This window comes from Sciurus vulgaris (genome assembly GCF_902686455.1).
Source record: "Sciurus vulgaris genome assembly, chromosome: 2".
NCBI classification, from domain to species: Eukaryota; Metazoa; Chordata; class Mammalia; order Rodentia; family Sciuridae; genus Sciurus; species Sciurus vulgaris.
The window spans coordinates 45,010,848-45,082,936 of NC_136462.1; positions in this window are offsets into that span (position 1 = coordinate 45,010,848).

Below are 72,089 nucleotides of genomic sequence, written 5' to 3' on the forward strand. Positions count from 1 at the left end.
AAATAGTTATGATTTAACTATTTACAAGTTATAAAGGAATGTAGGTTGTATAACATTTTTGTAGGGTTAGTTGGATATGACATAAAGAATATCCAAAGAGCACACACAAAACTCCATGTGTTTTGGCTAAGCAATTCTATTTTTAGGAGTTTAACCTAATGTGACAAGGTCACATAGGTGGATTATATTAATAAAGATGTATTTGTAAGGCGGCTTATAATAGTACCGCTCGTAAGAGTAAAAAATACGGAAACAATTGAAATGTGAACTAATATGGAAATGCTTGAACAAATTGTGCCATAACTATAAAGGGGAAGGTTATGTAAGGATATTGATGGAGGCACGCAGAAACTGGTATGGGAAGTTCTGTTGGAAAAGCAGGCTATAAAGCAGTGCATATAGTATGATACCATTTTAAAGTATGTATAAGTGCTTTGTATATGTGCACGTGTCTACAAACACATGTAAAAATGCCTTGAAGATTTAACTGATCTCAATGAACAGGCTTTAGGATCGAATACTTTTCTTCTGGGGACCATTGCACATGCTTATAGTCCCAGTTCTCAAGAATCTGAAGCAGTAGGATTGCTGGAGTCCAGGACTTTGAAACCAGCCTTGGAGACATAGTTAGACATCCTTTTGGAAAAAAAAAATGATTCAAGATTTTTTCTTTTCTATTATTTTCCTGTATTTTTCCAATTTTCTGTGCTTACCATATATGAAGTATCATAGCAGAGCCCATTACTGCTTACTAAATATATATATGCTTCTTTATATTTTTATATTTTTCAGTCTCACTTGCATATTTGTGTTCATGTGATTGGGTTCTGGACAACGGAATATTTTTAAATTACCCCTTAAATATATCTATGCAGACTTTGCTTTTTTTTTTTTTTTTTTTTTTTCCTTTTCTTTTTCATGTGATGATCTCTAAGGCCACAAATGCTAGGTGGGTTAGCTATATGACAGAGGAGACATGCCTATCCTGTACTGGACTGCATCATATGTGAGCCACAAGCCTTTGTTTTTCAGGGTTGTTTTGGTAACTGGTATTAATTACCCAGATGGACACACAGTATAATGAAGAATTATTAAGTATAATAATGCAGTAAGAGATTACTAAGTACAGACCCTAGGAGCTTAGGAAAATGGTGAGACTTTAATCTCCTTTCTCCTGGATGCCAATAGGTCAGAAATACTTTGGAAATTTTTTTTAAAGATTAGGAAAAGTCAATATCTTTTAATTTAGAAGATGCCAATTTGAGAATTTATAGAAATAAGTACCGTGACCCAATGTATTCTTTATGTTTGGTCAGCAAATTCTAAACCTTTTGAGAAGCCCCAGAGGAAGTCAAATTATTAGTGAAAGCTTTGCTGATGAGCTGCACCAAAGCAATCTGTCTGGCTGTCACAGTAGGTTGGTGCTGTGGTCATACCTGCAGCGTCAGGTTGGAGGCCCAGCTGTGCCATGTATCATCATGAATGCCTGGACAGTACACTTCATGGTTGTGCACCTTGGCTTTCTCATCTGGTAAAGGGCAATGGTGATAGAAACTGCATCTTAATCATTCTTTTGTATTGCAGTGGGAATTCATTTCCACTTGAGCAGCAGATTCTTTTTCTGCTTAAGTCAGAAATAGTAGCTTTAAGAGTCTGGGTTGTGGCCTTCAGTAATTCGCAAACTCAAGGCCTGTTTGCAGATGAATAGCCACGTTAGCTGGGGGCACGTCATGAAGACCTTATAAGACACTGTTTTGAAAGGTTAATAATGAACATGGGATGAGAAGGTAGGCATCCTTGATCAAGGGGAGAGGGATGAGGGAAATGAAAGAAGTGGGGTATTGGAGAAGATGAAAGTTCTTTTTTAGGAAACAAAAAATGTACAGAGTGTATTTGTCAGGTTGGAGAGAGCTTGGCAAGGCTATTCAGAAGGAAAAGTTGTTTTCAACGTGGCAGAAAGTATTGGGTTAACTCCTATGTGAAAGATCTCATATAAGAGGTTTTTATACAAGTAGTTATGGATATCTGGGAATAACTGTGTTTATGTTTTTTAACTAAAAATAGAACAAATCAGATTTGTAAAAACAGCAGAAACTGTTTTGGTCAGCCTGGAGATTAGTGGTGTGGGGATGACTCAGGAATAAGGAGAAGAAAGAGACTGTACAGTGTTGACTTTCTTGCAACCACAAGAGTGAGGCAGAAACTGATGTGCAGCTTGAGCAGGGGATGATCTTGAGCCATCTGGGGAGAGGAATGGGTTGTGGATAAAATCTGCTGAGGCCATGCACTCCAGAGCACAGTGGACAAGAGTGTTGTCTGTCATTTCTGCAACTGGCATGGTACAGAAGAGCAGAAAATAAATCAAGTATTGATGAACCTGTTTATTCTTCTACCCTTCCCATTCCCTCCAACAGGGAAGGAAGAAAGTAGAGAGTTGATTCAGAAGGACTTCACAATAGAAGGGACCACTGGGGATATTTTCTTCACCAGATTTGGCACTTTGCTCAAGATCTAGAATTAGAATCAGCATTAGGAGTTGAAGTTAACTGAATTGAAGAGTGTTAGGAAAAAGTTCAGCTGGATCCACCTGTGTTCCACACTGGGTCTGGGGAGGTCCATTTCTGATGTGCTGAGGCAGTGGGGAGAGGAGAGGAGCTGGGCCAAGCTGCAGGATGGGGAAGGCAGTCTACGGAAACCCTGTGCATCAGGGCAGGCTGCGGTAACCCCGGGCAGGGTGGGCTGGATGGCATCCAAGGAAACTCGCTGGAACGTGGGTTGCACTTTGCCAGGTTGAAGGACCATATGGTGGAACTATTAATCATAGGAGAGAATGAAAGGAAATCCATGATCCAGCAAAATCACAGCTATCACAGCAAACACCACCAAGTCTCTCTCCTTTTGGAAAGGGTACAAGCTTGTGAAAGGGAAGAATGTACTTAATGAAATCAGAGAGTGGCAAGGAATTAAAAACTAGGATATGAATCCCTTTGCTCTTTGCTGAGCTTTCAGTAAACAGCAGTAAACAGATGATAGGTGGGTAACTTGAAGCGGGAGCTTAGTTCCAACTGGTGGTGTCTTTAATATTGTCAGTTCTGTGAAAAAAAAAAAAAAAAAAAAAAACCCGACAAAGAAATGCTGGCAGGTTCCCAGGGACTGAGGGCATGTTAACTCTCTGTGTAAGTCAAAAAGGAGCAATATAGGCCATGTTTCTTTAGCAGCACTCTCTAATCATTTTGGTGGTTCACTGATATTTGTAGGGCCAGGGGGGACTGGGGACACCTCAAACTACAGGGAACAAAGAAATGAGAAGCACTGGCATAAAAGTTAGAGGCTAGAACCCCAGCTTTTCAAACACTGAATTCAAGCCTGGCTGTGATCTTGTATTAACCCCTAAAGCTCTTGAATCTCAGCTTCTGAATTTTCGAAATAAAGATAATAGTAACTGTTCCCTGCATCTCACTGGTAGTTGGAAAGATCAAATTAGAAAAGGTATGTGAAATTGTTGGGTAAACTGTAAAAATCCTGCCTACATTTTTAACATTAGAACAACAACTAGAGTTGACCTGGATACCATCTTACCAACCAATGGCTTTGGGAGACTGAGTTGTATTAATTGTTGTTGATGAACTGATATTGAAATTCTGAAAATGCCACAGCACTGAAACAAAAGACATAAACTTCCCTAAATCCCAGCTTCTTCCATCCTTGGCTTGGGAAAGATGCCATAGTTGTTATAAAATATTAAAACTCAAAAAAGTCTCCTGAAGTTATCTCCCTCTAGTCAGGTTGGGCAATAAAAAAAGCAAGAGCGTTCAGAAGAAGACTTTAGGACTTGAGATAATGAATAGATTACAAAAGAATTTCAGCCCAGAATTAGGGCCTGGGAATAAGATTCAACTTCTTTCAGGAAATTCAACTTTATTTTACGATTTGATTTAGCCACCTTGTACTACAACTGAGTTATTTATCCCTTGCATTTAATTACCAACACGCATTTTAAGGAATTTAACTTTAGATTGGAATATTCTCTAGAGGGACATGGAGGTTTTGCAGGAGAAAAATTTTGATAATGAGATGCTGACATCATCCACTCTCGAGGCAGGATATTTCAGTCGGTGGCACCTCACTAACCAGGATAGCAAAATGTGCAATTTTAGGTTGAGAAAAAGAAGGGCATAGATTCCTTACTAAATCTCAAAGTATTGGGATATAGGGGATTTTCCAGTCCGCAGATGCTTTGTAACTTGGAGTCATCACCAGGTGAGATGAGGAGATGCCTTAGGGGTCAGGGAAGGGTTGCTGGGCTTGCCTCAAAACACTTTATACTAAAAACACATTAACCCATTTATTCTAGAGATATGCATTCAATACCTATGTACCAGGCACTTAGTTAGCTTCTATAGATGATAAAAAACCTCATAAGTTATAACCCTTGCTCTCAATACGTTTATAAGTGATGCCTTTTTACTCTGGGTTACTTTTTAATGGTTTTAAGCATTCTTTTAAAAGCCAAGATGAACTAAATCTAACATAAAATAAGTGTGTAACCTTTAGTACACACTACATATATGTGTGCAGTCCCTGTCTCTGTTGAGTTCTGAAACATTTCCATCACCCCAAAATAAAACTCCACGTTATTTGAACATCACCATCCCCTCCTTCCCCATCCACAGGTAACTGTTTCTATAGATTTATTTTTTTGGAATGTTTCATATAAATGGAATCATACAATATGAGGTCTTTTATGTCTGCTTGAATTAGCATACAATTTCCAAAACTCATCCACATTCTCATAATGTGTATTAGTGACAATTTATTACTTGTATGACTGAGTAATATTCCACTGTCAGTATAGACCACATTTGTTATCTATTCATTTGTTGATGAACATACAGGTGTTTCCATGTTTGGGCTGTTGTGAATAGTGCTAGTATAACCATTCATATATAAGTATTTGTTTGAGAACCTGTTTTCAATGCTTTTGGGGTATATACGTAGGAGCGAAATTGCTAGGTCATACAATAATTCCATGTTTAAAATTTTAAGGACTCACCAAGCAGTTTTCCATAGACACTGCATTGTTTTATATTCTCACCAGTAACATATAAGTGTTTCAAGTTCTTCACATCCTCAGCCATACTTATTATTCTTGCTATTTTCCACATTTTTTATTATAGCTATCCTATTGACTGAGAATGAAGAGATACCTCATTAAGGTTCTGACTTGCATTTTACTAATATCCAAGGACGTGGAGCATCTTTTCATGTAACTAAGTATTTTTACACAGTAACTAAGATGTCCATGAGTAAAGGTGTTAGGTCATCCAAAAGGCATTGCTATCTTTGTCCCTGGAAGGGAGTGGGACCTGAAATCATGGAACATAGAATAAGCAAATTTGGGGAGGAGGAGGGATGGGAGGAGAGAGAGAGAGGGAGGTATGGGCAGATCTAGGAGGAACTGCTTGAGCTTGGGGAAGAGGAGCAGGTGGATAAGAGCATTTGGGAGAGGAGACGTGAGAACAAGAACCGGAGAAGTGAAAGCACTTTGAGAAATCAAGAGTCCTATTTTAGTCAGCTTCTTCTACATTTTAGTCAGCTGTGACCAAAAGACCCAACAAGAACAATTAGAGGAAGAAAAGTTTCTTGGCTCACAGTTTCAGAGGTCTCCTCAGTCCATAGATGGCCCACTCCATAGCTCTGGGCCTGAGGTAAGCCAGAACATCATGGTAGAAGGGTATGGCGGAAGAAAACAGCTCAGGACCTGGCAATCAGGAAGCAGAGCGCTTGCTCCACACACCAAGGACAAATGATAAACCCCAAAGACATGCCCTCAGTGACCTACTTCCTCCAGGACACCTTGCCTGCCTGTAGGCTCTCCTAACCCTATCATTTCACCCCTGAAAATTCTTGTATTGTCTTACATATGAGCTTTTGGTGGATTCCTCATATCTAAACCATAACAAGCCCCCTCCAGTCTGCGAAGGTCTCCATTTTAAAACAACAACTTCAGGGTGTGTAGAATGAATCAATATCTCGCATGATAGTTTTTAAATGGAAAATTCATGGCTGAAGCTTTGGAATATGCAATTTTTTTTCCCTATCTTTATCTCACACTTAGCAAGAAACACCATTCTCATCAAGAGAATTGCTTTGGAGTCAGTTTCTAGAAATAGGATTTAAACTCCCTTAAGAGAAAACACCTCAATGGATGATAATACTGAGCCCTGACCCAGGAGTGTCATGGGACCTCATGTTCCCTTCTGTTCCAACCCCTCCCTGCCTCTACATAAAGTGAGTGCTGCATACTGTGGGGTGTTGGAGTATGGCAGCTTTCCCATTTGGGTGGGGCATACCCTGTGGTACTTTCTATCCTCATTATCCTACTAAAACTGCTCTCCGCATAAAGTATGTTTTCCTAATGGCCGAATCCAGTGACCTTTCCTTGCTCCTTACTTAACCTATTTAACCTAACTACCATTGATTGATCATCCTCTATGGAGCAGTTATGTTGCTCAGTACTCTCTATATTTGTAGTGAGTAACTTGAATATTTGGAGAAAAACTTGGTCTCTTTTTTTCACCTCTAAGAAATCTGGCCTTCCACCCAGCTCCCAACACACAGGGGGGAATTATTTAACTGTCCAGTCCAATTTCAAGTTAGTCTAACCCCATAAGTTAAATAGCTTCCTTAGATAATATTAAGTTTCTACTGAGTAAAAATGCCCAACTTCTCAGATAGCCCACATGGAGTAGCCAGATAATCATGGTCTACAATATCCCAAAACTGTGATTCAAAATAAGCATTTTCTCTTTATGAGTTAATTGTCTCATGCATTTTGTTGTAGTGACAGAAAGATGACTAAGCACATCTCTTTTGTTACATCCCTCACCTTTCTGTGTGCTATTTCTTTTCTAAAATGCTATTTAATGATATGCAGGGAGGGGGTCATACTTTACATGATCCTAGAAAAACATGGAAGAACCAGGGTCCTCAGGGTGATACCCTTTTCTGTTATGGTTCGGGCCACTGTCCCTCATCTACCTGTGTGCTGCTTGCTCTGTTGACATAAATGGCTAAAGTTGGTGGCTGTTTTCTCTTGTCTCAGGCAGGCTATGGTCATCCTTGCCTTCATTGTATCTCATCAGACCCTAGAAAAGGCTCTTCTTTTGGACGAGCTGGCTTGCTCACTGTTCTCTCAATGATCCATTCCTGTGCCTGTTCATGGACCATTGGAATCCCCTCCTGGAATGTCCTTCCACTTATCCAAACCATACCCATCTTGTTAAGGCTTGAGTTAAGACTTCCTTCTCCTGTGAATCCTCCCTTAGTTATCCACAGCACAGATTCAGAAGATTATTCAATACTAAGAGTCTTGCAGAGTTTCTACACCATTGACATTTTGGAATAGATGATTCTTTGTAGTAGAGGACTATCCTGTGTATTGTGAGATGTTTAGCAGCATACTTGGCCTCCACCCACTAGATGCAAATGGCACACTCTCCCATAGCTGTGGGAACAAAAATGCCTCAGACATTTCCAAGTGTCCCCTCTTAGGTAACAAAAGAAGAGTTGAGCCAATGGGGCTGTCAGTATTTGTAAAATAGAGAGGAAAGTTATTTTCTGGTACACAGATGTCATGTCAAAGGATGTCTTCCATCATACTTAGAAGACTGAGTTGGAGGACATCATTATATGCCTATATTCCTAAAGAGTTAGACAAAGGGGATACATCTACGGTGACAGAATTTTTTTGTTGTTGTTATAAAGAAAAATATATCTGATCCATGGCTACTTCTAGCTTGTGATTTCATTATCATGTTCTCTGGGCTTAGAAATGGCTCTTTGGTCATCTTTTTACATATGAAATTGGTAAAAAATAAAGCAACACAAATATGCTGAGTATTCCTGGGAGAATATCTATTTGAGCAGAATTTTAAAGAAACAGAAATGAGAAGGCTCAAATTGAGGTCTGCATTCAGAATGTTTGTAATTCAGAGATTGGATAAAGAGCAAAATTGAAACTCAGTAATATTTAGATCTTTGCAGAATGCTTTCAGAGTTCCCAGTGTTTATTCCAAGTCCACATGCTGGCAATTTAATCTAAGCTTATAGCTAAATTCACTTTTGATACTAAGAATTTACTTTAATACCATTACCTTCAAAACCAAAATCCTAATTTGAAATTGGAGTCCCCTGTTTTGTTTCAATCTAGTGCAAAGGATATGGAATCTAGGAATTAATTAAAAGGAATTTACAGAAACTTGTCTGGTTTACAGCTCTGGAAGAGACCAGACATAGGGGAATGGCAAAGTATTGGCAGTAAAGTAGACAGAACACCATCTGAACTTAGGGGAGCTGGGCCTTAGAGCTGAATGGACAGATATGCTCCTCTGCCTACACCCATCCTCAGACTTCGTTATCCAGACTCTAAAAAGGAAAAGACTAGTAGCCATTTTGTAAATGAGAAGACTAGAGTCCAGAGGACGTGTTAATTTGCCATCTTTTGCCTAATCCTGAACTAGACCTAATTTAATGACTTAGGGTCCCTGAGCCTCTACACTGTCCCCAAACCCCCCTAGAGTATGTTGGGTGCCTTGACTACCCCCTTATTTTGATCCAAGGTCTTCTTTAAAAAAATTTTTTTTGTTCTTTGTAGTTATACATGACAGTACAAAGAATTTAGACTTATCATACATATATGAACTATAACTTTCCATTTCTGTGGTTGTACATGATGTGGTGTTACACCTGTTGTGTATTCATATGTGAACATAGGAAAGTTATATCTGATTCATTCTACTGTCTTTCCTATTCCTATCCCCATTCCCTTCCCTTCATTGTCTAATAGAAGTTCATTGACTACCCTTTCACACCAAAATACCCTTCCATAAGGATCAGACAGTGCTGCTCTTTATATCTGGGACTTTGCATTAGATAAAGGGGTAGCTAGCTGAGCTATAGAAATAATTTCAAAGAACCTCTTACTGTTAGGGAATACCCCTATTCCCTAGTTCTCCTATTTCTATTCATTCATTCTTCAGTGAATATTTATTGAGACCTAGTGACACAGAATTCACTTGTGAACAAAACAGAGACATCCTATTCAAAAACAGAGTTTGCATCCTATATCAAGAAGGAACATCTGACTCCAAGAGAGACAAGTCCGAGGAAGACACATCTATTCTTCCCTCTACCAGTCTCCCTTGCTTCTCTCCAAGAGGGCCTGTATGGTTGGTGAGACCTGGGGATGTGTATGAACCCAGGGCCTCCACCTCCTTCTCTTTCTGAAGCAACCCTTGCTGGTCTGTCCTGCAGTGTGCTCACTGGGAGGCTATCGCTGTACAGTTTAGACAGAGCTGGTAATTCAGTCAAAGGGAAAAGTATTAAAAAATAATTCAAAGCCCCACTGTAGCTGTACATCCAAACCGTGTTCTCCATTACTTCATCAGTAGTAAGCTGGTGTGATGGTCTTCCCTTAGTCTTCTTTTTCTTGCTTGGTGTAGAAGTCAGAGGAAAAGAGGGAGTGATGGATGATCAGCCTCAAACTTTCTACACCCACCTTCTCAGTCAATGTCACAAATATCACCAACTAAGAGTGAAAGCTTTGCCACTGGTTACCATGAGGGAACTTTTCAGGATGACCTGGCTTCCTCAGGAAACAACCCTGTTACTGGTGTGTGTGAGTGACTGACAAGTGTTTTGAATATCTCGGTCTGCGCAGCCCTCTGGCCAAAGAATTCTTGTCATGTACTCACTGTAACAAAGTCACCCTGGATGTTTACATCTTTAAATCTAGGGAGCCAGTTATTTCTCCACATAGGAGAATGTTTTAGTCAGCTATTTCACTACTGTGACTAAATGACCCGACCAGCACAACTGTAAAGGAGGAAAGGTTTATTTGAGGGCTCACGGTTTCAGAGGTCTCAATCCATAGAGAGCAAGCTCCATTCCTTGGGGCTTGAGGTGAGGCAGAACATCATGGAGGAAGAGTTGGCAAAGGGAAGTAGCTCACATCATCAGGAAGCAGCAAGAGACTCCATTCTCCAGATACAAAATATATACCCCATAGCCATGCCCCAGTTCCAACCTCCTCCAGTCACACCCTACCACCTCAATTAATCCATCAGAGATTAATCCACTGATTGGGGTAAGACTTTTACAACCCAATCATTTCTCCTTTGAACCTTCCTGCATTGTCTCACATTTGAGCTTTTGGGGGGAACCTCACATTCAAACCATAACAGAGAAAAAACCATGGGTGTTTTAATGTGGACTTACTTCTTATGAGCAGGACTAGACATGGATGCTGTTTGCTTTTTTGCAAAATGTTTATCTCCATGCTCCAGAGTGGTTCTTGGAGACATCTAGTATGCTTGCTTATTTCACAGATGAGGAAACGGACCCCAGAGAGATTAGTGATTCAGAGTTTACTAACCACTGTTCTCCTTCCTCATCTCCCCTCCTCCACAAAGCCAGTTACTGGGAGCCAGAGGTTGGACCAGAGCCCCTCTATGCATGTTTCACCACATCACAAACCATCCTCATGAGAACAATGTTGGAATAGTCTGAGGAAAGTATTTGTAAAATTGTAATTTAAAAAAACAACTGATTCTCACCTTACATTTTGCTTTACCAAGTTTAGAAAACATGGACAGATAAAGGGAAGAAGTGAAAATAATCCATAATCTTTCCATTATAAATGAAATAACTACTCTAAATATTTTAGTGTGTTTCCTTCCAATTTTTTGTGCATGCAGATACAAATACATGCATATAAATACATTGAATTAGGATTGTACTGCATGTACTGCTTTGAAATTCACTTTTTTCATTTAAAAATATATTTTGGAGACAGGTTTCAAGATGGCGGCCTAGTGGGTGGCTGCATTTCATGTTGCTCCAGGACTCAGGATTCAAAAGAGGAGATATTGAGACGCTTGGGACCAACTCAAAGCAGCCGGGTGACTCTCACCCCCTGGGGGGGCATCCCGGATGGGACGGTGGTCCCGGAACGCAGGAAACTTTGTGAAGTAGAACTGCCAGCGAGACGCCCCTCCCCCCGCTGGAGCAGTGAACTCGGACAGAGGGGAGCGCCGTAAAGGAGGCCGCTCGGCACAGCGCTGGGACTCGGAGCAACCACTGGGGCTCCGGCGGCTGCCCAGGGGAAGAGTAGCGAGGAGAGCTGTGTGGACTCAGGACACTGGGGCCTGTCCTGAGGAGGAGGAGGAGGAGCGTGGCCACTTGGATTTGGAGTGACTGCACCAGAGCTGCAGGCGGTTGCCAGAGGAGGGGCTGCGTGGCGAGCTGTTTGGACTCAGACCACTTCTGAACCCCGGGGCCTGCCCGGAGGAGTAGGAGGAGGAGGAGCGTGGCGGGTCGTTTGGACTCGCAGTGACTGCATTAGCGCTCCAGGCGGCTGCTCACAGGAGAAGGCGAGTGGTGAGTTGTTTGGACTTAAAGTGACAGCTCCTGAACACAGGGGGGCTACCTGGAGGAGAAGCGTGGTGGGTCGCTTGGTCTTGAGTGGCCGCACCAGAGCTCCGGCGGTTGCCCAGAGGACCCGTGCAGCGGGTCACGTGGATTCAGAGCCACTCAGAGCGACCGCTCCTGAACACCCGGGGGGTTATCTGGTGAAGGAGGAGGAAAGGGGAGGGTCACTTCGACTCGGAGTGATTGATTGCCCAGGGCTACGGGTGGTTGGTGGGAGGTGGAGGCACGCAGTGAGTTTCTTGGTCTCCTAGTGACCGCACCGGAATACTAGGCGGCTGTCTGGAGGAAGAGGTGTGCGGCGGGTCGCTGGGACTCAGAGCGATTGTACGGGGCCCCAGGTGGCTGCTCAGAGGAGGGGCCGCATAGCCAGGCGATTAGGTGCAGAGCAGGGTCCCAGGATCTAGGAGGCTTCTTGGTGGAAGAGCCGCATAGAGACAGGCTTAGGGCGGAGCAAAGGTTCCAGGCCTGCGGGCAGATTCTCTGAGGAAGGGCAGCCTAAGGAGAGTCATCTGCAAAGGGTGAGGCTCCCAGGCCCAGGAGGTAGGGCCGGGCCCCTGGGAACTTTGCAGAGGAAGGCAGCCCAGCCCAGGTGGTAGCTGTAAATTGAGGGGAACCTCTAGGAGGGAACTGACCAGTGAGACCTCCCCACCGGGTGAGTCTTCCCTGCTGGGTGAGGTTTCCCCACAAGGACGGTAAAACCAGAGACTCAGGCCCAAACAGGCCTTGCCTCAGCCCACAGCCTAGGTCCCCTTTGGATGACCATTGGTCAACAAGTGGAGGCACCTCTGCCCACTAGCAGGGATTATACCCCATCTGAAGGCCACCACTCCTAGAGAGGCAGCTTCCTTGTGGAGCACCGCATTATCAACTTCCTCCAAGACTTCAGCCTACTGAAGGCTAAGGGGGGATATATATAGAAATCTTCAGGGACATTGTAAGTCAGTAGAGGAAATCAGCAATATCTCAGCGGTCCTCTGATACCTGAACAATATGAGAAAACAAGGAAAGAAAATGCTGCAAACAAATCTAGATGTTACATCAATAAAATCCAGTGACAGCATGGCAGAAGAAATGACAGAAAAGGAGTTCAGAATGTACATAATTAAAATGATCAGAGAAGCAAACGATGAGATGAAAGAGCAAATGCACGCACTGAATGATGAGATGAAAGAGCAAATGCGAGCATTGATTGATCGCACCAATCGACAGTTAAAAGAGCAAATACAGGAAGCAAAAGATCATTTCAATAAAGAGTTAGAGATATTGAAAAAAAACCCAACAGAAATCCTTGACATGAAGGAAACAATAAACCAAATTAAGAACTCCATAGAAAGCATATCCAATAGGATAGAACACCTGGAAGACAGAACCTCAGACATTGAAGACAAAATATTTAACCTTGAAAACAAAGTTGAACAAACAGAGAAGATGGTAAGAAATCATGAACAGAATCTACAAGAACTATGGGATATCATGAAAAGGCCAAATTTAAGAATTATTGGGATTGAGGAAGGCTTAGAGAAATAAAGCAAAGGAATGAACAATTTATTCAATGAAATAATATCAGAAAATTTCCCAAATCTGAAGAATGAGATGGAAAATCAAGTTCAAGAGGCTTATAGGACTCCAAATACACAAAATTACAACAGACCCACACCAAGGCACATTATAATGAAAATACCGAACATACAAAATAAAGACAGAATTTTAAAGGCTGTGAGAGAAAAGAACCAAATTACATTCAGGGGGAAACCAATACGGATATCAGCAGATTTTTCAATCCAGACCCTAAAAGCTAGAAGGGCCTGGAACAACATTTTTCAAGCCCTGAAAGAAAATGGATGCCAACCAAGAATCTTATACCCAGCAAAACTTACCTTCAAATTTGACGATGAAATAAAATCCTTCCATGATAAACAAAAGCTAAAAGAATTTACAAAAAGAAAGCCAGCATTACAGAACATTCTCAGCAAAATATTCCATGAGGAAGAGATGAAAAACAAAGAAGCAAATCAGCAAAGGGAGGAATTATCCTAAAGGAATTGTCAAATAAAGGAGGAAACAAGTTGTGTCAAACAAATAAATAAATAAAATTTAAAAAATGAACCAAATGACCGGGAAACCAAATCATATCTCTATAATAACCCTGAATGTTAATGGCCTGAATTCATCAATCAAAAGACATAGACTGGCAGACTGGATTAAAAAGAAAGATCCAACAATATGTTGCCTGCAAGAGACTCACCTCATAGAGTGAAAGACTAAAGGTGAAAGGATGGGGAAAAACATACCATGCACATGGACTCAGCAAAAAAGCTGGAGTATCCATCCTCATTTCAGATAATGTGGACTTCAAGCCAAAGTTAGTCAGAAGGGATAAAGAAGGTCATTTCATACTGCTTAAGGGAAGCATAAATCAGCAAGATATAACAATCATAAACATCTATGCCCCAAACAGTGGCTCATCCATGTATGTCAAACAAATCCTTCTCAATTTCAGAAACCAAATAGACCATAACACAATAATACTAGGTGATTTTAACACGCCTCTCTCACCACTGGACAGATCTTCCAGACAAAAATTGAACAAAGAAACCATAGATCTCAATAACACAATCAATAATTTAGACTTAACGGACATTTATAGAATATACCATCCAACCAAGAGCGAATACACTTTCTTCTCAGCAGCACATGGATCCTTCTCTAAAATAGACCATATATTATGCCACAAAGCTAATGTTAGCAAATACAAGAAGATAGAGACACTAGCATGTATTCTATCAGATCATAATGGATTGAAGTTAGAAATAAATGAAAGAGTAAAACACAGAAACTATTCCAACATCTGGAGATTAAACAATATGCTATTATATGATGAATGGATAACAGAAGATATTAGGAAGGAAATTAAACAATTCTTAGAGGTAAATGAGAACAAAGAAACATCATATCAAAATCTTTGGGACACTATGAAAGCAGTACTTAGAGGGAAATTTATTTCATGGAGCGCATTTAATAAAAGAAGTAAAACTCAACAAATAAACGACCTAACACTACAGCTCAAAGCCCTAGAAAAAGAAGAACAGAACAGCACCAAAAGTAGTAGAAGACAGGAAATAGTTAAACTCAGAGCTGAAATCAATGAAATTGAAACAAAAGAAACAATACAAAAAATTGACAAAATAAATAGTTGGTTCTTCGAAAAAATAAACAAAATTGATAAACCTTTAGCCACACTAACAAAGAGAAGACGAGAGAAAACCCAAATCACTAAAATTCGGAATGAACAAGGAAATATCACAACAGACAGGATTGAAATACAAAACATAATTAGAAGCTATTTTGAAAATCTATACTCCAACAAAATAGAAAACTTTGAAGGCATCAACAGGTTTCTAGAGAAATATGAATTGACTAAACTGAACGAGGAGGACATAAACAATTTAAATAGACCAATTTCAAGTACTGAAATAGAAGAAGTCATCAAAAGCCTACCAACAAAGAAAAGTCCGGGACCAGATGGGTTCTCAGCCGAGTTCTACAAAACCTTTAAAGAAGAGCTCATTCCAATACTTCTCAAAGTATTCCATAAAATAGAAGAGGAGGGAACCCTCCCAAACTCATTCTATGAAGCCAATATCACCCTGATACCTAAACCAGACAGAGACTCATCAAGGAAAGAAAATTTCAGACCAATATCCCTAATGAACATTGATGCAAAAATTCTCAACAAAATTTTAGCAAATTGCATACAAAAACATATTAAAAAGATAGTGCACCATGATCAAGTTGGTTTCATCCCAGGGATGCAAGGTTGGTTCAACATCAGGAAATCAATAAACGTAATTCACCACATTAATAGACTTAAAGTCAAGAATCACATGATTATTTCAATAGATGCAGAAAAAGCATTTGATAAAATACAGCACCCCTTCATGCTCAAAACACTAGAAAAAATAGGGATAGTGGGAACATTCCTTAACATTGTAAAGGCCATTTATGCTAAGCCCATGGCTAATATCATTCTAAATGGTGAAAAACTGAAAGCATTCCCCCTAAAAACTGGAACAAGGCAGGGATGCCCTCTTTCACCACTTCTATTCAACATCGTTCTTGAGACTCTGGCCAGAGCAATTAGACAAACCAAAGAGATTAAAGGGATACGAATTGGGAAAGAAGAACTCAAACTATCCCTGTTCGCTGATGACATGACTATATATTTAGAGGAACCTGGAAATTCCACCAGAAAACTCTTAGAACTCATAAGTGAATTCAGTAAAGTAGCAGGTTACAAGATCAATGCTCATAAATCCAATGCAGTTTTATACATAAGTGATGAATCTTCAGAAAGAGAAATTAGGAAAACTACCCCATTCACAATAGCCTCGAAAAAAATAAAATACTTGGGAATCAATCTCACAAAAGAGGTGAAAGACCTCTACAATGAGAACGATACAACACTAAAGAAAGAAATTAAAGAACACCTTAGAAGATGGAAAGATCTTCCATGTTCTTGGATAGGAAGAATTAATATTGTCAAAATGGCCATACTACCTAAAGTGCTATACAAATTCAATGCAATTCCAATTAAAATCCCAATGATGTACCTTACAGAAATAGAGCAAGCAATTATGAAATTCATCTGGAAGAATAAGAAACCCAGAATAGCTAAAGCAATCCTTAGCAGGAAGAGTGAAACAGGGGGTATTGCAATACCAGACCTTCAACTCTACTACAAAGCAATAGTAACAAAAACGGCATGGTATTGGTACCAAAATAGAAAGGTAGATCAATGGTATAGAATAGAGGACACGGACACAAACCCAAATAAATACAATTTTCTCATACTAGACAAAGGGGCCAAAAATATGCAATGGAGAAAAGATAGCCTCTTCAACAAATGGTGCTGGGAGAATTGGAAATCCACATGCAACAGAATGAAACTAAACCCATATCTCTCACCATGCACGAAACTAAACTCAAAATGGATTAAGGACCTCGGAATCAGACCAGAGACCCTGCAGATTATAGAAGAAAAAGTAGGTCCAAATCTTCACCTTGTTGGTCTAGGATCAGACTTCCTTAACAGGACTCCCATAGCACAAGAAATAAAAGCTAGAATCAACCACTGGAATAGATTCAAACTAAAAAGCTTTCTCTCAGCAAAGGAAACTATCAGCAATGCGAAGAAAGAGCCTACAGAATGGGAGAATATCTTTGCCAATCATACTTCAGATAGAGCACTAATCTCCAGAATCTATAAAGAACTCAAAAAACTTTACTCCAAGAATTCAAATAATCCAGTCGACAAATGGGCTAAGGAAATGAATAGACACTTCACAGAAGAAGATCTACAAGCAATCAACAAACATATGGAAAAATGTTCAACATCTCTAGTAATAAGAGAAATGCAAATCAAAACCACCCTAAGATTCCATCTCACCCCAATTAGAATGGCGATTATCAAGAATACGAGCAACAACAGGTGTTGGCGAGGATGTGGGGAGAAAGGTACACTCATACATTGCTGGTGGGGCTGCAAATTAGTGCAGCCACTCTGGAAAGCAGTGTGGAGATTCCTTAGAAAACTTGGAATGGACCCGCCATTTGACCCAGCTATCCCACTCCTTGGCCTATACCCAAAGGACTTAAAATCAGCATACTACAGAGAAACAGCCACATCAATGTTCATAGCTGCTCAATTCACAATAGCCAGACTGTGGAACCAACCTAGATGCCCTTCAATTGATGAGTGGATAAAGAAACTGTGGTATATATATACAATGGAATATTACTCAGCCATAAAGAATGATAAAATTATGGCATTTGCAGGCAAATGGATGAAATTGGAGAATATCATGCTAAGTGAGATAAGCCAATCTCAAAAAGCCAAAGGACGAATGATATCGCTAATAAGTGGAGGATGACACATAATGGGGGGGAGGGAAGGGTTAGTGTTAGGGTTAGAGTTAGGGTTAGGGAGGGGGGCAAGTATGGAGGAAGGAAGTACTGTATAGAGGGTAAAGTGGGGTGGGAGGCGTGGGGGGAAGGGAAAAAATAACAGAATGAATCAAACAACATTACTCTATGTAAATTTATGATTACACAAATGGTATGCCTTTACACCATGTACAAACAGAGAAACAACATGTATCCCATTCGTTTACAATAAAAAAAAAAAGTATAAGCTAAATAAACTTCTTTATGTTATAGAAAAAAAAAATATATTTTGGAAATCTTTCCATGTCATTTAGATAGTATTTTTGAAGCATTATTTCTACTGCTTCTATGATGTTTCAATATATAGATATAATTAATCTTTTAGAGTTGAATGCTGTGGTTCTTCCCAGTGATCAGTTATAATAAACAACAGTGTAAGGAAGAACCTCACAGTTAAGTCTCTACATATTTCTCTTTCTATACGAATGAGAAATCTGAGGTTAATTACTTGACTTCCCTAAGTTCACCCGAACCCTAAAGTCAAACTTTCTGACTTCAGATCCTGTGCTTATTCCACCAACACATTTACCTCTGCATTCTGGGACATGCTCCAAGGGTTAGCCCTCTTCTCTTGGTCCCAGGCTGTTGGGTAGCATGTCATTCCAGTTCATTCATTTTTTAGACAAATATTTGCTGAGAATCTTTTGAGTACCAGGCACTGGTTCTAACCCTGGGGATAAGCAGTGAGCCAAGAAAGATGAATCTTTGCTCTCATGGAGACTTTATTCCAGTTGGGAAGAGTGACAATAAATAACCAATTTTGTAAACAAAGTAATCTCAGAGAGTCATAAATGCACTCATGAAAAGCGAGCAAGTATGCCTGTTTAAGAAGCATGAGGTTGGAAGGTTAGTGGATACTGTTGGTATATATATTTACTGCGTCTATACACTCATCCCCTGCTTCTGAGTGCATTTGCCCTCAAACAACCTGCACCTGTAACTCTTGTCAGAGATTTCCTTTGAGCTGCAGAAGACACTTTATAGGCAAGTGCAGACAGTGGGAGAGCCTGAGGGTTTAGTTCCACATCTCCCTCCTCCCACTAGCCTTACCCCATGGCGGACTGGACCTGGAGTATGAAAGCCCAGCTTCCTTGCCTTCAGTGCAGACACATTCTCAGGACCCCTGTGGGATCAGACCAAGGCAGTATATCCTTCATAAGCTACTTTCACATGAGTCCTTGTCTCAGGGTGTGCTGCTGAGGACCTGACCCAAGATGTGGGATTGCCCATTTAGACAGGTGGGCAGAGAATCACTCCTTGAGGAGATGCCACTTGGGCTAAGACCCAAATGAGCAAAAGAACCAGTACTAAGAAGACCTGGGAGCAGAGCATTCCAAAGCCCACAAGGTGGGAACAAGGTTGGGATGTTCAAGTCAATGTGACTTCATAGTGTGTGAGGGAGAGGATGTGGGGAGAAGCATCCTCACGCACTCTCCCTCAGCTGGAGACCAGCCTGAATTGCTATCATCTCTCCCATTTCTACCTGAGAGAGGGAGGAGTTAGGGGAGGTTTAGCAACATTTCTTCCTCCAGTTACTCAACATGATCTATAGAGTGAAACCTAAAACTGGGGAGAGCCCATTTAAAAGACTATGGTTTCCACAGAAAATTGAGACTAGCTTGTGTCTTTCTGCCACAGTGCTTAAGCAAATATCCTGGTTGCCCGAGAGTTGTTTGTAATGACCAAATACACCTAATGATTGGAGAACAACAAATATCTGGGAACTGGCTCATTTCCTGTGCACAGTTGGCACTTTAACCAGAGAAAAGCCTCACGCAGCACCTGGTAAGAGACTGATGTAATAATAACTTCCATGCCTTAGGAATCCTCTTATTTTAATTCTCCTTGGAAGAGGGTAGGTAAGAACATTCCAAAGCCTCACAGTGTGGAGCCCAGCTACTTTGGGATTTGGACCTGAAGGGTCCTCACCCATTACATTCATCCTTTGGTAATTCATTGTTAGAATGAGTCAGCGACCTTTCCTCACACATGCAACTGAACTTTGATTTGAATTTTTAGAAATAAAAAATGATATAAATGATACAAATGGAAGACAAATCCCTGACGACTAGGACAAAATATCATATTCTTTAAAATGAAGCTGTTCTACTTAGATTGTTCAAGGGTTTTCATTATATTTTTACTCCAAGACTTTATTTCTTGCTCCAGGTGCACTCAATGACACATAATTGGTGCAATTTCTTCCTGATTCATTTTTATTCTTTGTACTTAATGCAATTTAAAAGAAAGATTTTAATAGAGTATTGATTGATTATTTATGGTTAAAATCCCCCTCCCCCCCCCCTTTTTTTTTTTGGCTCTTTGGTCTTGTTTAATTTTGTCAATATTTGAGTTAAGCCATTGATTTCAATGAGATATGACCTGGTGACCTTTCACAAAGGGCATTGCTCCAGAGCAGAAAGGACTTTTCTGCCAAGCTCTTCTTGTCAGACTCTGTCAATCAACTGACTGGCATCAACACTGCTCTCTTACTTTCACTATGAGACCACATCGTATCCAAGAGACTGAGCCCTTGCTGATTATATAAGGAGAGCGAATAACTTGCTTTAGTCACACACAATAGCACATATACTTAGAAGTCAGGGCTGTAAGGAATGTGCTGCCTCGTAATTTGTGGAGGCTTTGAACGAGATACCAAACTTGCTGAACTAAAACCTCAAAAATAAATGGGGGAAAACTTTGCCTCAACAACCTTTTGAAGCTGATTTCAGCATGAAAATGAGGGATTGTTATTTTTCCATGGTAGCTGTGTTTCAGATCAGAGAAAACAGAATGAACTATGTGTTACATCAGGGTACAAAGCTTCTCTCTGATCCACACACACACAGGTCAGCTTCAAATAGTGATCTGTTGATTCTGTGACCAAATGTTCTGATTCACCCAGAACATTTCCAGTCCATGCACGTTGTCCCACTGAATTAGGAAGAACTCCCCCAGCACTCAACAAGTGCCTTCATTTGGATAAAGTATATGGCCACCCTGCTTATATATTTGTATATGTAGATACGGAAAGATGTCAAAACTACAACTGAAGAAAATCAAGTGCCTGACAGTGTGGAATTAGAGCATATGATCCTATTATCTGTATTATTTTTTGAAGCTGGCCTTTCTGTTTCTTTGGAATTGAAATACTTTTAGGGAGGATAAAGAGGTGGAGGAATTTATCAGAGTATAATAACTAGATAGACTCATTATAAAAATAGAAGAAAACTTCGGTTAAAATGAACAACAATAACAAAAACCCCCAAACTAACATACCCCGCTGAATTCTATCAACTTGACATTATAGTTTTTGTTTTCAAGTTAATGGGAAATGGGGGTGGGAGAGGTGTTATAAGAAGAACTTATTCCCCATAAAAGACATGAAGTTTCTAAGAAAGTCAGCAGGACAGTGAGAAGGACCAACAGTGAATGTCCTCTTCAAAGACATGGGTGGTTGTCAACAGAACCTAAGTGGATGTAGGGATTTTGTTCTTCCTGTATCTTTTCAAGTCCACACTGCAGATAGTAGTTTAGCTTCCATACAGCTCAAAAAAGTTTTGCCCACACAGAGGGACTTGGAAGATTATGCTGACAGTGTTATTCTAAGCTTGAACTATTTCCCTGGGCCATTTGTGGTCTTCTGTTGGATTGTGCTTTGTGCATCATTTAATGTAAAGATGGAGTAGGTTTGGGGTGTTTTCTTTGATAGGGAAACAGCTGTGGGATAATTAGTGAGAAGTGATTAGAGGAGCCACGACCCTCCAGCATTTGAAACTCTTGGGGGCAGAGTGACATGATATGATGTTCAGAGATGGTTATCCATCTCTGTTTAATGCGGTGGATTGTCCTTCCCACCCCATCTACGAGGAAAGGGCTAATTTCATTTGTACATGACTTGCATGACAGTTTCTCGTTTCTGATGGGATATTTTCCAAATTGGCATTACCAAGCCATCTGGCCATCACATCTGCACATGCTTTTAGAGAATCTACCTAGCTCTGTGTCCTTCCCCTTAGTTTGATCTTTGTCAGACAAAAATTATGTTGACATTAATTAGAGTTCCTCTTTTGACTCTATAAATGAGTTGAAATGTGAAAAACTCAGAATTTCAATATGATGACATATGATATATGGATAAAAGCATTGGAAAATTTCTTTCTCATACCTGGAAATCTAGTCAGATACAGGTATCAAGTGACCATCCATGAAACTGTACACCACCAATGAGGTATAAAGTGTACTAGCAGAACTACAGACCAAGGAGTTAATGAGACTAGAATTCTGATTCTGGTTCTGACATGGATTCACTGTGTAATTTTTTTTTTTTTTTTTTTTTGGGTATGAAGATTGAACCCCAGGGGTGCTTTTACCTCTGAGCTGTATCTCCAACCCTTTTATTTTTTAATTTTGAGACAGAGGCTAGTCTTGAACTTGCAACCCTCCTGCTTCAGCCTCCTGAGATGCTGAGACTACTAGAGTGTATCACTGTGTCTAGTTCACTGTGCAGTCTTGAGCAAGTCTCTGGGCTTCATTTTCTTCCTTTGAGAGAAATGTGGTAGGTAAAAACGGTTGATTATTAGGGTTCCTTTCAACTGTAACATCATCTGTGATTTTGATATTTTATTTTCTTGCCAATTGAAAAATTACACATTTTTCTGAATTTTTTTCATCTATCTTAAAAATTATACCCCTCCCCCAACCCCCACTTTAGAGTTTTCCAGAGTAACCACATTGAGTTCATTTTTTGTTCTTTATAATCTGTTCATGGTGTTAGTCTTGAGGCATGAGCAGATCAGGTGGTTGCCTAAGTTATGTGAGTTGAGGGCTACATTTGAATATTGCCCACATTGCCCTGCTTCTAAATTTGAAATGCTATCTTCAGGAGCTTGGCTTTTGTTGATAAGGCACCTGCACTCTATTAATAAACACATACCCTGGGAGAGGCAACACCTTAAACTTGCTTCAGATTAATAGAACACATTTATCTGTTTTATTCCCAATGAACCAGCTTGACTGACCACAGTACCTTGGAGCAGGAAAGACAATGGGAAAGTTTTCATAGGGCAGAGCAGTGAGTGGTACATCAAAAATTTGGTGTTTCTCCCTACTGGGGGTCACAGTCAGAGACCATGAGAAGCTGGGCAGGGTGAATAAGTAGTTAATGGAACAGTGTGTCATAGGGAATATTACTGGTGGTGGCAGAGGGGAGTAAGGAAGTTGGAAGATGGGAAGAATTCTCCCCAAATATTTTTTTCTCACATTTTTCTTCTGCCTGGGACTGCTCGTGTTGATGTATGGAGCTTGGGCACTTCCTCCTTGCTCAACAATCACTTGAGAATGAGAGGCAAGGGCAGGAATCGGATCATGCTAATGTGTGACATGATCTCCTACTTCCTTCAGAATCCTTTTGTTTTCACTTTGCCTGAATTTCAGATCTATAATTAGAGTTGAGAAGAAGAAAATGTTCTGCATAGGGAATTTTGCTAATGCCACCATTTTGGAGAGGAAGTTTCTTGGAGCAGAAGAATCCTGTTAATCTTCCCCTATCCTTTTACAAACAGGTTCTCTCTCAAAAGTCAAATAAAGGTGGGTTGCTGAAGATTCTTTCAAATAGTACTCTTGTTTCTGTTAAGGGGGAAAAAATCACCTAGACTCTGCCAGTGTTGAGGACTCCCATCCTGAAATTTCCAGGAGTGCTCAGGGCTGGAAGAGCATGCCGGGAGACATACTTCAGGGCTATCTGGCTGAGGGGAGTTTCCATTGATCTGATGTGTGTTTTTGTTTCATGCTGTTCTGACATTTTATGTGTGGTTTTCTTCTGGAGGAAGTAGATCAGTGGCTTTGTCTTTCTTCAATAATTCATGCTTTTAACCTTACAAGCAACTCTGGATGCTACAACAATGGAAGTGGTTATGAAAAGTGGTGTATATCAAATCTGTTTCCTAAGGAAGTGATCGTGAGAGGATTTTTTTAAAAGGTTGGATGCAAAAGTGAGAAAGGCCCCTTAAGAGTTACAGATTTTAGAGTTAATACCTCCTGAATGCCAACGATTCTTTCCTTCCTGGTGAACCTGATCCTGCCAAACTCAGATGCCATATTTAACATGAAAAGTATTATGTTTTCATTCTCTTTTGCTTTGTTTACTCACCTTTCATTAATTCTTTCACCTGTTCACTGGATCCAAAGAGGCCAAGATGATAGGCCCACTTGTTTGGTAGTCAGTGAAGAGAACTTAACAAATGGGGAAAATAGTTCACCTTCTAATCCTCTAATCACTAAATCTCCATCAGTCCAGACCCACCACCATTATGGTGGTTCACAACCTATGATATCTCAAAATCACTTATGTTTCAGTATATTTTCTTCTGTAAGCATGAATATATTGCCTTTTCAATCTATTTTTCTCTAATATTTGTATTCAACAATTCTTATTGTTCTATCATCCAGTTCACAGATTCCTTCCTCTGCCTTCTCCATCCTGATATTGAATTCGTTCAGCAAGCTTTCTATTTCAGTTATTGTATTTTACAGGTCAGAATCCATTTGGTTTTTTAAATTTTTTTTCTTAATTTTTCTAGTTTTTCACTTGTTTCAAGCATGTTCATGAGTGCTTGTTGAAGCATTGTTATCATAGCTGTTTCAAAAATTTTTCAGATAATTCTAGCCTCTCTGCCATCTTGGTGTTGACCCATTTTGATTGCCTTTTTTTCATTCAATTTGAAATCTTCCTGGTTCTTGATGTAACAAGTGATTTTCTACTGAAAACTGGACTTTTTCAAATTATGTTATGGGACCCTAAATTTTACTTGAATCTACAATTTTAACTGACTTTCTCTTTCCTCTGTTGGCAGAGGAATAGAGAGAATTGCCTTATTACTGCCAGGTGGAGATGGAAGCCCATACTTCCCACTCAGCCTCATCTTACTCCTGATGAAGGGGGCTTCTTAACATTGGGTGGAATTGGAGTTCAAGCTGTGCACATGGTCTCCACTGACACTTCAGTGCAGGTGGTGACCTTGCCATCACTAGTGAGGGTAGAAGTCCTGATTGTCCAGTAGACCTCCTTGGATTCCACCCCAGTTGGGAGGAGGAAAAGGAGCGCCCCCCTTTTTGCCCAATGGAGCTAGAAGTACGGCTCCCCAGAGGGTCTCCACTGACACAGTAGGATCAGAAGGATGTTTTTACCACCGTGATGAATAGATCTGACAAGAACAATTTCAGAGGAAGAAAAGTTTATTTGGGGCTCACAGTTCCAGAGGTCTCAGTCCATTGCTTTGTGTCCAAGAGGAAGCAGAACATGAGTCAGAAGGACATGATAGAGGAAAGCAGCTCAGGACATGACAATTAGGAAGGAGAGAGAGAGAGAGAGAGAGAGAGAGAGAGAGAGAGAGAGCGAGCGAGAGAGCATGCTCTTGCTCACCAGGGACAAAATATATACTCCAAAGCCATACCTCCAGTGACCTAACTCCTCTGGCCACACTCTGCCTGCCTATTGTTACCACCCAGTTAATCCCTATTTGGGGACTAATGCGCTGACTAGGTTGAAACTCTCATAATCCAATCATTTCACCTTTGAACTTTCTTGCATTGTGTTCATTGTGTTATAATGCAAGAAAGTTTTGGAAGGACTCTCCCAAAAACCATTTAAGAGGAAGAACAGAGAGGAGGCTCCTTACTTGTAGGCAAGAAAATAAGTACTGGCTCTCAACTTGGCTGTCTCTGACATCTTTCTGGCATGGTGTTGGGATACCTCATTATATCCTGGCGAGGATCAAAGTCTAGTCTCCCCACTGGGATTTTGGTGATGTGGATGAGGGTTTTACACTGGAATAGAACAGTTATCTAAAAGTAATTCTGTGTTGGATCACAGATTCAAATGTAAGCCCCAAAATTTACAAAGCTTTTAGAAAAATAAAAGGGTTAGAAAAATATTAGAGCTCTAGGGCCAGTCAAAAAATTCTTAAGCTTGACAACAAAAGTATATAACCCATAATACAAAAAATTTGATAAATTGGACTTCATGACATTTAATCACCTTTTGTTCTGTGAAATTCTTGTTAAAAGGTTGAAAAGACAAGTTACAGATTGGAAGAAGATATTTGCAAGCTACAGACCAATGAAAGGAATATTAACTAGGGTGTGTAAAATGCTCAAAATTTAACAGAAAAAAAAAATCAGTTAGAAAATGGGCAAACAAAACAGAGACATTTCATCCAAGATATCCAGATGGCAAATAAGCACATGAAAAGAAAGGATGTTCAATATTATTAGCCATTAAGAAAATGCAAATTAAAACTTCAATGAAATATTATTACACACCTGCCAAATCATTACAAAAAAAATACTGACAATATCAAATATTGGTGAGGCTGCGGAGAAACTAGATCACTCATAAATGGCAAGTAGGAATGTAAAACATTACAACTACTCTGAAAAACAGGTAGTTTTTTAAAAAACTTATCATGCCATGACCACACAATGCAGAAATTGCACTCTAGGGTGTTTATTAAAGAAAAAGAAGATTTATTTTCACACAATAAACTGAACATAAAAGTTTATAGACAATTTATTTTAATAGTCAAAAACTAGAAACAACCCAGTTCTTCAGTAGGTGAATAATAAAACAAATTGTGGTACATCTGTACCTTGGAGTGTTATTTAGCAATAAAAAGAAACCAATTATTCATGCATACAATCTGGATGAATGTCTATAGAATTAGGCTGAGTGAAAAACCAATCCCAAAAGTTTGCAAACTGTATATTTCCACATATAGAACATTCTTGAAATGATAAAAGTATAGAGATGGGAAACAGATTAGTGGTTCTCAGGGGTGGGGAAGTAGGAAGAAAGTAGGTGTCGTTATAAAAGGGCAATTAGTGAGGGACCTGTAGTGATGGGAATGTTCTGTCTTGAGTGTATCAAAGTTGATCTCCTCATTGTAATCTTGTGCTACAGTTTTGCAAGATGGTTCCCCTTGGGGAGAAACTGAGTGAAGGAGACAGGGATCTGTTTTATTTTTCACATTTGCATGTGAATATACAATTGTTTCAAAAAATACAAACTTTAAATTTTCAGAAATTTTAGAGGTGAAACTGTGAGTTCAGCTGGTTCCCTCTGAATCCTCAGCCAGGAGTAGCCTGTGGTTGTGGGACAGATTCTTTGAGAAGCAAGGAACTGTGCAGGTGACAGTCCATAAAATTGCAGGCTTACTCCTAATGCAGGCATTATGATGACCAAGCATTGTAGCTATCATGCTCCTGGGGAGTTCATGCATTGCAATTGAAATGGCAAAGTTTGAGGAATAGCAAAGCCTTGATCCATACTGGCCAGATCTTCATAGGCAGAGTTGGTGAGTGCCACTTGCAGGGACTCTCTCTGGGGTAGGTTGCACTTGCTGCACCTAATTTAAGTAGAATTTTAGCCTATGGCTTTGGGATGCCTCCTTCATTCTCAAGTCTGGCCACTCAGCTGTGTTTTTTATTCTTTAAGCTTGTGGCTTATTTTAGCATTTCATTGCTTCTCTTCAGAAGGATAGGAGAGGAGGTCAGGCTGAACCAGTCTGATTCAGGCATGGGAAGGATACACACTGAGCACGTCTTTTGGGAACATTGGGAGTCAATCAGTCTCTCCAAATGTAGAAAATGCACTACTTACACTAAGTCTTCATTCAGGGAAACTCTTCGTTCTTTGGGGCTCCACACATGCTGTGACCTGTGCAGCATCAAAAAAGGATTCTCTAGCAGAGGTGACGGGAGATGAAGGAAAGCACAGAGACAAAGAAGGCACAGAAATATTTTTATGAAAAGCTGGGGCCAGGTGGGACATGCACTCCGATGGAGAAATAGTGCTCCAGAACTAGGACCACAAGTTTATTATAAAGGGTCTCATAATCAGGAAGTTGAACTATAGGGGCATTGTAAATCTTTGAAGCTTTGTAAGTTGTCAGAGGCTTCTTTGTGCACTAAAAAGTTGATGTGGGGAAAAAGGCACACTTTTTCATTGCTGGTGGAGTTGCACACTGATGCAGCCACACTGGAAAGCAGTGTGGAGATTCCTCAGAAAACCTGTAATGGCCCACCTTTTGACTCAGTTATCCCACTCCTTGATTTATATCCAAAGGACTTAAAATTAGCATACTACACTAATGAAGCCACATCAATGTTTATAGCAGCTCAAATCACAATAGCTAGTTTGTGGCATCAACCTAGATGCTCTTCAACAGATGAGTGGATAAAGGAACTGTGGTATATATACACAATGGAATATTATTCAGCCATAAAGAAGAATAATATTATGGCATTTGCAGATAAATTGGTGTAATTGGAGAATATCATGCTAAGTGAAATAATCAAATCCCCAAAAAACAAAGGCTGAATGTTTTCCCTGATAAGTGGATGATGATACATATTGGGGGTGGGGGGTGGGGGTGAGAGAAGAATGGAGGAACTTTAGATTAAGTAGAGGGAAATGAGAGGGGGAGGGAACAGGGATATGAAAGATGGTGGAATGAGACAGACATCATTACCCTATGTACATGTATGATTACATGAATGGTGTGAATCTGCATCATGTACAACCATAGAAATGAAAAGTTGTACCCCATTTGTGTTCAATGAATCAAAATGCAGTCTGTAAAAATAAAAAAAAAATTAAAAAGTTACAGAGCTAGAAACATTTTTTGTTCCTATCCTATTGTTGCAGTGCTAAGAACATTCTGCTATGATCCGGCTGTACTCAGGACTCCCATTGTCCTGGGCTTCTGATCACTGTTAGCACCAGAGCTGAGTCAAAGTTGATAACTTCTTTACCTTTGGCAAAGAATGTTTCCTGGGCTTGACTTTTTACCAACACCGCAGGATCAGTCGATGACCAGGGGCTCATCAGCTCTCCACACACAGAGGCTGAAAAAAAAAATGTGGAAAACAAATGAACAACAAACAAACCTGTGATCTGTTTTAAATGGAAGAAATTATTATTGTTGTTATTATTATAATACTAGAGATTGAACCCAGGGGTGCTTTACCACTGAGCTACATCCTCAGTCCTTTATTTTTTGAGAGAGGCTCTCAGTTGCTGGACTGGCTTCCAACTTGGAATCCTCCTGCCTCACCCTCTGGAGTAAATGGGATCATGAGTATGTGCCACCATGTCCAGCAGAAAGAAATTATTACCATGAGGATGTTCAAATCATCCACTTCCTTCCAGCTCTCTAATGAGAATCCTGCAATTACCACCCCAGTTCACTTCTTCCCTGAACCAAGAGAAAAGATCCTTGCTAAGGATCTAAGTCAATTCATAAAATAAAGGAATGGGGAGCAACGAAGAGGGGACAGGCAGAAAAAGGCTTGGGAGCTAATGTAAAATGGGAGCGCAGAGTGTTTGACTGGAAATTACGTATGTGGATCTCCACGAATTTCGGGAAAATTGAGACAGGGCTATTTTTTACTAACACAGCTATTTTGCTGTCGTTTTAGGTTGTTGTGGATTGAAGTGCCATATTGCCAGGAGCCAGAGATACTCATGAATGCCCTGTCAAGCTTAGTACCATCCAGAATTAGAGACCAGTAAGGATGGGTTCACCTTTCTGGGTGGGTGCTCAGAGGAAAGTGTGTGAGCAAAGCCAATCTGCTCAAGAATGGCTCCTGTGCAAGGATCACCAGGGAGTGAAGGATTAGGTTGAACTTTTGAAACTATCATTTCTTCAGGACAAAAATGGTTAGATATTGTGATTTCATATGATTCAACATCATACATACATGATCCTTGTTTTATTCCTTTTCTAGAATGTGTTTGAAGGATTTTGAAACTGAATAGATTTTTTAAAAATGGACCTTGGGGTTGAGAAGTCCCGCCCACATCCTGTGTGGGTGAGGGAGTAGGTACCCATTGGAGGGATGGACTGGCTGTGAAATAAAAGCTATGAAAGTAATATATCAAGAAATAAAGACAAAAAGGCAAGAATTATATATTTTCAAAGCAGGGACATGACCAGTTGAGCTGCCCAGAAGGGTCTGACTTCTCACAAAGAAAAACCCTGCTGCACTTGCTTTATTTTTATTGGTTCAGACCAAAGGGGATTGCTATGGAGTTTCTTCACAAATAAATAGGATGGGGGGGCAGTAAACAGGTTGTTTGGCTTTTGGCAGGTTACACCCATCTCTGTTGGCTGTGTTTGAACTTGGAGCTGTGAGCTAGGTCAGGGTGCTCAGAGGATCTAAGCTTTCTTGAACGGGGGAATTTTACCCAGGCATTTCCAGAAGAGCAGCTTCCCTGCCTTAATGACTGGAACATTGCCCAGTTCATACACAGTTCACACATGGCTCCCAACAGAAAAGATATTTGATATCTGGAGGATCTTATTGGATGTATTATCTTGGGCAAGTTATTTTGACTCCTTTGAATCTGTTTTCTCTCCTGAAAAATTGACACACCAGTACTTACATACCTCGTAGGAATGAAATGAAAGATTATAAAGATAGAAATCCTTTAGCTACATAGTAAGCACTCAAATATTAATTTGTCTGTTGAACTCATTCCATTGAGGTCTTTAGTTTTTATTTGCTTAGAATGTTGGACAACACAGTTCATCTCTTTGGGTCTTCTCTAATCGTGACACTAACTGCTTCTATAACTAGAAGCAGTTATGTTGGGGGAAAAAGGACCTGATAGCTCATCTAGCATAATTGTGCATTTTAAAAATGCAGGAATAGAAGCCTAGTCATTTCCCAAGGTCACAAAACAAGCTGTTTGAAGATCTCTACTACCCGAGTCCCAGGGGTCCATCCTAGGGATGTGATTAAGTTGCCCAAGATCATGGGTCTGACCTTATATTTCACTATCATTTCATTCATCCAGCAGAGTCCAAGGCAGGCGACAAGGGGGACAAAACCAACATTGAATCTGGGAAAAATTCACAGCTTTTCTTTCAGGCACTGACAATAAAGGCTGTTGTGTAAACCATGAGGCTCCTTCGCTTCAGGAAATACAGAGCAGCTCTGACACTTAGGCAGCAATGGCATGTTGGCTTCATTTCACAGCCAATTATTAGTAGTTGCTTGTGGTGCTGTTTAGAGGTATTCTGTGATCATTTCTCTGTTGAACAATACGGAGTTCTGTGATTGACTCATGATGTCTGCCACAGATGTAAAAGGGAAAGCAGAGAATGAATCTCTGAGCCATCTCTGATGGATTCTGTGGAATCAAAATCTCCAGGCCTCTATCTCAGGCATCAACATTTCAAACAACCTCTATAGGTATATGCTTACTGAAGTTTGAGTATCATGAACTCAAAAGACAAAAAAAAAAAAACTCCTCTGACTATCCCATAGGTCCTATATGACTTGGCCCAAAGGATCCCTCCTGCAATGGGGTCAGTGGACCAGACATGTGGGATTCAGAATTGAACATGTCATGTAGCAACAGAGATTGACGCAGATCCCAGTTTAGCTTGAGCCTTGCTCTGTTGACTGTCTGCCTAGGTGGAGCCATCCTTGAGGACTGAAATCATTCCCAAAGGCCTGGGGTGATCATAAAAATGTACTGGTAAATGTAGATTGCAAAGCAATTTTCATGGATTGATTTTTGTCCCCTAGATTCCAAATTCACAGTTTGAGGTTCTGAACTTTGGCTTCTCAGATTGTGACCTCATTTGGATATAGAGTCACTGTGGATATAATTAGTTTTGATGAAGTCATACTGGACTAGGGTGGGTCCCTAATCCAATGTTACCAGGATCCTTATACAAGGAGGAAATTTGACAAAAATACAGACACATATAAAGAGAAGACAATATGAAATGCACACACACACACACACACACACTATTAAAATGGAGAACGATTAAAGGTGTCTACAATTATGTTGGCAATGTCACTGTTTACTTGCCATAAAAAATGGTTTGTAAATCTGCACATTTGCTGGAAAAAATGTTCCCAGAGGTTTTAGCTCCTATTCTTTCTTAATAAGCTTTTGGATGCTGCTACAATACCCTGTATCTTTTGAGGGACTGCAGTCTTGATGGTCATATATCACACTATTAATTTCTATTGACTGAAGTATTTTGCCATTTCTATTACTGGAGCTAGGAGTCAAGGCTGTACCTTGGGGAGCGAAAATGGTGACTAGATTATTTGGAAAGAGTTCATCAAAGACTTCCAATCTCAGGTTTAGTAATTGGTTTGATTTATGTATATATTCATTAATGTTTTATATCTGACCCAGGAAATAGAAAGTCAAAACAACTTAAAACCAAAGGCAAATGTAGAGTGAACCTCAGAAGTAATTCAGTTATGTTATCATGGTTAAATAAACATAAATGAATTTGGAAGATATACATTTTAAATAGTAAGGAATGTGAGTTTTTACAAAAAAAAAAAAAAAGGAATGAGCATTACTTCTCTGTCTTGGATTTTGTGGCAAGTTGAACAGGGAGGGACACGTCTCAGGATTAGAAGCAAGAGCAAATATAAAGAGGAGTAAGACTAGCAATAGTGGGCTGAGAGGTTGTGAGGTGATTTACAAAGGCAAAGAATGTCCATTTCCAAAAGAATCACCACTTCCTCACTTCCTTTTTGCATATGAAAGTTGTCCTCCTGTCAAAATCATGTTCTACCATCAGATGGATCTCCAAACACCCTCCACTCCTCAGCCTTCTGTGACATCCTAGGGGCTGTGAAGTCTTCCCTGAGGTCTGTGTAAGCTTTCATTATGCATCTGCACTGTCAGTTTTCTCACTGCCTGTGGTATGATTATTTGGGAATACTCTCTTACTACCTTCCCTCACCTCTAGATTAAAGAATTGAAAACTCCCGATCATCAGCCTTGGCAACTGGTCCACTTTAAGAATATAAAGCCCCTGTCCTCAGAATAACCAGCAGAAAAATCTGGCATCACTTCCCCCTTCACTCCCCTGATGACTCCCCACCCACAGACATCGGGTATTATGGGAAACCATGGAATCGAAGAGTAGATCATTTACTCTGAGACTCTTGACTCATTCATATCCACCCTGAAAAAGTTTAGGGAGTGGATTTTTGTCCCTTGTTCCATGAGTTCAGTCTTCTCTCTATCCATTAGGGTAAACCTAACTGCTATAATAAATAAGTTCCAAATGTTTATGGCTTAATGAAGTTTATTTGTTCACATTGTAACAGTATGATATGTATTATGTGGGAGCTTTTTTACTTATGGTAGTTCAAAAACCTGGATTTCCTTCTGTGTGGCACCTTTGTCTTTTACTTTCAGCTCATGGAGGATTTTGGAAAAGGTACACATCAATTCTCACATGCTGCTGGTGAGAACAAGTAATGTGGTAACTCCTGGATGCAAGAGATAGTGGGAAATAAGTCTATGGTTGGAAAGCCACTTCCCAGTAAAATTTATACTACGGAAGGGAGACCATAAATTTTGGGGTGTTAGCTAGCGTTCTCTGCCACACTATGCTGTCTTAAGTGGGAGAGAATCATGGTGTTGACATACTAATCCCTTCCTAATTGTCTCATTTGAGTCGAGTAAGCAGTTCCCAAAGTTTCCTTGGGTTAGGCTGGGCCCCATACTCTATTATTTCTGCACAGTATTTAAGCCAAGCTTTTGGAAGCTTTGGCAAGGCACAGAATAGGCTATTGTGGAAGGTCCACAGCAAATGGTGGGTCAGAATCTCAGTCCATTGCCTGTAAGCTCTATCATTCTTTCCCCACCCTGCAATTGTCCACTAGATAATTACAAAGCTGGCAAAAGATTTTTTTATTTCTTCTACTATTGGCATTTATAAAAATATGTTTTAAAAGACCATGTCAACTTCCAGTTTCAGTTCTGATATATAAGAATCTTAGATTCCTAACAAGAATCCTAACAAGAAGTAAAAAACTGAACAACCTGGAGAACAAACTCTCCTTAGACCTGATAAGAGGAGTCATAGGGTAAACCACTGCCCTCACAATTGGAGAGACAGATAGGCAGATACAGAGAATCAGCTTACTAGAGTAGAAATCTCTATGAGGATCAGTGCTCAGGTAGGAAAACCTGAACTGCTCCTACTGAATTGCTGGAAGCTCACTGTGGGTGAGTCTGAGAGTTAAAAACTCCAGGAGGATCCAGTCATAGGAAGGCACACATTTGTGAGTTTTACCTCCAGGAGCTCTACCAGGTTCTCACAGTAAATATAAGGAAAAAAAATTCCCTTGTGCTTCTGACATAGAGAGAAGCAATCACTTAAAACATGGCAGAGTTAAGCTCTACTCTCAATCCACATACTCCTCTCCAGCTTCTAAACCTCAGGCTTCTTCCAATCAATACTCGGCCACTCTGTGGGACCTCTCCACCTCAGGCTGAAGGCCATCAAGCCCTCCATCTTTCTTCCCATTCTGGAGGCTGAGGATCAGAACACCAAGGCACCAACAACCACACCCAGTCACTGCCAGCTACATTCTTGCCTCCCTGCCATTCACCCTGTCTGCCATTTTCCTAACTATTGGATTTTTCCCCAATAGATTCATCCAGGTGCCAGCCATTTCCTCCCTCCCGGATTGCCTGTGGGACTGCTGAAAGTCTGACTCCTACTGTCCCCAGGGATGTTTTACCCATTTTACATATGATCACAGCTGATGCTCAGAGGATCCACTCTTAACACAGATAGTCACCACCACACACCACATACTCAATTTAACTAACCCTCTCATGGCACAGAATGTTGGATGTGCATGAGAGTGGGGTTCTTTCATCTCCTGGCTAGCGCCCTAGACTTTAACAGTTCTTTGACTTTCAACAGCACCCCCTTGGAGCAGAAGAATATCACCCCAATATTATCAGGAGTGCTTCTCTTTCAATTTGCATATCTTTCAATGGAAGACACCTGTGGGTTCACTAGAAAAAGGGAAGTGCTCCCAGGAAGAATGTTGTTTCTATATCAACCAATCAGGTACTGTTAAGGACAAGATCAAACAGCTGCAGGAGGACTTGGAGAAGAGAAGGAACACAGTTACCCAAGGATCCTAGTGGCCCATTTTGGGCCAATTATGGCAACTTGTTCTCCTATTTATGTCCCCCACTCCTCATAATTGCCATCATACTGGCCTTTGCCCCCTGCTCATTGAAATTTACACAAAATAAAATTAAAAAAATTCTAATCAGACTATTAATCAGCTTGTATTACAGGAATATCAGGACCTCATAAAGGAAGAATCAGAGCCTGGCTACAAGTGCACTCCCCAGGGGAAATAGCCAGTCCCCGATCCCCACCTACTGCAATGACATCTCCCTTCCCTGAATCAGCTCTACACCCACACCCAGCAGGAAGCAGTTACTGAAGATGGATGGATCTTCGCTAATACACCCAAAAGGGATCTTCTTATAAAAACAAAAATGGGGGAATGAAGGGACAATGGGTTAGGAAGGCCCCTGCCATTTTGCTGTCCCCATTATTCTGTCCCCCAACACCATTTTACAACCTAGATTGTTGGCAAACTTCCTCATCAGTCATTGGTCCAGATTGTTAGCCTGTGAAATTCCACTACTTAAGAATAGCTCCCCACCATTTCTTTCTTTCTCTCTCTCTCTCTCTCTCTCTCTCTCTCTCTCTCTCTCTCTCTCTCTCTCTCTCTTTTTCTTTCCTTCTCTCCCTCCCTCTCTCTCTTTCACCCTTCAGGGCAGACACTCTGCTCGTCTGCTGAATAAAATCTCTTGTGTGAAAAAAAAGTGGCAGAGCATTCTGTTCTTCTTAACAAGGTCTTCCTTCAGGGGAAACTATTCTAGTAGAGCCTGACCTCCTGGGTTTTATAAGAACCTAATCTACCAGGGAAAAGGAAATACTCATCTCTAGCCAGCTCCAGTCTTTCATGTAGGGGAAGGGAAATATCTGACTCCAGTATCCTTAAGCCAAATATTGGGGGAAATATTTTCAAAAGACATATCTTATGAAGGACTGATAAACAAGAGATACAAAGAACTCTTAAAACTCAATGATAAGAAAATGAAGAACCTTTTACAAATTGACAAGAGACTTAAACAGAAACCTTACCTAAGAAGATAAACAGAAGTGAAGGAAGCATATGAAAAATGTTCAATGTCATATATCATTAGGGAATTGCAAATTGAAGCCACAATGAGATACCACAACATACCTGGTAGACAGTCACAATCCAAAGCACTGGTGACATCAAATATGATGAGAATGTAGAACAACAGGAACTCTCATTAATTGCTGATGGAAATGAAAAGAGTTGCAGCCACTTTGGAAGACAGCTTATTAGTTTCTTACAACACTAAAAACACTATAACCATATGATCCATCAATTATACTCTTTGATATTTACCCAAATGAATCAAGTACTTATGTCTACATAGAAACCTGCACAAACATGTTTATAGAAACTTCATTCATAATTACTAAAACTTGGAAGCAACCAAAGTATCCCTCAGTAGGTGAACAGATAAATAAACTGTAGTATATTCAGAGAACAAAATATTATTCAGCACTAAAAATATGTGAAATACCAAGCTATGGAAAGACATGAAAGACCCTTAAATGCATATTGCTAAGTGAAAGAAGTCAGTCTGCAAAGGCTATACATATGATTTCAATGATATGACATTGCAGAAAATGAAACACAATGATAGTAGAAATGTCAGTGGTTTCCAGAGGTTAGGGGAGCAGGAAGGGTAAGTCAGTGGCACATAGGATTTTTATGGCAATGAGACTATTCTGTATGATACCACAATGGTAGCTTCATGCCAATGACATTAGTTCTCCAAGAGAGAACCCTAACATAAACTGTGGATTGTGGTGATGCTGTGGTTAGGTACAGTTTGAGTGTGTGCTCAAGGGTCTGTGTGTTGGAAAGCAGTCCCAGTAGGGTGATGTGAGAGATGATAGAAACTTTAAGAGGTGGAGCCTAGAGGGAGTTGGTTGGACACTGCTGTTGGAAGGAATTCAAGTAATTCTCAAGGGGCTGTTGGAAGGAATTCAAGTAATTCTCAAGGGGCTGTTGGAAGGAATTCAAGTAATTCTCAAGGGACTTTGAGCAAGTTCTCATGATGAGTCCTTGAGACCCCCTCACTCTAGCTTCCTGTCTTGCCAGGCAAATGCTCTCTTGCACACAAACTTCCATGACTGAAATGCCATCCACTGTGAGTCCTTCACAAGAGCCAAGCTGATGCTGGTACCATGGCCCTGGACTTCCAGAGCTCTGAGATTAATGAACCTTTTTTATTTACAAAATTACCCAGACTCCAGGTATTTTATAGTAACAAAAAGTGAATAAATACAGGTTATAATAAAGTGTCAACATAATTTCATTGATTGTAAACAAGGTACCACTTTGGGGTGAGACATTGATAGGGAAGTTGTACATGTGGGGGATGGGAGTATACAGAAATTCTTTATATTTCCCACTCGATTTGTTTTGTTAACCTAAAACTTCTAAAAATAAGGTTTATTAACTAAAAGAGGAGGGATTATTGGTTTTTTTCAGCACTCGGGACAGTTCCCCAAATAGTTTTAACACAGTGCCTTGTCTGAACAACTTCTCATAAAAAGGTGCTGAATGAATGGAGAAGCAAATATTCCTGACTTCAAAATTTTCAAGGAAAAGGTCACAAGTATTTTATCCACCAAGTAACACATGTCTTCCCCCACCCCCCGTCAAAAAGGAGAACAGAGTTTATTAGAACAAATATAAGATAGTGGCTGTAAGCTCGGGGGCACTGTTAGTGGCCAAATGAAATTGGACAGAAAGTGGTAGAAGCAAGCTTTATTGGAATTTGGCTCTGGGGTGAAATTCCCAGCCCCCTGGGGTACAGGTCAGGGTAGGGAGCCGGAGAAAATCACACATGGCCCTAGGTGCCCAGGGTCTTTATAGGCCGGAATGGGCAGGGGTCCTGCTGAGTGACAGGTGGATGTAAGGGTCAGTGGAGTTTTTCTGCCTGTTTGATTGGTCACCATGTGGTGTGCTGCCCTTTGCTTCTGTTGCTCTGCTCTCCCTCCTATAGTCGCCCAAATTCCGACCTAACAGTGGCCATCTCACATAAAGGACCCATTCCAATCTGTGACGTTTGAATTCAATGTTCATGAAATAATGTGTTTTTTTTTTTTTTTTTTTTTTTGCAGTGCTGGGGATTGAACCCAGGGCCTTGTGCTTGCAAGGCAAGTGCTCTACCAACTGAACTATCTCCCCTGCCCTTGAAATAATGTTTTTGAGTATTATTCCCAATCATTATTTGCTAAGAAGAGGATTTTTCTTGTTCTGAAAGTGTTCCTCCCTGTCCTTTCAAAGTAGATCTTTATTTAGGATTGCAACCAAGTGTGTTGCTTTGCAAATTGGGCTGGCGTGGGGCAGATCACTCTAGAGGAATCCAAGTTGATCTGCTCCTGAGCACTTGGGCCAGCCAGGCCACAGACACAGCACTGACTGCCTCTGAGCAGTTTTCTCTTTTCCTTTCTCCCCACCCCACACACTGGAGTTGTTGTTGATGGTCAGCGTGGGTGCTGTTGGGTGAGGTTTGAGGAGAGGGTTATGTGAGGTGGTAGTAATTTCTTCAGGCAAATGGATATTGAATGGGTGCTTTAATGCCTTCCTAAAATTACATGAACAAAAATAACCATTGGAGAGTGAAATGGGTAGGACAGAAGTGCAAAAAGGATTAGCAAGAAGAAAACAATATTATGAAAAAGCATTCTCATTGTCCTGAAGAAGGCCTAAAATGACATTTTAACCTATTCAATAGCCCTGGATTCTTAGTGAAGTGGCACTGATTTTCATTTTCTTCAAGCCTTGAAGGTGCCTGGGAGGTGACTTGTTGTATAGTCCCCAGGGGGAGGTCGATTGTCCTAGGAATGCAGTCCTCACGTGGATTCAGGAAGGAGCTGGGGCTGTGCTCACCTGATGTTTCAAATCCTAGAAAGTGAGGCAGATGCAGGGTGAGGAGGTAGGAAAAGGGAGAAAGTATGGGAGTACTAACTATTTTGGATCTACCAGGAAAATTGAAAATATTTAATAGTAGATGCTAACCTATTTATTGGAACTATAAACTTACACTAACAGATATATCCAACAGATACAACAGATAATGACAGCACCTTTGATTCATTTACTGGATAAAGTTTCTAGGTAATTGTTAAACTTTCTTTAGGTACTCCTATCACCCCCTCTATTTGTTAAATCTCTTTACCACTTGCATCAAAAATAATACCATCAATTAATTTCTCAGCCTGGAATTCTAAAATGAAAATACTTCCTTTCAGGGTTACAAATGAAGACAATACACACTAACATAATTGTGACTTCTCAGATGCCTTTTCTTGGTTGAAGAAATTCCTGAATAATGCCAGGAATTGGAAAGTGAAGGGAAAGTCAAGGAGACACTGCAGTTTTGGACAAGAACTATATAGTAGCTACAAACATGTCAATATGTATATCTCGAATCTATGGGAACACATGCAAAATTACCTGAGTAAGTATCATGCCTTGCTTATTTACTTTACACTGTAATTACTTTTTCCAAATGCATGTAATTTTTACCATGACACACTTGGTTTGGAACTATTTAAAAATAACTAATTTGCATTATGGATGAAATTCCAGTTGAATTTTTTGGAAGTTAACCATTGGCATCTAATGTTAAATACATACATGCAAATTGGTACAACCCTTCAGAAAGGCAATATCTACCAAAAAATTAAATGTGCTTACTTTTTGATCCAGCAGCTCACTTCTGGGAATTTTCTATAGAAATGCTTCCACAAATATGCAAAAAAAAATTTGTATAAAGATGTTTTCCTCAAGCATTATTTGTAGGGGTGAATAATTAGAAATAATTCAAGTGTCCTTCATTAGGGGATTGGTTAAATAATAATTCATAAGACACAATACAAAGAAACTAAAAAAAATGGGGCATTTATTTAGTTATAGAAAAATATCAAAGCTATACCATTATGTGTAAAAAGCAAGTTCAACACTATATATACAGGGCAACCTTGGATATTTCTTTATGTGGCTGTGTAGTCTGAGAAAAGCCTTGAAAAGAACATACATAAAATTCTAAGTGATAATTATCTTTAGGGGTGGTAAACTTCTATTTTCTGTTTTTATTATTTCTGTACTATTTGAATTTTTGACACTCATATTACTTTTGCAATAAAAATGTTTTCTAAAGTATACCCTGTCAAGGTTGGGCTTAGTTGTGATCACAAGCCCTCCTCAGCAAGGGATGCTCATTCTTGCAAGCCTGTGGTGTGGGGTGTGCATCCTGGTTCTGCTCTGTGGCCTCTTTCTGATTGTCTGCCCTCATGGTTTGTGGGTGCTCCAAGTACAAAGCCTCTGTACCCACTCACAGTCAGTGCCTCAGTTTTTTGGCATTTGACGACTTTGCTTCAAATCCTTTTAAACTTGCATTTCCTTCTCTATATACCCTTTTGCAGGTTCCCTAGTTTTCACTGAATTCCTCTTTCCTTCTCTACTTGATGTATCCTCTGTGTTCGGCTCTCCACTGTCTTTTTCATGCTGATTCTTTTTCTGTCTGAAGTCCATCTTCTAAAAGCATCTTTCTCTAACTTTTGCCAATTACTGTGGCCATCCATTCCAAATAAGGCAGGAAACACTCTCTCTTACCTGCTGTAGCTGAGTCTGAGCTCACCTGCTTTCAGCTGCTGGCATTCACCCACTAGCTAAAGTTACTCTGAGGTTCAGTAGTTTTGTAAGAGGTTTCTGACTTTCCAACTTAGTATGGCCAGAGACGCAACAGCAATGCTGTCACAGACAGAAGGTCATCTGCTAACTGCCAGAGAGTAGCAGGAGGACCTAGGTGAACAGACTCCAAGGTGCCCCTGGTGTTCACACCCTTGTGTAATTCCCTCCTGCAGTGAATCAGACTTGACCTGTGTGACAAATAGAATATGTGTAAGTCATAGTGCAAAATCATGAAAGAAGTTGCAACTCCCCTCTTGGTTTCATGGATTGCCTGCTCTGGGAGATGCCAACCACCATACTGTGAGGACACTCAGGCAGCCCTTTGGAGAGACTCTCATGGAGAGAAGCCTCCTCCTAACATTCAGGACCAAATCGGCAGCCATCTGATGAGCTGCCTTGGAAGTTGATCTTGGCACTACAATTAAGACTCAGATGACTAAAGTCCCAGTGGACATCTAACTAAAATCTCAGTTTCAGCCCAAACCATCAAGTCAGGGCATTTCCAAATTCTTGACCCATATATATATGAAATTAGGAGATTATTCTTATTGTTACATAACCATCAAGTTAGGGGTTGGTGTGTTCTATAGTGTTAGATGAATTATACAAGAACCATAGCCCAAAGACACAAAGCAGCCTGTGTTTTTGTGGACTTTCTATGTTTATTCTTTGAGAAATTGAAACTGTGCAGAGGAGTAACTAGAACACAGGCTTTGGGGACAGAGTCAATGTAGAAGTTGGCACCATCACTCCCTAGCTTTATGACTTTGGAATAAGTTGTTCAACTCCGAGCCTCATTTTCTTCACCTTTAAGATGAGGGAGAATGATAGTATTCCCCCAGCACATCCTCATTACTAAGACACAGATTAAAGATGATATGCATTAAAAAAAAATTATCCCAGATCTGAACACAGAACAAATGCTTATTCATGTTAGCTTAAAAAAAAAAGGCAGAGATCCAAAGGCAAAGGCAGAAAATCCACTCTATGTTTTCCTCATTAACTCTTTTCTGGTCAGATGTATATAAAGGTAATGATAATTTGAATTCATTTAATTTTGTTTATAAACCCATTGCTTATGCTTGCTTTTGTGTATTTTTACCTTAAAATGGAGTACAGGAGTCCATGCGATTGTTTTGACCAGGACATGAGGCCAAGTGAAATCCGAAAATGTCTGCCATTCTTTATGGATAGGAACATTGTTCAGATTTTCATTATGAAGACTGGAACTTTCTCAATAGACTGAGCATTCCCTCAGCTCCAGAGCATTAGAGAGATATATGGTTGTTTTTGTTGTTTTTCTCCTCCTACTATAAATGCACTTTAGTGGAACTTTACTACCAACAGATTTGCCTTTCAGAGATGTTGGCACAGTTTTATGGTGAAATGAATAATTCAGAGCATGTGCAAAACCCACAATCCAGGCTTAAATGGTTAATGGATCTATCAGTGAGACAGATTGATGCAGAGTTGAATCAGAATATAAAACTACTAAATATTTATAGTTATTCTTTATTCAATTACGGAGTGATTCCATTTTCCCAAGATAATAACTTGAGCTGTAAAGGCAGCACTTTTTTTTTTTTTGCAGAAATATTCTTCAGTCAATTAGATTGTTAAGTAATAGAATGTGTAAACATTTTTTGTCAAATGATAGAATCAGATGTATGGAAGTTGATATTCTCAGAAAAAAATTATTGCTGGGTCATCAGAAGGTCTGTGGGAATGAGTTCTAAACTATCCATTAGAATAGATCTTCATTCTCACTGATAAGAATTTATTTTATTCAGAGTAAATAATTTCAATGTTTACATAACTTTTTCCTTGTCAGGTATTTTCTACTATTTCACTTTTGATTTTTGTTTATCTTTTCTTATGGGCAGTAGACTAACAGTTAAATTAGATGTTAATTAGATTTTTGAGAGAAAATCAACTCATAATAGATTTTAGTGGAAAATGTCAGTTCTGTACCCAGATCCCAACTGTACTAGGCAGAGTTCAATTAGAGAAATAGAACCAATATGTAATATATATTATTCATGCACATTTATGTGCACCCTTGCATATATGTGTGTGCATGCACATTTATATGTGCACATGTTTATATGGCTTCATAATTTGTGTATGTGTGATTTTATTAAAATAAAGATATAATCTTATTCAATTACCGGAGCTGGTTAAACAGTCTTTATCAGGCCATTGTCTTCATATCTGTCATTGGATTTTGAAGTCTGCAGGGCAAGCATGTCAAGATGGATATTGACAGAGGATCTGTCCTTGATAAAACTCTAGTGTGGCTCTTCTGAACTCTTTTCTCAATTAAGCTTTAATTTGGGGGTTTTCACATTGTTCAATTTTAGCAAGAATCTCGCTAAGTCACTTTAACCAGAATATTTCAATCTTGGTAACTGATCAGGTCACTCATCCCTTACCACCCACCAGAGGCCTTTCAATCAACCTGTCCCACCTTCATAAAGGTCCTAGTGGGTCAACTTAGCCAAAATCTCCACTTTTCTGTGATGTTTGCACTTAATACTTTTCTATCTACTGATGCCACTCCCTGTTTCTTGGCTATACATTTCCATTTTTCTTATTGAGCCTGATCTCTCCATTTCAGAACCTAATCTCCCTGGAATACTCATCGTAATAATCCCCCTGAATACAGTCTGCTTTACTGGTCTTTGACTTGTATCATGAAATATATATTTTTTTAATAATGCAAACTGGGGGAAAACAAAGAGCAGCTGAAATCCAACGAGGACGAGCTAGAACCTATGAGGACAAACTGTAACTGGCAATTTTTACTGTCTGCAGCCTTTACATCATGGAGAAGCAGGGTATTTCATTGTGGAGGTAAATATTCAACTGACCAAGGAGTGAGAGAAGATGCCAGAGGATCCAAAATATGGTGGAGTTACCTTATCCAAATGTAAATGATAGGTCTGGTCATCACCACCTCGCATCAACGTGATGGTAGATAAACACTAGGTAAAAGCGATGAAATGTCTGCCTTGATCTTCTGAGCATAAAACAAAAAGTTACTGCTTCACTTCCAACTTCCAAATCTTTCATGGAGAAGATTTTCGGTCCCCCCTAACTGGAAGCATAGGAGGGCAGGAATTCTGGGAAATGTAGTTTAGTATAGCCAAATTGATGCATTACGAAGACATCGTACCTGTGGATCTCCTTTCCATTTGTTTTTACGCCTACCCTCTTCATCTGTGTTTGGCGTGCTTGAGGCTCTAAGGGCCAGAAGGTAATTAAATTAACTAAAGGCCAGAAGTCAGTGCCTGGGAGTTAATTTCCCTCTAGGGAAGCCCTTGACAGGTGATGAACCTGGATATGAGTCTTCAGTGTATCCCAATGACTGGGATCTCTGCTTTGAATCTAAGTTCCTCATTAATGATATTCTTCCTTGACATCCCAAATGGACAAGTGGTTAAATTTTTTTCCCCAGAATGTTTTTTTCCTATGACAAAGTCCCTGAAAATAACTTTCCCATGCCTCTCTGAGGTTGATTGACCATCTTTATTGAAGTCATGGCTTATTCCTGATTTGATAGACATCGTCGGTCCTCGATCCCATCCTTTCCTTGTGAGCTGATTATCCAGGTCTGGACTAACCATCAGGCTTTCATCTCACATGCCCTTCCCAGAAAAACACCTCGGGTCTGTTTTCATATATTCAGTCTTTGGTACTTTGACCAACTGGCAGGTCTTGATTTGCTGATCAGAAACATCCCCAGTCTAGTCCATCTTGCCTCTGTTGGAGCTCTGCTTCTGACAAAGGGAAAAGGGATTGGCAAAATGAAAAATCTTTGAAAAGTAAAAAATAGGGAAACTAAGGAGTGAAGACCAAGAGTAAAGACAGACCAAGAAGCGCTTTCAACAGCTTTTCAGGTACGTGTGGCACCGAACCAGCCCAAGGCCCTGCTCTCCCAGGGCTTGCCTTCTCACGGTGGGAAGAAAGGCAACAACGAAAACCAAATAACTATGTGAACATGTTATAGAGAAATAAGGATCAAAAAATAAAGCAGGGTAAGGAGACAGAGAAATGACAGTGAAGGTGTCTTTTAGAGAAGGTTGTTTAAGAAGCTCCTCTTGAATAAGGTCACATTTGTGCAGAGACTTGAAGGAAAGGAGGGAGGTAATCATGCAGGTACCTGGGGGAAGGAGCCTTTTATGCAGATGGAACATTCAAGAGTAAGCAGGGAACAGGGGTTGGGAGGAGCTCAGTGGTAGAGTGTGTGTTCAAGGCCCTGGGATCAATCCCCAATGCACCCGTGCATGTGCACACACACACATGAGGAGGTAGGGAATTATAGCAGCCTGTATTGATTGATCACTAGGCGTCGTTTTAGGCATGCTACATATATTTTCTCTGCAAATTCTAAACTTTAAATGTTATGATTAATGTTGCTACTATGAACATTTTAAAACACAGGATTCTTTATTCATTTACTTGAATCAATTCCATAGGCTAGGTCTCCAGGAGGAGAATTTCAAATCAAAAGAGATGGACATTTTCATGGACCTTGAAGTTATCACTAAATTGCTTTCTCAAAAGATGGAACCAACAATTTACATTGCTACCAGCAAAGTCCAAGTATAGTAAACAAGTATTGGAGTGGCAAGTTTTGTTGCAGATATCCTCACTCAAAGGGACAGTTTAATATTCCTCCAAAGCAAAGGGCAAAAAGGTGTTGCTATCTGAATGTTTGTACTTATAATGCCTTATTTCAGGTGAATTTTCTTCACATTTAATCAAAATCCACAGAATTCACCCAGCTTCAACCTCTCAGAGGTTTCAGATGGGAGGCAGTACTGTCTGTCAAGCTGGGATCAGTGTAACATTTGTGGTCTCCATGAAAGTTCTGTCTTAGCTTATCAATTAGATGACTTTGGGTGCGTCTCTTAATTATGCTGAGACTCAGTTTGCTGGTCCATAAAATGATATTTATATTTGGTAAGGATATAATGAGAATACAATGACACAGTATATATGGAAACATTTTCTATTTCTGAGACACTCTACACATATTGGTTAACTAATTATTTATTAGGCATTCTCTATCATTGTCTTACAAATATTATGTACAGTATTTTTATGAAAATGTTTTAGCAGATGTTTTTCTGTGTGGTTTCTCAATATTCATTTTCTCTCTTTGGGTAAGAGAGCTCCATTTCCCTTGGGGAATACCCTTCTCCGGAGGCCAGGTTTTCTGTGGGAAGCTGATTTAGTGCTGGGCTCTAGCGTGGGCTCCAGTATGTGACTCACACCTAAACCAATCAGGTATATCACTCTAGTGTCTGACCCTGGTGATTGATTCAGGAGTGGGCCTGTGACATAATCAGAAGTAATTTGTGGCATTAGCTAGAGCATGCAGGAAAATTTTTTATTTTCCTATGCACAGAAGAGGTTGAAAGTCCTGTTGCCGTGGAGGAAGACTGCTTGAGAATCCAGTCAGAGCAAAAGGAAGTGGAGTCCAGAACGGGGAGAGAAAAGCATCACAGTGTTGCCTGAGCCCTTGAGGCCAGCTGTGCTCCATTCAGCCTTGGACTTGCTAGTTTCACGAGCCAAGGCATTTTTGTTGCTTAATCCAGTTTCAGACAGATACTCTGTCATTTGAAGCCAAAAACTGTTGGAATTATACAACACTTGTGCATTTGTGTAGCATTTGTGGCTCCATGGAATTGCACGTATTGTGCATGCTTATTGGTTTTCACAGCCTCTTTGTGAGGTCAGCTATAAGAAAGGTGCCCTGGGACAATTTCAAAGGTAAAACACCTAGAGCTGTGGGTGGTGGTTAGGACTCACTTTAACCCTCAGGTTAGATCTGCTACTTCCTTCCTTTGGTATCTGAGGCAACTTACTGCTCTCTCTGAATGTCAGACATTTTTATCTGAAAAAAATAGGGAAATGATGCTGGTCGAAGAGATTTTTTTTTTTAGTAGATGAGATGGAATTGTGAATATGAAGTACTTAGTGTAGTACTCGGTGATGGCAGGTGGTCAGTAGGAGAGGGTAGCCAGTATTATAATTTCTTCCAAATCCTAGAGCTGGTAAATGTCAGCCCTGCAGCCCCTGTCGGGCTATAGTCCAATGTTTGTCAACCTTACAGCCTGGCTTTTCCTCCCATCGCGGGTGTGTACTCATGGATTGCCACACACTTCCTGAGGGCTTGACTCATGAATTTTGAGAGCTTTGGAGCAGTAGGGAAGCGTGTCCATGGCAATCAGGAACAAGACAGAAACAAAGTTCACTCCGGAGGCAGGAGCCTGCTGCTCTTCTGGAATCCTCCAACCCCTTTCCAAACTGGCTTTAAACCGTGGATTGCGACTTACGGAAATATTGAAAGATATTCTTAGAAAACCTATTAAAAGAACTCATAACAAAGACAACATGGGGGAAAAATGTGTCGATAACTGGATATTTATTTCCATATTAAATCAGTTGGAAAAAGGCCAACGAGGCTCTTACTGAAGTTGCTAGGCACATCTCTCTTTCCTATGATGTAACAGGAATATCGACATGTGAATTGAGTAGCTGGAAACACTGCCACATATTTTAAGTGTTTGTAGCCTCACTTGAAACGGGGGAATAATCGCAGCCTATGCCTCTTCATTAGAGGAGACGGGGTGTTTTCCTGGGTCTGTTTCCTGAGACTGTTTTCTTCTGGTTTTTAGTCTAAGTAATCATCTATGGCAGCACCCACATACCCTACTGGTGAACATAGTTATTAAGCTTCCATTTCCAAGGCAATAAAACACCCCCGCACCACATTTCTTAAACCTAGAAGGAAAATCACTGTGTGTCCTGAACCGAATGCGGGCAGTGAACACTCACTCGGTCCTTACCCTGCGGCTCTTCGTTGCACTGACACCGCGTAGGGAGGCCGTGGCCTCATCATGAATCCAACGTGCCTTCTTTTGTTCTTGAGATAATTGCATTAATGCTCTGTCACCTCCAGTTTTGTTCTACTAATCTTGGTTAAGGGGTCAGGAAAAATAAGTTCATATAAATGCTAATTATTACTGAGTGCGTATTACCTTTCTCCTTGGGATAATCAAGCCTTCAGGACTGCTTCTGGAAAGATGGCAGAGACGAGGTCGTTCATGATTTTGCTCTCACTAGTTCCCCTGATACCTGGAGAAGGTATATTCAAAGTCATTTGAGTTTCTTCGCACTTTGAAAGTCGTTTATTTGCATCTTGAGTTATCATTGTTATTATTTTTCTAGCAACCACCTCTGTTCATTTCTCTCTTTTTTTTAACCATATTTTTTTCTTTTTTCTTTTTAAGAATTTTTAATTTGTTCTAATTTGTTGTACATGACAGTAGAATGCATTTATACATTTTGATAGATCATACATCAGTGGGGGGTGTCGTCTCTCATTTTCCTGATTATACACACCGCAGGATCACATTGGTCATGCAGTCGTACGTGTACTAATGTCTGTTGAATAGTGTCTGTTTCACTGTACTATCCTTCCTACCCCTATATTCCTTCCCCTCCCTTCACTCCGCTCTACCTAATCTAAAGCAACTCTCTTCTTCCCTATCATCTGTACCTCAGATAGAGCATTAATCTCCAGGATATATAAAGAACTCAAAAAACTTAACACCAAAAAAAAAAAACTAAATAATCCAATCAACAGATGGGCAAAGGAAATGAAAAGACACTTCACAGAAGAAGAAATATGAATGGTCAACAAATATATGGAAAAATGTTCAACATTTCTAGCAACTAGAGAAATCCTAAATTAAAATCACACTGAAATTCCATCTCACTCTAGTCAAAGTGGAAATTACAAGAATACAAGTAACAATAAATGTTGGCAAGGATGTGGGGAATAAAGTATCTTGATACATTGCTGGTGGAACTGCAAATTGGTGCAACCAGTCTGGAAAGCAGTTTGGAGATTCCTCAGAAAACTTGGAATGGAACCACCATTTGATCCAGTTATCCCACTCCTTGGTTTATATCCAAAAGACTTAAAATTACCATACTATAATGATGAAGCCACATTAATGTTTATAGCAGTTCAATTCACAATGGCTAAACTATGGAACCAGCCTAGGCGCCCTTCAACAAATGAATGGATAAAGAAAATGTGGTATGTATATGCAATGGAATATTATTCAGCCATAAAGAAGAACGAAATTATGGTATTTGCCTGTAAATGGATGGAACTGGAGAATATCATGCTAAGTGAAATAAGCCAATCCCCCCAAACCAAAGGCTGAATGTTCTCTCTGATATGTGGAGGCTAACACACAATAAGGGGGGAAGGGGAGAAGAATAGATATTCATTGAATTAGACAAAGGCAAATGAAGGGAAGGGAGGAGGATGGGAATAGGAAGGACAGTAGAATGACTTGGACAGAACTTTCCCATGTTCACGTATGAACACACAATCAGTGTACCATGTCAGATTCAACTACAAGAATGGGAAGTTATACTCCATGTATGTACATCAAAATACAGTCTACTATCATGTGTATGTAAAATGAACAAATAAAAAAAGTTGGCATTGTTACCTAGAGACTCCTAAATGAGATACATTGAGACTCATTCCAAAGCCTAAGTATTCAGAAGCAAATTGCCTACACCCTGTTTACAGACTGTGTAATTAGTGGGGTGCTAAATTTAGAAGCAAGGGTGACTGCTCCCTTGAGATAATTTATATTTGAAGAGAAGTAGCCAAACTATTTTCCATTACAGAGATGCCTTTTTATTTATTTATTTTTCTAAGTAAAAAGGAATGCACAGAGCAACGACCTATCTAAATACTTGTCCATTTCACCAAATGGACAAGGTGTGATTGTGGTGAGCCACAAGAGTCCTGGGTGGACCGTGCATCCCTGGCCTGTGAGTCCCACATCGGGGCTGAGGGACGACCGATTGTCCCACTGCCTTTCCCCTGGACCCCGAAGTTGATCATTCAGTCTCATTGTTCTCTCCTTGCGAGGGAAAATTTTATTATAAGGGATGGTTTGTGTACTTGCCCTAAATCCTTTTTAGTTCTTCTTGTTTTACGACCACAGCGTTTCACTGTGGGTTTTCTCGCGTTCCGATGCTTTCTCTTTGTCATTTATCATGCTGACAGTTTAATAGAATTGCAGGTCTGCCAGATGGTGCTAGGATGTCCTTTCCCACACAGTGCTAAGGAGCTTTAACCCTATCAGGGAGTCTCGTGACACACTATTGCGGTAAGTGGTGCTAACAATCCTGAAATGACAAACAGAAAGAGTAGACGTGTGCCTGTATCAACTTCATGTGGTTAAAAAAATAATAATAATAATTTATTTACTTTGATTGATTATACACAAATGGGGTGAAACTTATTTCTCTGGTTGAACATGAAGTAGAGTCATACCATTTGTGTGATCGTACATGTACACAGGGACATGATGTTTGTCCCAATCTGTTATTTTTCCTTCCCCCACCCCTTCCACCCCTCTTTCCTCTATGCAATCCCTCCTTCCTCCATTCTTGCCTCCCTCCCACCCCCCATTACGTATCCTCATTCATATGGTTTTATCTGTAGTGCCTTCTGTTAAGTTCATGAAGAAGGGTTCCTTAGAGTCAATATGTGGGTGGCTATGGTGGTGCATTTAGTTAAATAAAACTTACAAGAGGGTTTGAAGTGGATTTTCCATAAACACCTTTGATATTCCAGATAATCACAAGAAGAGCAATGTCTAGCCAGATAGAATAAATGTGGGAAAAGGTCACAGAGTCATCAAATTTTTAAAAATTAGTTTCCATTCATTGAGAATATACTATATCCCAAACAAGTCCTAGAACAGATCATAGTACAATGAACAATCCACACTCTAAGTGTACATGCATATACATGCCTTTATGCATGGCCCAGATCAGAATAGAGAACATTATGCTAGAGAGTTCTCTCATTCTCCCTCCCAGTTACTATCCTCACAGAGGAAACCCATTATTCTGACCCTTAGCACCATATGTTAGTCTCACCTCTTATTGAACTGAGTGCAGATGGAATCATACTGTATATTTCTAGGATATGGCTTCACACCACAATTTCTATGACTCATCACGGTTGTTGTATACCTCAATAGTTTGTTCTTTTTCACTGTTGTATAGTTTTCCATTCTGTAGAAATATACAGCGATTATTACCCATAATTATTTCTTAAGTTACTGATTAGTCCCTTAATTGGTCTACTGGCTTGTCCACATTCTTCTGACCTTTTCTTTACTCCATAGACAGAAAGGTTTACTCTGTACTTTCCAAGGGATATGCATACTTAATATGAAAGGTGCTAAGTGTTTTGACCAGTCTGGATTGTACTTATGGGCAAAGAAAACACAATTTAATAATTTTAATTCAATACACATTGTATTAGCTCTTTGTTGCTGTGACCAAAACATCTGAGTAGAACAAACTAGAGGAGGGAAAATTTATTTCAGTTCATGGTTTAGAGATTTAGTCCATGGTGGGTTGACTCCATCACTCTTGGCCTAAGGGGAGGCAGCACATCATGGCAGAGGGAGCTGCTCAGGACAGGGCTGCCAGGATGCAGAGGGAGGGAAGGCGAGAAGGATCACAGGAAAGGTGAATCCTTCCGGGGGATGTCCCCAGTAACCCATCTCTTTCAACCATGCCCCATTTGCCTAGAGTTAGCCATCTAGTAACTCTGTTCAAACTAGGATGGACTGACTACATTAACAGGACACCTTATGTTATGGGGACACCTCGGATCCAAACCGTAACATTCCACCTCTGGCCCCCAAAAGCTCATCTCCATCACACAATGTAAAATGTATTTAGTTTATTTTTAAGAATCCCAATAGCTCAACAGTTCCAACATTGCCCAAAAATTGAAGTTCAAAGTTTCCTCTGAGACTCAAGGTAAACTCTTGACTGTGAGCCCCTGTAAAAATCAAAAACAAGTTACATATTTCCAATATGCAGTTACACAGAGTAAACATTTCCATACAAAAGGAAGGAATATAGGCATAGGAAGAAGGGATGGGACCAAAGTAAAACCAAAACCCAGCTGGGCAAACGGGTCCCATAACTCTGCCTATAGCATCTAGGACTCATGGTAGTGAGATGTTCTCTCCAAAAGTCTTGGGCAGCCTGCCCTTTTGGCCTTGCTGGTTGCGACACACACGGGCTCTCTTTTAGCCTAGTTCTCTCTATAGTCAGCAGCTTTTCTTGGCAGATAGTCCATGTTGCTGGAATCTCTTAATTCCTGGGGTCACCATTTCAGTTTTTTGTTGTTGTTGTTGTTGTTGTTTTGTTTTTTGTTTTTTTTTTTTTTAACTCAAAATACTTCAATGCTTTTGATTAAAACAATCAAAATTGAAAATGTAACACTTTGTTAAATGATTCAAAAACCCTTCAAGTAATTCCGGCACAAGGAGATATGGGCGAAAACACTCTGTTACTTTTTTTTATATCAGCAGTTTCCCTAGAACTGTTTATTAAATATTCTTTCAGCATTATTCTCTTTCTATAATGCCGGTGTGTCAGGACATACCATTCTAGAATGGCAATCATCTGACATGGATATAATTTGGCAATCTTCCGGCATCCAATTTTACTAAGAAGAGTTTTCTTTTTTTTTTTTTTTTTAATGTATTTTTATTGTAAACAAATGTTTCTGTTTGTACATGGAGTAACAGCACACTATTTGCATATTCATATATTTACATAGAGTAATGATGTTTGACTCATTCCGTTATTTTTTCCTCCCCCCACCCCTCCCACCTATCTTTTCCCTCTATACAGTCCCTCCTTCCTCCATTCTTGCCCCCCTTCCACCCCCCATTATGTGTCATCATCCGCTTATCAGTGAGATCATTCGCCTTTTGGATTTTTGAGATTGGCTTATCTCACTTAGCATGATATTCTCCAATTTCATCCATTTGCCTGCAAATGCCATAATTTTATCATTCTTCATGGCAGAGTAATATTCCATTGTGTATATATACCACAGTTTCTTTATCCATTCATCAATTGAAGGGCATCTGGTTGGTTCCACAGTCTGGCTATAGTGAATTGAGCAGCTATGAACATTGATGTGGCTGTATCTCTGTAGTATGCTGATTTTAAGTCCTTTGGGTATAGGCCAAGGAGTGGGATAGCTGGGTCAAATGGTAGGTCCATTCCAAGTTTTCTACCATTTCAGTTTTGACCTCACCTTCAGCTTCATGCATTGCCCTCTAAGGGGCAGCCCAAGGGACTCTGATTTTCTTACACTTTGCCTGGTCTCCCAGGCATTCCTTTAAATCTTGGTGTAAGCCTCTATGACCCCTAATTCCTAGCATCCTGCATTTCTGCAGAACCAGCACCATGTGGATGATGCCAAGGTCTTCCACCAGCTTACATAAGAACTGGGTCCCTGGTTGCAGTGAATTTTAAGTACCTGGAAGACTAAGCCTGGCGAAACAACTTCCTAGGCTCCCCTGTGTAAGACCCCCACAATTCTCAAAAGAATTTTCCCTTCTACATCCTTGAACCTGCAATGAGTGTGGTCTTGCAAGTTTCTTTTTTTTTTAAAATTTAATTATTTATTTAAAAATTTTTTTTTCAAACCTGAAAACATTTTTCCAGTTGTCACTGTGAAAAGTATTTTGCATCTCTTTAGAGTCTGTAATCTCTTTAACAAGCAGACTTTCCTAAGTGCTTTAGAAGCACTTTTCTGGCCAAACTGCATGTTTTTGAAATTCTTTCTGCTCCCAATTCTCACAGTACAACTATTTAAAAGCTGTCAGAAAATTTATCACTGACTGAATATTTCCTCTGCCAGATTAATTAGTCCATTGCCTTAATTTTTTTATTAAAAATTATAAATTTACATAGGGCAATGTTGTTTGATTCATTCTGTTATTTTTTTCCCTTTCCCCCCCACCCCTCCCACTCCTCTTTTCCCTCTATACAGTCCTTCCTTCCTCCATTCTTACCACCCTCCTTATCCCTAACCCTAAACCTAACCCTAACCCTAACGCTAACCCCTCCTACCCCCCATTATATGTCCTCATCCGCTTATCAGTGAGATCATTCATCCTTTAGTTTTTTGAGATTGGCTTATGTCACTTAGCATGATATCCTCCAATTTCATCCATTTGCCTGCAAATGCCATAATTTTATCATTCTTCATGGCAGAGTAATATTCCATTGTATATATATGCCACAGTTTCTTTATCCATTCATCAACTGAAGGGCATCTAGGTTGGTTCCACAGTCTGGCTATGGTGAATTGAGCAGCTATGAACATTGATGTGGCTGTATCTCTGTAGTATGCTGATTTTAAGTCCTTTGGGTATAGGCCAAGGAGTGGGATAGCTGGGTCAAATGGTGGTTCCATTCCAAGCTTTCTGAGGAATCTCCATACTGCTTTCCATAGTGGCTGCACTAATTTGCAACCCCACCAGCAATGTATGAGCGTACCTTTTTCCCCACATTCTCGCCAACACCTATTGTTGCTCGTGTTCTTGATAATCGCCATTCTAATTGGGGTGAGATGAAATCTTAGGGTAGTTTTGATTTGCATTTCTCTTATTACTAGAGATGTTGAGCATTTTTTCATATATCTGTTGATTGCTTGTAGATCTTCTTCTGTGAAGTGTCTATTCATTTCCTTAGCCCATTTGTTGATTGGATTATTTGTATTCTTGGAGTAGAGTTTTTTGAGTTCTTTATATATTCTGGAGATTAGTGCTCTATCTGAAGTATGAGTGGCAAATATATTCTCCCACTCTGCAGGCTCTCACTTCACATTACTGATAATTTTCTTTGCTGAGAGAAAGTTTTTTAGTTTGAATCTATCCCAGTTGTTGATTCTTGCTTTTATTTCTTGTGCTATGGGAGTCCTGTTAAGGAAGTCTGATCCTAAGCCAACAAGTTGAAGGTTTGGACCTACTTATTCTTCTATAAGATGCACGGTCTCTGGTCTGATTCCGAGGTCCTTGATCCATTTTGAGTTGAGTTTTGTGCAGGGTCAGAGATAGGGGTTTAATTTCATTCTGTTGCATATGGATTTCCAGTTTTCCCAGCACCATTTGTTGAAGAGGCTATCTTTCCTCCATTGCATATTTTTGGCACCTTTGTCTAGTATGAGAAAATTGTATTTATTTGGATTTGTGTCCATGTCCTCTGTTCTGTACCATTGATCTACCTGTCTATTTTGGTACCAATACCATGCCGTTTTTGTTACTATTGCTTTGTAATAGAGTTGAAGATCTGGTATTACGATACCCCCTGCTTCGCTCTTTCTACTGAAGATTGCTTTAGCTATTCTGGGTTTCTTATTCTTCCAGATGAATTTCATAATTGCTTGCTCTATTTCTGTAAGGTACATCATTGGGATTTTAATAGGAATTGCATTGAATCTGTATAGCACTTTAGGTAGTATGGCCATTTTGACAATATGAATTCTGCCTATCCAAGAACGTGGGAGATCTTTCCATCTTCTAAGGTTTTCTTTAATTTCTTTCTTTAGTGTTCTGTAGTTTTAATTGTAGAGGTCTTTCACCTCTTTTGTGAGATTGATTCCCAAGTATTTTATTTTTTTCGATGCTATGGTGAATGGGGTAGTTTTCCTAATTTCTCTTTCTGAAGATTCATCACTTATGTATAAAAATGCGTTGGATTTATGAGCATTGATCTTGTAACCTGCTGCTTTACTGAATTCACTTATGAGTTCTAAAAGTTTTCTGGTGGAATTTCCAGGTTTCTCTAAATATATAATCATGTCATCAGCGAACAGGGATAGTTTGAGTTCTTCTTTTCCAATTCGTATCCCTTTAATTTCTTTGGTTTGTCTAATTGCTCTGGCTAGAGTCTCAAAAACGATGTTGAATAGAAGTGGTGAAAGAGGGCATCCCTGCCTTGTTCCAGTTTTTAGGGGGAATGCTTTCAGTTTTTCACCATTTAGAATGATATTGGCCATGGGCTTAGCATAGATGGTCTTTACAATGTTAAGGAATGTTCCCACTACCCCAATTTTCTCTAGTGTTTTGAGCATGAAGGGGTGCTGTATTTTTTTTTTTTTTGATGCAAACCGCAAGAGGTGTTTATTCCAATCCGCTGGGACCCCACTCATGACTCACGCAGGAGTCCAGGAGTCGAGTCCCTAGCAGAAAATCTTGCAGGTTTATAAAGGCAGAGACCACACATTGGGAGGGGTCGCACATGAAAGGGAAAAGGGGAACAAAGCTGCCGGGAAATTTCAAAGGGGGTCTGGGTTTGCTGATAACATACAACATGTTTCACAATGTTTTACAACAGGGCGTAGATTCTGGTCAATAGTTTCTCGTAATCCTACTGTTTGAGCACTATCTGGCTATCTGTCTAAATTTACCCTTTTACTCCCTGTTTGGGGCTGATTCCTGGAACATCTTTAAGGGCTTTGTTCCCATTACTGGGAGGGAAACCTTAGGGAGTTGAGATAAAACAGACAGCTTAGAAAAATGTCCATTCTTTCATTTCCCCATTTTCTTTTCTGGTAAGTTCTAATCATGGAACTTCTGTCTCTATATACTCTTCTCCAAAGCTATTTCCTTGGTGGAGGGACTGGTATTATTGCCTGAGCATTAGTACCTGTACTGCACTTACTCTCTCCCTGATGAAGGTGACTAGGCGATTTCAGGCAGGCAAGAGCCCAGGGGGCGGGCCACCAATTAGCAGCCCCTTGTTTGCAGTCCTTGATAAACAGTCCTTGATAAAGGCAGGTAAATTTGGTAATCAATGGCCTCTGGAGATCCTTGACATTCCATTCTTCCAGGGGCAGTCTCCAACTTGCAGAGGCAGATGACCTCATGGCTTCATTTCCTCGATTTGACCCGATCCCCTATTTCTACACTAACTACCTGTTCCCAATTCTGGCTTCATTCCCCCCTTTAGCTTTAGGAACCCATAACTGCTTGTTAAGGAAATGAAAAGGGGCGCGGTCGTTCTGGCTGCTTCGAAGCTGAAAGGGGGCAGCGAGGGGCAAGTAGTTTGGAGTTCCTTTTTTTTTTTTTTAAATATCGGGTCAATCGAGGGGTCCCAGGAAGAAGCCTGGTTGGGGTAGAGCAGGTTGTAAAGTCATCTGGGGGTGACTGCTTCTATGATAGAAGAACAAAAAGACATGAGTACTGAATGAGATTAGTACAAAGTAAATGTTGCAGCATCTGAAACATGCCACTGAGTATCATGAAAATGACAGAAGTTAATCTCTCACCAGGAGGTGGAAGAACTGAGAAATTGTTCCCATAACTAGGCCTAGCAAAGGCTGGAGAGGACAAGGCCTTTATTTGGGGACTTTAACATTGTCCAGGTTATCAGGAATGTAAACACAACATTTAACTCTTAATGTCATAGATGTCCCCAGAAAATATAGTTAAGCTACTTAATGTTGTCTGATTTTGTAAAAATATCCCTTTATTGGTATAACCTGTGTTTAGTAGAGCTCTCTATACTTCTGTTACGTAGGAATAGATAATCATACTAGCAAACATAGATTAAGTCTACCTGTGTAGCTTAGGAAGTTCTGCAGGCCTTAAACTGACTAAAAACTTCTGACTCTGGCAGTTTCTCTTGATAGTTATCAGGCACATTGGCTGAAGAATCTTTCTTTCATTTGTAGCTTCCAGTCTTTATTCTAGTGGGCTAGTACAAGTGTACACCTTAAGTTACATTTAACTATTATTTCCTTTAAATGCCCAAGAATGGCTATATTTTGGTTTTAAATATTTTGCTGGGTATCTAAGATCAAGCTGGTCAAATTGACCTGGCTCCTGTCTTGTTAAAGAGTCAGCTGAGTTCCCACAGGGGTCACTCGTACAGAACTTAAGAGCAGCTCCTTAGCTCCACCAGTGACTTTGATTAGGCAGGGTCTCTTGATGAGGTGACTTCCTTTAGAAGCATCAAGGGATGTTTCCCCTTTTCCATGACCCTCCTCTGCAGCAGATGCACTGGATGATTTTTCATCCTCTAGTCTCAACAATCTCCTTGATCAGGAGGTTGTGTGACCCAGAGTTGCAACACTCCTTAGAGAAGTCCTCTTATTCCCTGGGTTCAGGCTGACGTTGAGGGCAAGAACCAAATATGGACTTTTCTTGACCTCTGTATTTAACTCCAATCTCTAAGTTTGATCTTAATTATCCAGCAAGCCAGTCTCACCAGTCATAAAGTAAGAGTACTGGGCTTTAACTTTAATGTCCATAACTTTACAGTTATTTACCCTTTTATCTAACTGGAGTCTGCATTAGTACTGGAAGTTACCACTATCTATTCTATAGGTGATGGCTTATTATCACAAGTTACCTAGGTTGTGTGTTCTTGAAGCAGCTACTTCTGCAAAACATTAACAGATAACAGTTTTACAAAATGAAATTAGCAAGAGTAAAAATATATTCAGCTTGTATAATAGCTATCTTGAATTTTGATTGAGAACTACATTCTATCCCCTATTTGAGATCACAGTACTTTTACAACAAGAACCAATTTTTTGACTATAACTTTAAATAAGCTGAATTCTGACTTATTTTGGAGCTATTCTACACAGTGAGGTGGGAGGCAGAGCCTTATCTCAGTTAAGGCGTGGCTCTTTACAGATCGTAAGTGTTCTAATTCTGATGTTGATCTTTGCTTCTTCCTCAAATATCCTTAAGTAGTTTACATATACTGTTTCCTGAGTCTATATAAACTATAATTAACACAATTTAACATAGTATCTAAAACATGAATCAAAGAAAGGCTGAGAGAGCTTTTAACTTTCCTTTTGTGTGATTAAGTGACAAAATATTTTCATGTTTCTTTCATATTTCACAATATTAACCTTTAAACAAATCAGACTCTAATGTTTAGAAATACATTTACATTTGAAATTCTTTATTTCAGTGTAAAAAGTAACAAATTTTACATATACCCTATTGATAGCAGGTCCTATCATAGAACATTAAATGATAGAAATAAATCCCCAATAAAATTTACTCTTTATAAGTTTAAGATTACCATTACAGACAAGTTTAATCTGGAGGATAGCAGAGCTTAATAAATTTCTTGCTTTAAAAACTTGTGGTCCTGAAAAATATGAACACATTTAATATACAACTAGTGACCATTTCACAATTACCTTGACACTTTTATCTTACCAGATTGAGTTTTTAAAGAAAAATGTAGACTCTGTAACATATTACAATACTCTATAACAGTTGTTTAACCATAATTGTATACACCCCAATTTTTAAGACTAATTGTTCTAAAGAAAAAACTTAATAGACACAAAGTTAGGAGTAAATTAGTGTTTCAAATCCTTGTCATTTTACCATGTCATTTTACCATATAGATTAAACTTTGGTTTATATCAGAACATTAGTATTTCACCTTAGGAAAAACCTTAAATAGTTTTAGCTGTCTCACATACATATAACCAACTTAGTTACACACAAACTTGTTGAAACTTGCCCTTTACTTACACAGACTTTCTTAGCACTTACTTAGACCCTCATGTATTTCATCACACAAGCACTTTCTTACCCATACCCAGAACCTTTTATTTTCTCTTTCCTATTTGTTGACTCCTTTTTGTTCACATTCTGAAACAACTCTTATGAAATTTCTGAATTTAGATAAATTACTCTATTTTAATAAGATTAAATATTTTGTTGTTTAGTGTACTCTAATTGAAACACAGCTGAAACTTTTGAGACCCTTTGTATATAGAATTGCACTTGTTAGGACATAACTCTTAATAACCTTGTTTTTAGTTTAGTGATGACACAAAGCAAGTTTAAACCCTTTTATTTACCAACCTATGAAAACACCAATAATGTTTAAGTATGATACCCCATGGAATTTAAGGAGTTAAAAGTACTCGATGTTATTTAACAATTAGCATTTTAACTTTGTAAATTAATCAGATGTCTCTACAAACACATTAGAGTAATCCCATGGATGTTAACTCTAATTCACTTATTCTGTAAAAAACAAGATATCAGACAAGTGTCCTGTACAGTATTTGCTGTCTCTTTCCTGTTGAAGAAAAGTCCTAGAAACAATTGATATTAGACACTTTATTAACATCAATATTTTATTAGCTTGACCACCTAGAGACTTGTGAGTTATTTTCAAAGACATTTTGCTTTTATTAGTTTACCCAATTTGAACCTTTTTAAATCATGTGAATTAGAAGTATCTGGATCCATTTTTAAATTTTAATTTTAGGAGCGCTCAGTTTTGATACAGACAAAACATGACATTAGACAGTACAACATACAAATAACACAAAATCAAGGCCTTGTAACTTTATAGGTGAATCTCCATTGCAATGTAACAGATGTTCAAAAACTCTAGTTGAATAAAAATAGAACTGATCAAAAAATCATGAGCTCAAAAAAACATATAATTTAAAAAACAAGAGTCCTGGAAAAATGATACGGCTGTTAATTACTTTAGTAAAGTACCATAGCATTTACTTTGCTGGAGTTTTAAAGACTCTTTTTACCTTTTCTTTCCCTGGGTTTGAGACCGATCTCCTTCTGAGCCTTTAGGCTTCTTTTATTTATATTTCAATGTAAGCCTTGACTGAGATCTGGAAGGATCTAACAGGTTTTAACAGAAACTTTGTGTCTAAGGCATTTTAGCCATCTCATCAGGACAGGTAGGATGTTAAAATTATGAGACCTTATTTTTCATTACTTTTGAGACTGAAGCTACTTTGCTAAGTTACCCTTCAGGGCTGTCGGGAGGGGGAGTCCAGAGAAGGAACCTTTGGGGTCCACCCAAGAGTAGCCCGGGCCGAGAACCCCGCAGTTGTTCCAACCCTTCCTCCACCTCCGCCACAAACACAACAGAACCAGATACATACAGGCGCCAATCTCTGATCCACCAATTGAACCCCATTAGCGCCCTTACCGACGGAGACTACCAGGCGTCCCTGGCTCTCCTCCACCCTTAGGGCGTCCCCCAGGCTGCAACCTGTGGCCCCCCAGGCACGTCTACCGACCACTGTTTGGCCACTCTCACGAGTCACCGAACGGCTGCCACCGAAACCGAAAGTGCGCTCACAGAACCAGACCAACTAACAAAACACAAGACAAAGACAGACAACTTCGGGGTACCCCTTCTTACCTCCAAGGTCGACTCCGCAGATGAGGGGGGGGCCATCTTATCCCGGATGAGCCCCCAAATGTAAGGCCCCCAAAAAGGAAACCCCAACTCTGTCCCATGGATGGACGGCAACCCCAATCAACCGCAGGAGGCGTCACTTGATGCAAACCGCAAGAGGTGTTTATTCCAGCGCGCTGGGACCCGATTCATGACTCACGCAGGAGTCCAGGAGTCGAGTCGGGATGCTGTATTTTATCGAATGCTTTTTCTGCATCTATTGAAATAATCATGTGAGTCTTAACTTTTAGTCTGTTGATATGATGAATGACATTTATTGATTTCTGGATGTGGAACCAACATTGCATCCCTGGGATGAAACCCACTTGATCATGGTGCACTATCTTTTTAATATGTTTTTGTATGCAATTCGCTAAAATTTTGTTGAGAATTTTTGCATCGATGTTCATTAAGGATATTGGTCTGAAATTTTCTTTCCTCGATGTGTCTCTGTCTGGTTTAGGTGTCAGGGTGATATTGGCTTCATAGAATGAGTTTGGGAGGGTTCCCTCCTCTTCTATTTTATGGAATACTTTGAGAAGTATTGGAATGAGCTCTTCTTTAAAGGTTTTGTAGAACTCGGCTGAGAACCCATCTGGTCCCGGACTTTTCTTTGTTGGTAGGCTTTTGATGACCTCTTCTATTTCATTGCTTGAAATTGATTTATTTAAGTTGTGTATGTCCTCCTTGTTCAGTTTAGGTAATTCATATGTCTCTAGAAACCTGTTGATGTCTTCGAGGTTTTCTGTTTTGTTGGAGTATAGATTTTCAAAATAGCTTCTAATTATGTTTTGTATTTCACTCGTGTCTGTTGTGATATTTCCTTGTTCATTCCGAATTTTAGTAATTTGAGTTTTCTCCCTCTTTCTCTTTGTTAGTGTGGCTAAGGGTTTATCAATTTTGTTTATTTTTTCAAAGAATCAACTATTTATTTTGTTAATTTTTCTGATTGTTTCTTTCATTTCAATTTCGTTGATTTTGGCTCTGATTTTAACTATTTCCTGTCTTCTACTACTTTTGATGTTGGTCTGCTCTTCTTTTTCGAGGGCTTTGAGCTGTAGTGTTAAGTCGTTTATTTGTTGATTTCTACTTCTTTTGTTGAATGCGCCCCTGAAATAAATCTTCCTCTAAGTACTGCTTTCATAGTGTCCCAGAGGTTTTGATATGATGTCTTTGTTCTCGTTTACTTCTAAGAATTTTTTTATTTCCCTCCTGATGTCTTCTGTTATCCATTCATCATATAATAGTGTATTATTTAATCTCCAAGTATTGGAGAAATTTCTGTTTTTTATTCTGCCATTTATTTCTAATTTCAATCCATTATGATCTGATAGAGTACAAGGTAGTATCTCTATCTTCTAGTATTTGCTAACAGTAGCTTTGTGCATAAAACATGGTCTATTTTAGAGAAGGATCCATGTGCTGCTGAGAAGAAAGTGCATTCATTCTTTGTTGGATGGTATATTCTATATAAGTCAGTTATGTCTAAATTGTTGATTGTGTTATTGAGATCTATGGTTTCTTTATTCAATTTTTGTTTGGACGATCTATCCAGCGGTGAGAGAGGTGTGTTAAAATCTCCTAGTATTATTGCATTGTGGTCTATTTGATTTCTGGAATTGAGAAGGATTTGTTTGACGTACATGGATGAGTCAATGTTCGGGGCATAGATGTTTATGATTGTTATGTCTTGCTGATTTATGCTTCCCTTAAACAGTATGTAATGTCCTTCTTTATCCCTTCTGACTAGTTTTGGCTTAAAGTCCACGTTATCTGAAATGAGGATGGATACTCCAGCTTTTTTCTGTGTCCATGTGCATGGTATGTTTTTTCCCATCCTTTCACCTTTAGTCTATGGGTATCTCTTTCTATGAGATGAGTCTCTTGCAGGCAGCATATTGTTGGATTTTTCTTTTTAATCCAATCTGCCAGTCTATGTCTTTTGATTGATGAGTTCAGGCCATTAACATTCAGGGTTATTATTGTGATATGATTTGTATTCCCAGTCATTTGACTCGTTTTTGTTTTTTTGACATGATTTGGTTTCCCCTTTATTTGACAATTCCTTTAGGCTAGTGCCTCCCGTTGCTGATTTGCATCATTGTTTTTCATCTCTTCCTCATGGAATATTTTGCTGAGAATGTTCTGCAATGCTGGCTTTCTTTTTGTAAATTCCTTTAGCTTTTGTTTATCATGGAAGGATCTTATTTCATCGTCAAATCTGAAAGTAAGTTTTGCTGGGTATAGGATTCTTGGCTGGCATCCATTTTCTTTCAGGACTTGGTAAATGTTGTTCCAGGCCCTTCTAGCTTTTAGGGTCTGGATTGAAAAATCTGCTGATATTCTTATTGGTTTCCCCCTGAATGTAATTTGGTTCTTTTCTCTCACAGCCTTTAAAATTCTGTCTTTATTTTGTATGTTACGTATTTTTATAATAATGTGCCTTGGTGTGTGTTTGTTGTAATTTTGTATATTTGGAGTCCCATAAGCCTCTTGTACTTGGTTTTCCATTTCATTCTTCAGATTTGGGAAATTTTCTGATATTATTTCATTGAATAGATTGTTCATTCCTTTGGTTTGTTTCTCTAAGCCTTCCTCAATCCCAATAATTCTTAAATTTGGCCTTTTCATGATATCTCATAATTCTTGTAGATTCTGTTCATGATTTCTTACCATCTTCTCTGTTTGGTCAACTTTGTTTTCAAGATTAAATATTTTGTCTTCAATATCTGAGGTTCTGTCTTCCAGGTGTTCTATCCTATTGGTTATGCTTTCTATGGAGTTTTTAACTTGGTTTATTGTTTCCTTCATTTCAAGGATTTCTGTTTGTTTTTTTTTGGAGTATCTCTAACTCTTTATTGAAATGATCTCTTGTTTCCCATATTTGCTCTTTTAACTGTTGATTGGTGCGATCACTTAATGCCTGCATTTGCTCTTTCATCTCCTCGTTTGCTTCCCTGATTGTTTTAATTATGTACATTCTGAACTCCCTTTCTGACATTTCTTCTGCTGTGCTGTCATTGGGTTTTATTGATATAGTATCTAGGTTTGTTTGGGACATTTTCTTCCCTTGTTTTCTCATATTGGTCAGATGTCAGTGGGACTCTGTGATATTGCAGATTTCCTCTATTTGCTTATAGTGTCCTTATAGATTTCCAGTGTATCACCTCCCAGCCTTCAGTAGCCTGAAGTCTTGGAGTAACTTGATAATGCAGTACTTCCGAGGAAAGCTGTCCCTAGCCCACTACTGGTTCCAGGGCTTGGAGCTGGCTCTGTGTGGAAAGGCTCTCACTGGGGGGCCTGCTCCGAGAAGCTGCCTGTGTGGAGGAGCCCACCGCCAGAGTGCTCAGGGCTGCCTGGGGAAGACTCTAGCTGCCCTGCCCTACTCTAATAAGCCGCCCGAATCCGGGCCTGCCGCCCGGGCTGAACTTCACTGGGTGGGGGAGACTCACCCCATGGTTTTATTTTAGTCCGAGTCTCTCAATGCCTCCCCTTCTTGAATCTTGGGTTCTGGAGCTACTGGAGATGCAGTCACCCTCTAGTCTGCCATCTTGGATCACCTCGTTGAAAAATCCTGCAGGCCAGAGGCAGGCAGGGCTGCCTTGAGAGGTCTCTGGCTCCCCTGCTCTGGTCCCAGAGACTGCTTGCGGGTCGGAGGTCTCCACTGGCTTGGGGACTTGTGGCTGGCTCTGTGTAGAAAGCCTCTCACTGGGCAGTCTGCTCTGAGAAGCTAGCCTGGAAAGGCACTTTCCATCGGAGGGAGCCGGGCTGCTTGCAGAAGTCCCTGGCTGCCCTGTCCTGGTCTCTGAAGTAGCGTTTGGGTGGGCCAGGGCTCGCTGCACGCTGGATCAGGGACTTGGAGCTGGTTGTGTGCAGAAAGGCTCTCACTGGGGGGCCTGCTCCGAGAAGCTGGAGAATCTGGCCCTGTGGGAGGAGCCCACCGCCGAAGTGCTCAGGGCTGCATGGGGGAGACTCTAGCTGCCCTGCCCTACTCTAATAAGCCACCTGAATCCGGACCTGCCGCCTGGGCCAAGCTTCACCTGGTGGGGGAGACTCACCCCATGGTTCTATTTTAGCCCAAGTCTCTCAATGCCTCCCCTTCTTGAATCCTGGGTTCTGGAGCAACTGGAGATGTAGTCGCCCTCTCGTCCGCCATCTTGGATTGCTCCATTGCCTTTAGATTCAGCCTCATACAAAATCTCACGTCATGGGCAAAATTCAGACAATGTCTTTGCCAGATATAACATGAATGGCCTCTAGCCCAACTTCCAATAGAATCCTCATTCCCCTCTGAAACCTCAAGAGCATATTTTATACTGTTTGCATTCCTATCAGCATCCTAGTCTTCTGAGCTTCCTCCAGAATCACCCAGTAAGGTGTATTTACATTTTGGGGTTTCTCCAGCCTCAATCTCCAAACTTTTTCAAACTCCTTCTGCAAACCAGCTCTGCAGACTTCTGAACTGCAAGTTACTCACAGCAATGACTCCACTTCTCAGTACCAAGTTCTGTATCAGTCAGCTTTTTGTTGCTTTCACCAAAGTACTTAACATGAACAATTTATAAGTGAGAAAGTTTATTTTGGGATTATGGTTTCAGAGATTTAGCCTATGATGGACTGAAACCATTGTTCTGGGCCTAAGGTAAGGAAGCACATCATGGTGGAAGGGCGTGACAGAAGGTCTCTGCTCCATTTATGGTATTCAGGAAGCAGAGAAAGGGAAGGGTAAGGAGCTGCAGGGAAGATTCACCCTTCAGGTCACACTCCCAGCGACTCACCTCCTTTAGTTATGTCCCATCTGCCTGCATTCAAACTAGGATGGACTGGTCAGGTCACAGTTCTCACAGTCGAATGATTTCACCTCTGAACATCACCATATCAACACAGGAGCTTTTGGGGGACACCTCGTATCTAAAATGCATGTTTATTTTGCATTTAGGGAATGACTTCTGCTCTTCAAGGGTATGCAGGAGGTTCATAGGGAGGCAGTTGTGTAAATTAATATATTCCACTCAGGGCAGTTCTTTCAAGAACAGTGGTAGAATTCCAGGTACAGGAGGTCACAAAGAACATGAAACCCTCCTCTAGATTTCCTTCCTTGGCTTTGAGTCCTTACTCTTTGACAAATCTTTTAATTTCTAATGGGCTTCCAAGGTATCAGGATTTCATGAAGCAGGTTCCAAATAGGAGAAAGAAGCAGACCAGTCGAGAACCCCTTTATTAAAACAACGCACTGTGCTTCCAGGATCATGAATTGACTTGTCATGTGCTTGGCTAGTTTGAGTCTGTCCTGGAGAATTCAGCCAGTGCTGTGTACATGCACAGAAGTGAGTTTGTATGTTGAAACAGTGAAGACCAGACCTTGAGCCTGGTTGACCCCAAGCTCCGTTGACCCAACAAACCAGTACTGCCAGTCACATTATTGGAATGTTCAGTAGCCTTCCTTCCTGTCATCTGCTGCTTTATCGCTTCTATGTTCAGCACACTGCATGAATTAGGCACTCATTGCTTACTTTTCAGTTTGGTCTGGCAGTGAAGTATTAGAAAAGGCTTATATTCTTTCTTAGAATATGTATTAACAAGTTGCCAGCTCTTCAGTTATGTAATAATATATTTTTCTCAAGTTTATGATTCCAGGCAAGTCTGTTTATCCCTGAACTCCTTAATAGCCTTTTATTTTTCTTTTGGAGGAAGGTGAGATTTTATGACTACATTAAGTTTACCAAGGGGAACCATACAAAAAGCAGAAATTGCTAATTGGCTTTATTCGTCGTTACCTTTTAGTGAGTGAAAGTTAATTCCTTATTCCCATGAATGCAAATGTTTTGCCTCTGAATTTGGTAAAATTCATCAGTACAGTTTACAGGTTTATTGATATATTTTTATACAAGTACATAAATAGATCATCACAAGGAGCACATATAAGCTATTTTATAGCTTTTGCTATTGTTTTTGTTACTTTTTTTTTTTTGCTTATTTATATTTTATATATCTAGGCACTAGTAGAGTCTAAGTGTCTCTTTTTCAAAGGTTACCATGCTTACATATATATAATAACTTGTAAAGCTGTTTCTTCTCTTGTTGGGCACTTGGATTTTTATTTTTTTGCTAGTTAAATGTGCTGCAAAGAGATTACTTGTACAATTGGCTTCCTTCTTTCTTTTAGAGTATTTTCTTGGAACATAAAATAATATATTCTAAAAGCCATGAATTATTTTAAGGCTCTTTTTACTTAATTTTAGATTGCTTTTTTAATATCAGCATATAATACCTTGAGTACTACTTGTGTAAACCTGTACACTAATACCAAACATAAGGTTTAAAATTTTTAAATGTATTTTAGCTTAATAGGAATATACTTGTATTAAGGGCTTTGTGTGATCCATCTCCATCTGTTGTCTTCTATGAGTTGGCTAACATAACTGGCTAAATAACACAGGGACTCTCACTGTATTTAAGGTTGAAGGTATGGGATATAGTGTGTGCCTTTATCTGAATTTAAAAGTAAACCAAAATACTTTTGAATTTTTATGAAAAATAAAAATCATCCCAGTTTGGTTTGGTAAAGGGTTTGAACTGTGACTTCCTTCAATTGAAATTCATGCAGCGTCTTCTTTGAGGACTCGGTTTGTTTGGTTGCCAGGGAGAAAGGGTCCCCTGAAACTGAAAGTCTAGTTCGCTCTTTAAAGAGCAGAGAGTACGGGGCACCTAAGAAGCAAACTTGCCGGGTTCAAGATGTTAAAGCATGTCTTCCCTCTCTTGCTTCTTCAGTTATTAATGTCCTGTGGTCCCGGGAAAAGCATATATGGGTATGTTGGCCAAGAACATCATGGTCTCATCCTCTTTAGAGGAAGAAGTTGCTGAGAGCTAAGGCCTCTGCTGAGTAAGGGAAGATGAGTGTGAGTTGGAAAGCCAGCTGTGGATGCAGAGAATTTGAATTGAATTGCCCACAAGTTATCTTGTCTCCTTTACAGAAGCGATGGAGCTCCCACAATAAGTTCAGTGACTTCTTGGGAGGTCATGAAGTGAGCAGGGTAGTGAGCATGGCCTTTAGAAACTAACGGAGTGAGATTTGAATCCTGCCATCTTATTTTATTTTTAAATTATTTTTAAATTTTTAAAAATTTTTTACAGACTGCATTTTGATTTATTGTGCACAAATGGGGTACATCATTTTGTTTCTATGGTTGTGCACAATGTAGATTCATACCATTTGTGTGATCGTACACATACATAGGGTAATGATGTCTGTCTCAGTCCACCATTTTTCATACCCGCCCTCCCTCTCATTTCCTTCTACATAATCTTTAAAATTTATCCATTCTTCTCTCAACTCCCACCCCCCACCCCCATTATATATCATCCTCCACTTATCAGGGAAAACATTCGGCCTTTGGTTTTTTGGGACTGGCTTATTTCACTATGGCTATTATCAAGAACACAAACAATAATAGATGTTGGTGTGGATGTGGGGAAAAAGGCTCACTTTTACATTGCTGGTGGAGTTGCACATTGGTACAACCACTTTGGAAAGCAGTGTGGAGAATCCTCAGAAAACTTGGAATGGACCCACCTTTTGACCCAGTTAGCCCACTCCTCGGTTTATACCCCAAAGACTTAAAATCAGTGTTCTACAGTGACTCAGCCACATTAATGTTTATAGCAGCTCGATTCACAATAGTTAGATTGTGGAACCAACCTAGATGCCCTTCAACAGATGAATGGATAAAGAAATTGTGGTATATATACACAATGGAATATTATTCAGTCATAAAGAAGAATAATATTATGACATCTGCCATCTTATTTTAAATGAACAATTATTCTTTGAGATAGATTTAAATTCCCATTTTCCAGATTGTTAAATTTAGGCTTGGAGAGATTAAGGAATCTTTGTTACAGTTAAAATGAGATAATGTATCTAGCACCTGACACATAACATGCTTGGCATACTTTCGTTGGATAAATGTATAGACCCATAGCTTCGCAGTCGGGGTGGGGTAGAAGGAAGCACTAAGAAGGAATTTACTGCTTCTGCATGTTGCCAAGGGGGCTTCAGGAGAGGAAACAGACCTTTGTTCCCTTCCTGCTGTCCTTCCACAGAGCTTCTAGAAAGTTCCCATGAGCAGGTGACTAGAGATGTAAACTGGAAAACTCAATTGACCCAAAGATTGAGGGTCATGACTATTTTATCCTTGGTAAAGTCCACTTCTGTCCTTTGGGTTTTTCATTTTACTGTAAGCAGGAAATAAGATGATATCTGTATCATCATATATATATATATATAATATAATATAATCTCTCTCTATATAAATATATAATACAATCTATGACAAAAACTACTCACTGAAAAAGTCATGTTTATTCCCACAGGGTTGCAGACTGTTAAAACCTTAGAGTATGCAGAGAGAACTTTTTTGTTATTTGTGGAGAAAGATGACCTGAGCATCCTGGGCTTTACGTCTGATATTTACTAGATGAATATGATTTGTTTCATGACTTTTGGGAAAAATACCAATCATGGATACTACAAATAATATTGAAGGACTAATCCAAGTAATTTGTTTTTGAGATGGAAAACCAAAAATTAGAATCCATGCCTGATCCCTCACTGGAGGGACTGATTTGGCATCGATAACCCGCATAGGTCTTACAAACTTTAAATGAATGATTCGCGTGAAATCTGCCAGACAGCTTTCTTGCCTGCCAAGTGGTTCTTGGAGCTATGGATAGAAGAGTGGAATTATTTTTGGCATAACTTTTAGTTGCCTGTATTGTATTAATGAACTTGGTCAATAGGCAGCCACAGCTTCTAATGCCAACCCTGGTCGTGTGGCCAAACTGCCATTCCTGGAGTCCTTTGGGAGATGGTGTGGGGAGAATAATGAGGAAGCTCTTTTTTTTGTGAGACTGAAAGTGTCATCTGAATAACATGCCTAGACACACAAAATGGGAAAACAGGGTGAACACTTAATCTCAGATCCTCCCTACAATATGGCGCTGTGGAACTGCAATGAGCCATTCAGACCACGTTTTCTGGATCTCTTTCTTCACTGATTAGAAGTGAAGAGATGAAGGAGAATGTACTTAGTCAAGGACATGAGAAACACCTTCCACCTCATTTTACCTTAAATTTCTTTTTGTGTTCTATATGACTTTTATTCTTTTTTTATGCCTTTTTTTGGAGTACAACTTTTCATTTCTATGGTTTATAATGCTATTGAGTAATAAATAAACACATAGGTTTTGGAAGATACATATATCCTACACATATTTCTTTCAAAATATTTGGAATCCTTTTTCAAACTCTGAGTTTTTTTTTTTTTTTTGCCTTATTATCTGTATTAGAAATCACAAGTTCATTGACCTTTTTTCCAATAATCTAAGAACCAAAGACCCACCAAAGAGTCATAAGCAGTCTAATTTATATTATTCTTAGACACATTTTTCATAAAGTATCAACTCCATGGGGCAGATGGCTTGTTTAGTTCACTGCAGTATTATGAATATATAAGCCAGTTCCAGGCACATATGCTTAATGAAATTTTGTTGAATGAGTGAAAAAGAGTCTATTTTTTAAAAAAGGGCCTTTCCCTTGACTCTAACCAGGCACCAAGATCTCTTACATTTCCTTATCTTAAATAAGATCAGGAGAGATGTCCTCACTTCCCTAGGAACCTGTTTTAATTGATATTCTTTTCTCCAGTGTCTAACCTAAAACTACTCTGTCGCAAAGACCTTGCTTGTTTTTGATCCTTATTGCAGAAAAAAAAAATGTGTGTCGATTTCACATTCATATTTTTGGGAAAACAGTTAGCTTGCTCTTCAATGTTTCTTTTTAAAGGCAATAAATAATATTTACAGACAATTATGGGCCTACTACTCTGCTTTCCTACAGTTCTGTGCCTTATTTACAAGTCTTTTGAAAGCATTTTTCATTCTTCTCTAAATCTTCTCCAATCTTTTTATGGCTTACTTAAAACATGAACCCACACGACGGGGCATGCTGTGGTGAGTGCTCTGGAAAACACCTCATGCTTAGTTTGCAGGGAGGCCTAGACTCCTTTTCATTCATATCTAAAAGGGCTTCAGAGATGAAGCCACAGGACAGATGCACCAATAGGAGAGGAGTTTATAACTATAAATAAAGTTAAGAAACTGAATGTTTTCTGAAATGTCTCCCCTGGGATGTAACTTTTCCTTCATGGAAAATCAAACTTTAAAAATTTTGGACATTTTCTTAGTTGGTTTCGGTCTGTATTGGAGAGTTACTGTAATATTTATATGGTGTAACAAAGCATCCCCAAACTCAGAGACCTTCAACAATAAATATATGCTCTCATGCTCGTGGGCCTGCTGGTCCACTGCAGTTCAGCTAATTCCGTGGAGATAGGCTGGCATTGGCTGGGCTGCTTGGTTTTAGGCTACGGGTCACCAGAACTGGCCTGACTTGGAAATGGGTGGGTCCATATTTTTCACAACTTCTCTAATCCCTGTTGGATGAGTGGCTACCTGAAGCATGCTGTTTTCATGAAGATGGGCAGCAGGGCAAGAGGCAAGCATGTTGAAGGCCTCTGTTCACTTCTCATCTGCTGACATTCTTTCAGTTAAAGAAAGTCAATAACCAAGTTCAACATCAGTGGAGGCTGAGGGCACTGTACCCACAGTGAGAGGAGGCGGAGAGTGAATATCTGCTGAACAGTAACATAAATTATCACCCAGCCCACTGGACTATGAACTTTATAAGGGCAGTAGTTGTGTCTGTTTTTTTCTCGATTGTACTTGTTAGTGACTCAGTGACCATTTATGGACTGACTGAATGAATGAAGGAGGAGGTCAGTGATGTAGTCCTGCTAGGCTAAATAGTATTGAAGGCAGTAGAGCAGAAGGTCTTCCTTGTAACAAAGTCAGTCATTTTAATAAGAGACTTTTAAAAAATGTGACCGCACTTTGTACCAAGAGAGCTGCATATAATAAACACATGAATATACTCATGTGTCTTTATCAGCGCAGTTTAAGAAGCACTATTATGGTCAGGAGCCCCTTCTGACACATAAGGGCATCCTGTGACTTGCAATGACCGTAGATCCTGCCTTACTACAAGTTGAGCCTTGCCAACCCCTTCTGTTGCAATGGCCCTGGTCTGCTGGTCACACGGCTTGAAGTTGTGCTGCATGAAGTATCTCCAGTGTCTCTGCTGTCCTCCCTAGGTGGAGTCAGCCAACATGGATCAGGCTTTTCCACCACCCTGCTGTTGCTGGTCCCGGCACTGGTATGGGAAGTGCTGTCTGAGTTGCTGCCGCATTGCAGGGCAGCGTTAGTGACCCTTTTCAGTTATTCATGTTAACTATGGTTTCTGGAGTCATTGATGAATTGCCCCAGGAAGTCACATAGTTTATCTAGAGTAGACCTAAAACTAGTTGCAAAATAAATGGTTGAACTGTCTTCAGTTTGGTCTAGGTTGAAACTTAACACAGAGAAAAAGCAGGGTGATTACTTCGAATAGCTCAACAGAATGTGAATTTGGGGCAGGTAACTAATCTGTCTTGTTCAACATTGTCAAACTAGGGACTGGCATCAGAGATGGTTCATGCATATATTCAGTTCTTACTCTGAATGTATGAAGGAAGAGCATATATATTCTCCAAATTATATATATATATATATATTTGGCTTTAAAATAAAAAAATTAATATGCTATACTATAGATGTTATAAAATTAGTGACACTTTAAAATTAAATGATTTCTCTTTTTTAATTAAATGATTTCTGACTCA